At 53.7% G+C, this 56,135-nt stretch overlaps 2 protein-coding genes across 2 annotated transcripts; both read left to right on the forward strand.

The window, feature by feature from the left end:
* The first annotated feature begins 599 nt into the window (after nucleotides 1-599).
* KPTN (kaptin, actin binding protein) lies at nucleotides 600-11,971 on the forward strand. Its single transcript, XM_012446606.2, has 12 exons — nucleotides 600-822; nucleotides 1,176-1,258; nucleotides 1,380-1,464; nucleotides 1,544-1,598; nucleotides 3,646-3,721; nucleotides 3,849-3,922; nucleotides 4,246-4,355; nucleotides 4,648-4,725; nucleotides 6,429-6,504; nucleotides 7,548-7,683; nucleotides 7,774-7,956; nucleotides 8,601-11,971. The coding sequence occupies exons 1-12, from the start codon at nucleotides 600-602 to the stop codon at nucleotides 8,700-8,702; spliced, it is 1,281 nt and encodes a 426-aa protein (XP_012302029.2). The 3' UTR covers nucleotides 8,703-11,971.
* A 5,803-nt stretch (nucleotides 11,972-17,774) lies between these two features.
* On the forward strand, nucleotides 17,775-55,716 carry SLC8A2 (solute carrier family 8 member A2). The gene is made up of 9 exons (XM_021668544.2): nucleotides 17,775-18,465; nucleotides 26,206-26,876; nucleotides 35,312-35,734; nucleotides 44,253-44,356; nucleotides 44,507-44,524; nucleotides 48,059-48,183; nucleotides 48,473-48,572; nucleotides 53,145-53,423; nucleotides 55,218-55,716. Exons 1-9 carry the CDS (start codon nucleotides 17,791-17,793, stop codon nucleotides 55,592-55,594), a joined length of 2,772 nt encoding a protein of 923 aa, XP_021524219.2. The 5' UTR covers nucleotides 17,775-17,790; the 3' UTR covers nucleotides 55,595-55,716.
* Nucleotides 55,717-56,135: the final 419 nt, after the last annotated feature.

The raw sequence follows: 56,135 nt of genomic DNA on the forward strand, positions 1-56,135 counted from the left end.
AGTTAGCCGAGATCGCGCCACTTCACTCCAGCCTGAGTGACAGAGCAAGACTGTCTCAAAAAAAAAAAAGTGAACTATGGGGTACCTTCTTTGGGTTCCAGTACTGACCGCTTGTTACTAGCTGTGTGATCTTAGGTAAGTTACTTTACCCCTCTGTGCTTCAGTTCCTTCATCTGTGAAATGGATTTAAGAGTACCTACCTCCACCCGCTTGAGAATTTTTGATAAATTATTAGACGGAATACGTTTATAGTAGTTCCTGGCACTTTATGATGATGATGATTTGACCTTCCACTCAGCATACAGCAAGAGGCCGTGGCCACCACCTCCCATCTCTGGTCACAGGCTCCTTAGGGCAGCCACTTGGTCCAGAAATGGAAAGGAGAAGAACGCGCAGGCGCAGTGGGGCAAAGTCGCCCGGGAGGACCGGGCAGGCGATCTGGCCGCCATCTTGGGAGAGGGCAATGCCGGTGGCTTCCGTACGTCATCAGTCTGCGCGACGGCCGGCCACCCGGCTGTTCGGGTCGCTTCGAGAGTCGTAGGTTGGGTAGTGCGGGTCGCGTCGAGGGCTGCGGAGAGGGTGTGTGGCTGTGGGGCGTGATGGGGGAGGCGGCCGTGGCCGCGGGGCCTTGTCCGCTGCGCGAGGACAGCTTCACGCGCTTCTCGTCGCAGAGCAATGTGTATGGGCTGGCGGGCGGTGCGGGCGGGCGCGGGGAGCTGCTGGCCGCCACCCTTAAAGGCAAGGTGCTCGGCTTCCGCTACCAAGACCTCCGACAGAACATCCGGCCAGTGGCCAAGGAGCTGCAGTTCAACTACATCCCCGGTGGGTGGCGCTATGGTGCTGGCGGGGTGTCCTGGAACGTGGTGTTGAGAAGGCTTCCGAGGCTCTATCTGAGCCGGGTCACCGTGCTGGGAGAATGGGATCGGGGTGGTTCAAGGGGGTCACTGGGATCAGGGGGCAGGCATAGTTGGGGCCTGGAAGTGCCTAGGGTTTCAGGATTCTTCAGACTTACAGATCAGGATCCCTGGTACCCAGGGAACAGAGGTCAGGTGATGGTGGTCAAGACTCACTCAGACCAGAGGGCACAATCATTGCGGTGGCCAGAGCTCACCGTGTTTGGGGAGAGCCAAGTCTTGACTCTGCCTGACACTGAACTTAGAACTCTCCCCTCCCAGTGGACGCGGAGATTGTCTCCATCGACACCTTCAACAAGTCACCCCCCAAGCGGGGTCTGGTTGTGGGGATCACGTTCATCAAGGTATGCAGAACCCCTCCACCTCCCCTCACCTTCCTCTGTACATGCATGGAGAGCCCCACTGAACTGCCTTGGACCGCTCCTGCCACCTCTGCCCTCCCCTGAACCCAGTGTCCTCCCCCAGGATTCAGGGGACAAGGGCAGCCCCTTCCTGAACATTTACTGCGACTACGAGCCCGGCTCTGAATACAACCTGGACTCCATTGCCCGTGAGTGTGGCGTGGACAGGAGGAGGGAGAGGGTCCCCAGCAGGTCCCCCATACTCACCTGCCTCTGCTCCTTCTACAGAGAGCTGCCTGAATCTGGAGCTCCAGTTCACTCCATTCCAGCTGTGCCACGCAGAGTGAGTGTCCCCTGAGCATCCATGCCCACCCCACTGTAAATGTAGGAACCCTGGCTTCTGGAACCCCTTTCTTACTTACAGACCCCTGTGGTCTGTTTCCTTTTCTGGAAAATAAGGTGGTTGTACTAAAATACCAGCCCAGCCCGGTGGCTCACGCCTATAATTCCCAGCACTTTGGGAGGCCAAGGCGGGCAGATCACTTGAGGTCAGGAGTTCGAGACCAGCCTGGCCAACATGGCGAAACCCCTTCTCTACTAAAAATACAAAAATTAGCTGGGCATGGTGGCAGGCGCCTGTAATCCCAGCTCTTCGGGAGGCTGAGGCAGGAGAATCACTTGAACCTGGGAGGTGGAGATTGCGGTGAGCCAAGATCACACCATTGCACTATAGCCTTGGTGACAAGAGCGAGACTCTGTCTCAAAAAGGAAGAACTAAATGCCTTTGGGGATGAGAGAGGTCACGTGAGAGAGTGGTAAGCCTCAATTGTAATATGACAGGGAGCACGCACACACACGCACACGCAGCTGAGGTTGGAAAGCTGTAGCTAACTGGAGACCACGAATTTGCCCACAGACAATCAGATTCTACTTTTGTTTTCAAGAGCATCATGCTTTTAAGGTGACCATGGACCAGATGACCGAGGGGCCACCGCCCTGCCATTCCTGAACGAGATAATCTGAGAGAGTTGATTGAGCACCTGTATTCTGCACATCTAGAATTCCCAGATTCTAACGTTCTAGATCTGACATTCCAAGATCAGAGATGCTAAGTTTTCTAGAGTCGTAAGCCCTAAGATTCTAAGATTTGAATGTTCTACCATATGACAGAAGCCAGAATCTTCTGAGGCTCTGTAATGATAAGTCCCAACATTCTCATATTTCAAGGAGATAGAAGATAGACCATCTAGAATACAAAGGTCCTAGAACTCCAGTGTGTGGGTTCCGTTGGAGAGCTCCAGATTCCATTCCAGAACATGGATGGTCTAGAACAGGGATTGGCAAACTTTTTTTGGTAGAGGTCAAGATAGGAAATATTAGGCTTTCAGAGCCAGCCTTGTTACAACTACTCACTTTGCCATTGTAGCCAGAAAGCAGCTATTGACAATGTGTAAGTGAATGGATGTGACTGTGTTCCAATAAAACTTTATTTACGTAAACAGATGGTGGGTTGCATTTGGTCTGCAGGTCATGGTTGGCCAAGTTCTGGTGTAAAAGATGAGAGTTCCTGAAACTGAAGATTCTAATTGCACTAATGTTCTCCTGGCTGGGACTTGGATATTCTATCATTCCATGAATCTGAAATCTGTGTTGGCAAATTCTAGAAGTTCTAGTATTTCTTTTTTCTTTTTTTGAGACAGAGTCTTGCCCTGTTGCCCAGGCTGGAGCACAGTGGTGTGATCTCGGCTCACTGCAACCTCCGCCTCCCAGGTTCAAGTGATTCTCCTGCCTCAGCCTCCTGAGTAGCTGGGATTACAGCCATGTGCCACCATGCCCAGCTAATTTTGTATTTTTAGTAGAGATGGGGTTTCACCATGTTGGTCAGGCTGGTCTTGAACTCCTGACCTTGTGATCTGCCCACCTCGGCCTCCCAAAGTGCTGGGATTACAGGTGTGAGACACCGTGCCCGGCAAGTGCTAGTATTTCTAAGGAGACAGAAAACAGCACTTCTAGAATACTAGGGTCTCAGATTAAAGAGGTCCTAGCTTTCTGAGGTTCTGCAGTTCTTTGGCGAGTTCCACATTCCACTCCTGAATCCACAGAGTGAAGGTAGGAGGGGGAGGTTCTAGCAAGCCACGTTCCTGCAATTCTGAGATTGAGAGGTTGTACAGTTCCCTGATTCTGAGATTTTATGAGGGCTACTTTCTACAGTTCTGCATTTCAGGGAGAGAGGATAGTCAGGAGCTTGAGCCCTGAGATTCTAATCCTGGGTCTAGTGTCTGGATCCCAGAATGTTAGGGTTCTCAACAGGTTTCTGCAAGAGGAGAGTTCTGGTTCTCAGACCACATGGATTCTACTACCTTGAGGGTTCTAGATTTCTCTGCTTTCAGAGTCCAGGTTGGGGATCAACTGGAGACCGTGTTTCTCTTGAGTGGGAACGACCTGGCCGTTCATCTCTACAAGGAGGTAAGGTGGGGAGGCGTGCTGGGCAGAGCCCTGTTGGGGGGGTCACTGTGGGCTGGCACCGGGTAGGTGCATGTGTCAAGCAGACGGCTGGCTTAACCTGGGGTGCGGTGGGTCTTGGTTCCCCCAGAACGAGGGTCTGCATCAGTTTGAGGAACAGCCCGTGGAAAACCTCTTCCCAGAGCTGACGAACCTGACCAGTAGGTAGGAGAGGCCCCAAAAGAGGCCACTGGGGACCGGGACAGGGACCTCAGAGAAATCAGGCAGTGGGACCTTAGAGAAATCGGGCCCTGGGGAAGAGCTCAGGAAAATCAGGCCATGGCATGATTTCAGAGAAACTAATCAGCAGGGGTGACCCCAGAGAAAACGAGACGTGAACTCAGCCCTCGGGTGGTGGGGATTATCCAGGAGGAATCAAGCAGCAGGGTCCCAGGGGTACAGGGAGGGGCGGCTGCCCCTGGGGAGGCAGAGGGGCGGGTCGGGTCCCAGCAATGGCCCTCGGGCCTGTCCATCCACCTGCCCGCCAGCGTCCTCTGGCTAGATGTCCACAACCTCCCCCGCACATCCCGACGCCTCTCAGCTCTGGGCTGTCAGAGTGGTTATGTCCGTGTCGCCCACGTCGACCAGCGGAGTCGAGGTGAAGGCCGCGGTGGGGCGGGGCCAGGGGTGGGGTTGAGGGCTGGGGGCGGGGCCAGGGGTGGGGTTGAGGGCTGGGGGCGGGGCCAGGGTGGGGTTGAGGGCTGGGGCCGGGGCCAGGGTGGGGTTGAGGACTGGAGCTGGGTGGGGTAGGGGGAAGGGTTGACGGATGAGGGTGGGGCTTCGGGACGGGGCTAGGTTGAGGCTGAAAGGTGGGGGAGGAAGGGCAGGAGTTTGAGGAGGGAGCGGGACCATGGTGGGGCTGGGGCCCTGAGTCCTTGCTCTCCACGCAGAGGTTCTGCAGACGTGGTCGGTCCTGCAGGACGGCCCCATCTCCCGAGTGATCGTGTTCAGCCTCTCGGCCCCCAAGGGTGAGCTCTGGGTTTGAGGGGATGGGGAGACAGCTGTGGGTAGAGGGGGGTGAGGGGAGGAGGCTAAGCTGCCTGCTTGGCTCCTCCCACCCAAATTTGCACTCTCTCCCAAAGTGTCCAGGCCCCAGTCCCTCCTTCGTGCATCCCCGACTCCAGACCTTGAGCTACAGAGCGCCTCTTCCCTCCCATCCCCTCTCTTGTGAATTTAACTTAGCCTCATGTTTTAACATGAGGCTAAGCCCTGTCTTTTCTGGTAGGGTTCACAGTGGTTCTTATTTTGGCGTAACCTTAGCCCAGTAGCCTGGGGCTGAGCGTCCACCTCTCCTTGTGTGCCCTGATCTACACGTCTCACCTCGGGACTTACTCCGGCTCTGTGGCCCCTTCACCCTGTCTCTTGCTGCAGTCTAGCCCCGGGCTATGCTCCTGGCCTCACTGCTGCCCCACCACTCAGAGTGTAGCCTTTTCCCCAACATGTGGATCATTCCTGCTCCTTTATTGGGGTCTGTCCCTGACTGGCATTTTGCTTTTTAAAAAAATGTTTGTCTGAGCACTGTGGCTCACGCCTGTAATCCCAGTACTTTGGGAGGCTGAGGAGGGTGGATCACCTGAGGTCGGGAGTTCAAGACCAATCTAGCCAACATGACGACACCCCGTCTCTACTAAAAATACAAAAATTAGGCTGAGTACGGTGGCTCATGCCTGTAATCCTAGCACTTTGGGAAGCCAAGGCACATGGATCACGAGGTCAGGAGTTCAAGACCAGCCTGGCCAAGATGGTGAAACCCCATCTCTACTAAAAATACAAAAAGTAGCTGGGTATGGTGGCGGGCACCTGTAATCCCAACACTTTGGGAGGCCAAAGGGAGCGGATCACCTGAGGTCAGGAGTTTGAGCCCAGCCTGGCCAACATGGTGAAACCCTGTCTCTACTAAAAAAAATTTAGCCAAGCATGGTGATGGGCACCTGTAGTCTCAGCTACTCAGGAGGCTGAGGCAGGAGAATAACTTGAACCCAGGAGGCAGAGGTTGCTGTGAGCCAAGATCACGCCACTGCACTCCAGCCTGGGTGACAGAGCTCAGACTCCATATAAAAAAAAAAAAAGATTTTTAAAATTTCAATCACTTTGGGGGCACAAGCAGTTTTGGTTGCATGGATGGATTATACAGTGGTGCATTCTGAGATTTTAGTGCACCCATCACCTGAGTAGTGTGCGTTGTACCTAATGTGTACTTTTTATCCCACACCCTCTCCCACCTTCCTCCCTCTGAGCCTTTTTATGGCCTGAGTAGTACTCCAGGGTGTATATATGCCACATTTTCTTTTTTCACTCATTCATCGATGGCCACTTAGCTTAGTTCCACACCTTTGCAGTTGTGAATTGGGTTGCTGTAAACATACATGGCAAGTTTCTTTTTTTTTTTTTGAGACAAAAGTTTCGCTCTTGTTGCCCAGGCTGGAGTGCAGTGGTGCAGTCTCGGCTCACTGCCTCCTCTGCCTCCTGACTCAAGCGATTCTCCTGGCATCGTCCTTCAGAGTAGCTGGCATTACAGGCACCCACCACCACGCGGGACTAATTTTTGTATATTTAGTAGAGGCGGGGTTTCATCATGTGGACCAGGCTGGTCTCGAACTCCTTACCTCAGCTGATCCACCCACCTCGGCCTCCCAAAGTGCTGGGATTACCATTCATGTTTCTTCTCTAGAGACCAAGGACAGGCCTCCACAAGATGAGTACAGTGTGCTCGTGGCCAGCATGTTGGAGCCAGCCGTGGTGTACCGGTGAGGAGGCCTGAGACCCATGGGTGTGATCTAACCTTGTTTCTTTCCACTGTGGTCTAACCTCATCATTCTCCACAGTAAGTTCCATTGGGTGGTTTAGTCAGAGCTGGACAAGTAAAGACACTTGTGGACCAGGTGCAGTGGCTCACGCCTGTAATCCCAGCACTTTGGGAGGCTGAGGCGGGCGGATCACCTGAGGTCAGGAGTTTGAGACTAGCCTGACCAACATGGTAAAACCCTGTCTCAATGAAAAATACAGAAATTAGCTGGACATGGTTTGCGGGCACCTGTAATCCCAGCTACTTGGGAGGCTGAGGCAGAAGAATCACTTGAACCTGGGAGGCAGAGGTTGCAGTGAGCCAAGATCACGCCATTGCAGTCCAGCTGGGGCAACGGAGTGAGATTCTGTCTCAAAAAAAAGATACTTGTGACCCAGGGGCGGGGCTGTGAATACTGAAGTGTAGACTTGGGAATACATTGAGGCGGGAGGATGGGAGCAGAGACGACCTCGCCTGCTGGAGGGGATATAGTGGGTGTGCTGGCAAATGTTTAATCACTGGCTCAGCACGGGAAAAGCCCAGGTGTGAAACATTTACCTGAGTGTCCAAAGTGTAAATACTCCCACCACGGTGGGTTGCGAGTCATGAATTGATGACATGGGAACATTTCCCAGTCAGCGCTTGGAAGCGACTTTGTCCAGCTCTGGCACCCGTGTAGGGGTGGGGAAGGTGTCCAAGCCAGGGCCAAGCCATCTTCGGGCTCCATGAAGGCAGCATGGGTGTCTAGATTGAGGATGCGTGCATCTGAGTCCCCAGTGGGACACTGCGGCTTTCCATTTGGGAGTGAGATGGTCCGGAGGCGAACGGCTTGAGTGACAGGTTGAGCCCTTGCTGGGTCTGTGAACATGTCCAAATCTGAGATGATGGTGCCTTGGCTTCCTGAGACCTGGAAGGGAAACAGGACCGGTACCAGCTCAGCATCCGCCAAGGGTGGCAGGCACTGCAGGCTGACCCCAGTCTCTCTGCTGCATTTGGAACCCTCAGGGACCTGCTGAACCGGGGCCTGGAAGACCAGCTTCTCCTGCCCGGCAGTGACCAGTTTGACAGCGTCCTCTGTGGCCTGGTCACCGACATGGATTTGGATGGGCAGCCAGAAGTCCTGGTGGCCACCTATGGACAGGTGGGACAGGACGGTTGGAGTCCCCACCCACGGGCCTCCCACTACTGTCCCCCCTTCGACCTGTGTGACCCCGACTCTTCACCCCTGCAGGAACTGCTGTGTTATAAGTACCAGGGGCCGGAGTCGGGGCTCCCCGGGGCCCAGCGTGGGTTCCGCCTGCTGTGGCAGCGGAGCTTCTCCAGTCCCCTGCTGGCCATGGCTCACCTGGACCTGACCGGGGATGGGCTGCAGGAGCTGGCTGTAGTCTCCCTGAAGGGCGTGCACATCCTGCAGGTAACCCCGGCTCTCAGGGCTGGAGGGGAGTCAACCGCTGCAGTTCCGGGCAGCAGGTGCAAGCTCGGTTCTGGAAGGCAGTTCAGGACAACTCCCGGGGGACAGGGGCAGCTGTGAGCGCTCACAGCAGCAGGGCTGGGGGCACTGCCTGGTGAAGGAAATTGATTGATTTTTATTTTTATTTATTATTATTTTTTGAGATGGAGTCTTGCTCTGTCGCCTCGGCTGGAGTGCAGTGGCGTGATCTTGGCTCACTGCAACCTCTGCCTCCCGGGTTGAAGCGATTCTCCTGCCTCAGCCTCCCGAGTAGCTGGGATGACAGGCACCGCCACCATATCCGGCTAATTTTTATATTCCTCCCATCAAATTCTAACCTCACTTCCTTACGTTTGGGTCTAGACTTTGTCCCTCCTGCTAGACAACTGCTTAAGGCCACTGCCCTGTGGTCTAGCCTTGACCCCGATCACAGGCCCCTTCCCCTCCCACACACTGCAGTCTGCCCTCTGTCCTCCCACCTGGGCTGAGCTCCTGGCTTTTGGAGTTGCTTCACTCCAGACGATCCTGCCATGGTCTAACCTGCATCCCATGGTCTAACCTACACCTCTTCCTCAGCTCTATCCCCCTCCTTCTCTTGTTCCCCACAGCACAGCCTGCTCCAGGCCTCGGAGCTGGTCTTGACCCGGCTTCGACATCAAGTGGAGCAGAGGAGACGTTGGCTACAGGGGTTGGAGGACACAGGCTCTTAAGCACCCACTCACCCGCTCTTCCCACACCCGGGGTGACTCACGGCATACCCACCTCCAGCCGCTGCTGGGGGGTGTCCTGAAAGACTGGATGCTCTCCTCAGGGTGGTGAATTTGTACCCTGGGACCCCAGCTAACCCACTTCTTTCTCTGTGCCTCAATGTCCCTAATTGAAAGTGGGGATGATCCCGTCCCACCCTGTCCACTCTCGAGAACTGGCCACTTGATGGTTATACGCCCAGAAGAACACTGCTTTCCCAGTTGTCTTGATTCTTTGGTGCAGCAAGCATTGGTGAGCACCTGCTGTATGCCTGGCTCTGTGTTGGCTGCTGGATTCACCGAGAGGAATTGAGGGAGAGGGATTTGGGGGACAGGGAATCTAAGGCTAGACCCAGACACAGGTCGGAGGTTAGACCCCAGAGTAGACCTGAAGAGAAAGAAATGAGACCAGCCTGACCAACATGGAGAAACCCCGTCTCTACTAAAAATGCAAACTTAGCCAGGTGTGGTGGTGCGTGCCTGTAATCCCAGCTACTCAGGAGGCCGAGGTGAGAGAATCGCTTGAACCGGGAGGCAGAGTTTGTGGTGAGCAGAGATCGCGCCATTGCACTCCAGCCTGGGCAAGAAGAGTAAAACTCTGTCTCAAAAAAACAAATAAAAAAGAAGTGAGCTGACACCTTAGCGGAAAGGCTGACGTTAAACCCCTGTGGAACAGACCGTAGAATGGAAGGGAAAGAGCTGAGGTTAGACCCCAGCTAGTGAATTGATGGGAGACCCCAAATGCAGAGGGCTGAAATGAGACCCCTGTGGAAAGATCTAGATCCGAGGGTAGATCCCAGTGGAAAGGCAAGGAACTTGAGTGTTCAGAGGAAAACTTGCCGCTAGAAAGGGCTGCTGTGGGAAAGCAGTGGTCCGTTTGCAGTGGAGGATCTGATGCTAGACTTCCCTATGAATAATATTCAGGTTGAACCCCAACAAAAAATTGCTATGGCTAGACCCTGTGCAGGGGCCCTGGGTGAAACCCCAGCGGAAAGTGAGTTTAGTCCCTGGTGGGGAGCACTGAGGCAAGACCCAGGGAGAAGACACAGGCTAGACTATGCTGGAAAGGGCTAAGGTTAGACCTAATCTAAAAAGCCCTGGGGAGGCAGGGTTGGGGAACCAGGGAGTGGGAGACAAGCCTGATTTTCCCAGCCTGTGGTGGTAGAAGCTCCCTTGCCTGTGGTTGTGTGTGTGTGTGTGTGTGTGTGATGGAGTCTCACTCTTGTGGGCGCAATCTTGGCTGACTGCAACCTCCGCTTCCTGGTTCAAGTGATTCTCCTGAGTAGCTGGGATTACAAGCGTGCACCACCACACCTGGCTAATTTTTTTCGTATTTTTACTAGAAACGGGGTTTCCATGTTGGCCAAGCTGGTCTCAAACTCCTGACCTCTGGTGATCCACTCGCCTCGGCCTCCCAAAGTGCTGGGATGACAGGTGTGAGCCACCGCACCCAGCCTCCTGTGTTCCTTTCTGTATTACCAGAAGGAATCGGAGGCCTGTGTCTGTAGGACCAGTGGAGAGCAGGAATGATGGAAGTCTTGCCCTCCCTCCACTGCAGGCCAGGAATAGAATCTGGGTCAGCAGGGTTGGGGGATGATCATTCCTGGGCCGTATCCAGGCTGGGGGCAGGGGTTGGGCGGGACACCTGTTTCCTGGGGGGTTCACGGGAGAGGCAGTCACGTAGTCATCCTGGCCATCTGTCTGCCTCCTGCTATGGAGGTCCACCCTGAAGTCTCACCACCGACACTGACAGGGAAGGTCCAGCCACCAATTCTCTACCGAGCGTTTACAGGAGTGAGGAGCTCAGCAACTGCTGGCCCCCTGTGTTCACCCTCACTTCCAGAAGCCAGGCCCAGGCGTGGGAAGTTGCAGGGAGCCGGCTCCTCTCCCTCCCCTGGCAGCAGGCCTGATGGTGTCCAGCCAGGACTGGCAGTGGGCAGGACTGGTGGCAGGAGCAGGGTCCCCTCCCTCCCACTGCCTGCCTGCAGAGAAGGAGCCCTCACACCAGATCACACTAGCTCACACTCCATCACCTCCTGTCCTGGGGGAGTGGGATGGGGTGTGTGTAGTGATGGTGTGCCCTGGAGAGGTGTGTGCTCGCCTGTGGATCCATGGCAGGGCGGGTGAGTTTGTGTCTCTGGGAGCCCAGGACACCTGCCTGGTTCTTTGCAGTTCACTTTTTTTTTTTTTTTTTTTTTTTTGAGATGGAGTCTTGCTCTGTTGCCCAGGCTGGAGTGCCGTGGCATGATCTCAGCTCACTGCATCCTCCACCTCCTGGGTTCAAGCAATTCTCCTGCCTGAGCCTCCCAAGTAGCAGGGATTACAGGCGTGCGCCACCACGCCCAGCTAATTTGCATATTTTTAGTAGAGATGGAGTTTTGCCATTTGGCCTGGCTGGTCTTGAACTCCTGATCTCAAGTGATCAGCCTGCCTTGGCCTCCCAAAGTCCTGGGATCACAGGCATGAGCCACCACGCCCGGCCCGCAGGTCACTTCTTGACTTGCCGCATCCTCAGCCTGAGGAATTGTACGGTGCAGCAGTTACGGGTGTAGAATCTGGAGCCATATTTACCACCTCGTGCCTTGGTTTCCGTGTCGTGAATGGGGCTCATAATTGTATTTACCTCACAAGGTTGGTGTAAGGGTTGATTGTGTTAACATGTGTCTTGAATGTATAAAAAACGTTAGAACATGCCAGGTACGGTGGCTCTCACCTGCAATCCTGGTGCTTTGGGAGGCCGAGGTGGAAGGACTGCTTGACCCCAGGAGCTGGAGACCAGCCTGGGTGACAGTGAGACCCTGTCTCAAATAATAATAAAAATGTGATGGCGATGCCAGGCACGTGGTCAGGGCCGCCTGTATGCATGGCAGCGGCTGTTACGATTATTAATGGGTGTCTTTGCGGTTGTTTCCGGCCTCCTTTGTGAGGCTGTGCAGGCACAGTATGTGAATTTGGATCTGGCTCCGGCTAAAACATTCTTGCCCTCCCCCTAGTTCTGTGAGTCTGTAACTATTTGTAGCTGTTGGCCCTTGTATGGCTGGGAGACTTGTGCGTGCGTGTGTGTGTGTGTGTGTGTGTGTGTGTGTTGGGGGGCGGGGGCTGCTTCTGAAACACACAGGCGCGCCCTCCGCTGCTGTCCCCTGCCTCTGGTGCTGAACCTGGAGGCTGGGGAGGAGGCTCGGGCTCCCTGCTCCTCCCGCCCTGCTCCCCAGGCCCCTCCCCGGGCCTCCCCCGCCTCCCGCGCGGCCTCCCCTCTGCCCGCCTCCGCCTCCTCCCCCTCTCTCCGGCTCCTCCCCCTCCCTCCTCCCTCGCTCCCTCTCCGACTCCCCCTCCCCCGTGTCCCTCCCCTCTCCTCCTCTCCTCCCTCTATCCCCTCTCCCTCCCCTCCTCCGGGCTCTCCCTCTCAGTCTCCGGCTTTTCTCTCTCTCAATCTCTCTCTCTCCTTCGGGCGGAGTCGCCCACCACTGCCAGCCGGGCGCTGGGGGGACCTGCTCCAGGCTGTAGCTGCAGGTAAGAGACCCCATTGGTGGGGAGGTGGGGGCGTGGGAAAAGGACTGGGTTACCCCAGGCGCGGAGTGGGGGCGGTTCGGGAAGCCGGGAGCTGGTTTCCCTGGGCTGGTTTATGGAGGTGGGGGGCTGCCTGGCCCGGCACGGGTACCTTCTGTGGGGTGGGAGTGCCACCAGCCACCCCAACACCTTCAGCCCTTCTGGTTCTCAGGCGGCTGGGAAGAGGGGGGCGCCTGGATCCTGGGGGGGCGAGAACACCCCGCCCCCACCCCGTCTGGGGCACCTCCCCCCTCCCCCCGCGCTCTCCACCTCCGCCCCCGCCTTCCTGTGTCTCGGTCTCATCTTTCTGTCTCTCCACATCTCTCAGGGATCTCTGTCTAGCAGAGTCTAGCGGCCTCTGGGAGTCCCTGTCTCTCAGCGTGTCACTCCTGTCTCCCTCTGTATCTCCGTGCTGGAGTCTGTTCTGAGTCTCTCCGGGGCTCAGTCTCTGAGTCCTGGGTTCCCCTCTGCTTTCCTCTTGCGCCATCTCTGTTCCTCTGTCTCTGTGTCTCTGCCTCTCCCCTGTCTCGGCTTCCCTGTGTCTCTGTCTCGGCTTTCTCCGTGTCTCTGTCTCTTCCCACGTCCGCGTGTCTGTCTCTGGTCTCTCTCTTTCCCCCTCATCTCCATCTCTGTCTCTGGGTATCTCAGTCTCTCTCTCTCTTTCCTCTTCTCTGGCTCTCCCTGGGAACCAGTGCACCCTCCTCCCACACACCTTTGTCTCCGCCCCTGGCAGGGGAGACCTGGAGGAAGACCCCCCCGCCCCCCGCCCCCCACAGAGTGGGCTTCCCCCGTTCCTGGAGCCCTGCAAACTCCTCTGGCCACTTCTGCAGAACTCCCCACTCTCTTCTGTCCTCCCAGCCGGCACCCACCCCAGCCCTCCCCCAGAACCGAGCCCGCCCCCCGCCCTCCTTGTTTCTGGCATTCTGAGCCCGGTCCTAGCAGTTTAACCAGTAACCTTTGGAGTAGAGACGAGACCAGACCTCCCTTCAGTCCAGTCTCACCGTTCCTCCTCGCATAACTGGACCGGTCCTTCCTACCATCCAACTTCCATACCTCTTGCTGTTTGTCCAGCTCTTCATTCATTCATTCTTTTTGGTAATGACTGAGTGCCTTTCCTGCTCCGGGCAGCAGGCACTGCGTACTGGGTCAGGCGGGGCCAGTCCTTCCTGCAGTCTCACTTCCATCTCTCCTGGCGTGCCAGCCTCACACCTGTCTCAGTGGGGGTGGATCTCAAAAGCTTCTCCACCACCTCTTGGGGGGCCACTGAGAGGGCCCTGGCCAATATACTGTCTGCTTTCCGTGAGAGAAGAGGGCCCTGGAGAAGGTGGGCGAGAGTGAGCAATTAGGAAAATGTATGAGGCTGTGCCTGGAGCCCTGGTGTGCACGCGCGCGCGTGTGTGTGTGTGTCCGTGTCCCTGGCTGCAGGTGAGGTCCCAGCCTTGTGTGACAGTGCCCGTGGGGGGCTTCAGATGGCTTTAAAGAGCACTAGGTTAAGAGCTCTGTTCCTCCGATGGACCTCAGTGTACCTATTATCAGTGTATCACAGCCCCGAGCATCCAAGCTCTGGTGTGGTCCCCACACTGGACCATTTTGAGGTAGTGGGCTCACGCGGGGTCAGTAAGTGTGCATGTTTAGAAGTCTGAGTCCCCACCTCTGTCCTGCAAGGGCCAGCACCCCAACACAGGCACAGTCAGGTAACCAAGCCGCCTCCGTCCCACTGTGGGGTGGCAGCGTGAGGGACATGCAGGAGAGGGCTTACCTGGCATGCCAGACTGCACCCACCCCCAGGTATGCAGCCCCGCTCTTCTGACCAAGGACCCACGAGGCGGAATGGGGTGCTCACCGCTGACCCAGCTGGCCGAGGGCCCTTGAGGCGGGGGAGACATGGCCCTGGGAGCTGGTACCTGCCATCTGCCCTCGCCGCTCCCACCCTGGGCTCCACCTGATCCTTTTGCCCCTAGATTCTAAAACCAGATTGGATTTCAGGGCTGCTGGTGAGTGGAGAGGCAGAGGCAGGAGCCAGGAGCAGAGGGAGCCCACGGTCCCCAGTGACAGGGCTCAGACCTCTTGGTCATTCATTTCACAAATATTTACCTAGTGCTTTCTCTCCCGACCGCTCCTCCCCCAAGGCTTCAGCGAGAAGAAACCAGGTTTTGCAGGAAAAAGGGTTTGCACTAGGCTGTGCTTGACCCAGCCCCTGGGCTAGGAGGGTGGACATGGGAAGCCCCATCACCTGGTCCTGATCTCCCTGGAGGACTGCAGCCAGAGGGACAGGTGGTTAAACCCGAGGGAGGACTTCCCAGGCTGAGGCTCCCTCCAGAGAGAGCGGGATTTGGTTCGATGCTTTAGAAGAATTTGCCACTCCCGATGGCCCCTGTTTCTCCCGAAAGCCGGGAGGCGGAGGGAGAAGGGAACATGAGTCTTTGCTTTGGATCCTGGTGGGCTTATAATTATGCCTAAGTTGCTGCTAATTAGGGGGCTGCTAATTAGACGTATCATTAGGGGGCCTTGCCGAGGGGGCTAATTGTGCAGTGGCCCTTTAAGAATCACCCCTCTCCCCCGCCCCTGCTCTCACATACACACACACACACACACACATACTGGCACACAGGCATTTTCCTCGCTTGCTCTCTCCTTCTTGGGAAGTTCTGCCAACATGCTGCCTCCCTCCCCCAGAGGAGCCAGCTCCCAGCCCATGGGTACGTGGGTGTGAGTTGGGGACAGGCTGTGGGTTAGACTCACAGAAGAACTTTTCAGGCAAATGAAAGTCCCTGGGAGAAGAGGCTGGTGGTAGAGGGGTCTGGGAGGGTGGAGGCTCCCAGGACACAGCCCTCCTCGCCCTCCCTCCTGTTTTGATGCGGGGTTACCATGGCAACGCGAGGGTGGGTCGGAGGAGCTCAGAGTCAGGACCACTCTTGAAGAGGCGACCTGGGACCAGAGTGGGTGCTGCTTCTGTAACCTCTTTTCGCCTTGGCCCTCTCACCTGTGGAGTGGAGGGGCGCTCCCCAAAGGGGGAGGGTGTCATTTTGGATGGGGTGTTTGGGGAAGGTGACATCGGAGTGGAAACCTGAAAGGAAGGAGGGAGCGAGGCTAGCGGATATGTGGAGAAGAGTGGGCAGGGCATGGTAGCACGCGCCTGTGATCCCAGCACTTTGGGAGGCCAAGGCAGGAGGAGCGCTTGAACCCAGGAGTTCAAGAACAGCCTGGGCAACAGAGACCCCCAGCTCTACAAAAAATTTGCTGGGCATGGTGGTGGTGCATGCGTGCAGTTCCAGCACCTTGGGAGGCTGAGGAGGGAGGATCACTTAAACCCTGGAGGTCGAGGCTGCAATGAGCTGTGATCGCGCCACTGCATTCTGGTCTGGGTGAGAGTGAGACCCTGTCTCAAAAATACATAGAGAGAAGTGTGTCCGAGGAAGGGGTAACAGCAGGTGCCAGAGTTCCAAGGCAGAAGCTTGTCTGGTGAGGCTGAGGAGCAGAGGTGAGGAGATGGTGGCGGAGGTAGACTGGGTGAGGCGGAGAGTGCAGGAAAACAGGCCAGAAAGGGATTCGGGCCAGATTGTGCAGGGCCTCACGGGTCCTGGAGAAAACGTTGCCGCTCTGAGTGATACGGGAGCCATGGAGGGTTCTGAACAGCGGACGGAGGATATGAGCTGATTTGTGGGCTTTTTATTGTTTGGGGTTTTTGTTGTTGTTGATATGGAGTCTTGCTCTGTCGCCCAGGCTGAAGTGTAGTGGTGTGATCTCGGCTCACTGCAACCTCCACCTCCCCGGTTCAAGCGATTCTCTTGCCTCAGCCTCCTGAGTAGCTGGGATTACAGGCGCATGCCACCACACCCAGCTAAGTTTTTGTATTTTTAGTAGAGACAGGGTTTCACAAGGTTGGTCAGGCTGGTCTCGAGCGCCTGGCCTCGTGATCCATTCGCCTCGGCCTCACAAAGTGCTGGGATTACAGGCATGAGCCACCGTTAGTTTTGTTTTTGAGACAGAATCTGCCTCTGTCACCCAGGCTGGAGCGCAGTAACACGATCTTGGCTCACTGCAAACTCCGCCTCCCCGGCTCAAGCGATTCTCCTGCCTCAGCCTCCCGAGTAGCTGGGACTACAGGCATGCGCCACCACACCTGGCTAATTTTTTTTTTAATTTTATTTTTAGTAGAGAGGGGGTTTCACTATGTTGCCCAGGCTGGTCTCAAACTCCTGACTTCAAGTGATCTACCCGCCTCGGCCTCTCAAAAGTGCTGGGATTACAGGTGTGAGCCACCGTATCTGGCAATTTGTGTTTTAAAAGGAAACCCAGATAAGACATGGGGAATAGCCCCTGAAACCCAGCACCAGAGGCAGGGAGATAAATAATGAAACAGTAGAGCCCCCACACCCCACTATTGGGACAGAAAGCCCAGCACAGGACCCTGGATGCCACAGCCCTTAAGGAACTGTGACACTTACAGAGCCTGGGAAAAAGCCCAGGTCAGACACAGGAATGCTGGAGAGACTGACGCCTGCTGCCACCTTGGGGAGGGACATGAATGAGACCCTCCAGAAGCCCCTCCCCAGCCCTACTTGAAACAGACACATGCCCCAACACCGCCACAGCCCAAATCCTGAGCAAGAGCTCTCAAAGGGCCCAGCTGGAGACCGTTAGAATCTCCTCCAAACCCAGGGCACCTGCTCCCTGCCTCCCACAGTGAATTTTACAGTCTGTGTGCTTTTCTTCCTGGCTTCATTCAGCCACTGTGATATCGGTGAGATTCATCCATGTGGCGGGTGCAGCAGCAAATAGTTCACTCCCTTTTCAGTGCTCTGTAATATTCCACTGGGTGATTCCTCTCAATGTATTTCTCCATTTTACCGCTGATAGGCCTCTGGGTTGTTTCAAGATTGATGCTATCAGCTGGGCGTGGTGGCTTACGTCTGTTATCCCAGCACTTTGGGAGGCCGAGGTAGGCGAATCACAAGATCAGGAGTTCGAGACCAGCCTGGCCAACATGGTGAAACCCCATCTCTACTAAAGATACAAAAATTAGCTGGGCGTGGTGGCAGGTGCCTGTAATCCCAGCCGCTCAGGAGGCTGAGGCAGGAGAATCGCTTGAACCTGGAAGGCGGAAGCTGCAGTGAGCCAGGATCACACCACTGCACTCCAGCCTGGTAGACAGTCTGAGACTATCTCAAAAAAATAAAGTAAAATAAAGATTGATGCTATTATAAATAATGCTGCTCCGAACATTCCTTTTTTGTTTGTTTTTGAGATGAAGTCTCACTCTGTCGCCCAGGCTGGGATACAGTACTGCCATCTCAGCTCACTCTCTCTCTCTGGGTCTGTCCTGCAGTCTCTGTGTCTCTCTGTGTCTCTGTCACCCTCTGTCCCCATCCTCCCTGCACTGGTCCTCAGCTTCTTCCCCAACCCTCCTCCCCCAATGAGCTTTGACCTTTATGTGACAGAAAGGGGTTTGTTCCCCTCACCCAGACCTCCTCCTCCTCTCCCCCATAGGACCCCACCGCCCCCCATGGCTCCCCTGGCCTTGGTGGGGGTCGCGCTCCTTCTGGCGGCTCCCCCATGCTCCGGGGCAGCCACCCCAACCCCCTCCTTGCCGCCTCCCCCGGCCAATGACAGCGACACCAGCACAGGGGGCTGCCAGGGCTCCTACCGCTGCCAGCCAGGGGTGCTGCTGCCCGTGTGGGAGCCCGACGACCCATCGCTGGGTGACAAGGCGGCGCGGGCAGTGGTCTACTTCGTGGCCATGGTCTACATGTTCCTGGGCGTGTCCATCATCGCCGACCGCTTCATGGCGGCCATCGAGGTCATCACGTCGAAGGAGAAGGAGATCACCATCACCAAGGCCAACGGCGAGACCAGCGTGGGCACCGTTCGCATCTGGAACGAGACGGTGTCCAACCTCACGCTCATGGCCCTGGGCTCCTCCGCCCCCGAGATCCTGCTGTCCGTCATCGAGGTCTGCGGCCACAACTTCCAGGCAGGCGAGCTGGGCCCGGGCACCATCGTGGGCAGCGCTGCCTTCAACATGTTTGTGGTCATCGCCGTGTGCATCTACGTCATCCCAGCCGGCGAGAGCCGCAAGATCAAGCACCTGAGAGTCTTCTTCGTCACTGCCTCTTGGAGTATCTTCGCCTACGTCTGGCTTTATCTCATCCTCGCTGTTTTCTCCCCGGGGGTGGTCCAGGTGAGCAAAGACCCATGGATGCTTCCTTGGTGCATGTGTGTCTGTGGCATCCAGAGAGGTGGCTCTTGGCTTGGAATGTTGATTGGTGTGTTTGCAGAAATGCACGCTCACATCCGAGAGGGCCGCCAGGTACAGTTGTGCAGGTCACAGGCTGCACAAGGGGATTGAGCCAAACGGGGCAAGTCCTGCCGGAGGGGCTGGAGTCCTGCTGATGCTGCTCAGCCATATCTCTGGAGGATGCATTTATTTGCCCAGAGGAGGGCACTGTTTTGCACTTAATAACAGTATGCTCATGGGCCAGGCGCTGTGGTTCATGCTCATAATCCCAGCACTTTGGGAGGCCAAGGCGGGCGGATCAAGAGGTCAGGAGTTCGAGACCATCCTGACTAACATGGTGAAACCCCGTCTCTACTAAAAATATAAAAAATTAGCCGGGCCTGGTGGCGCGCGCTTGTAGTCCCAGCTGCTTGGGAGGCTGAGGCAGGAGAATTGCTTGAACCCTGGAGGCAGAGGTTGCGGTGAGCCGAGATCGCACCACTGCACTCCAGCCTGGGCGACAGAGCGAGACTCCGTCTCAAAAAGATAAATAAATAAATAACAGTATGCCCATTTGGAAGGAGCACCTTTTAGCTCCCACAAGGGTGTTGTACGCGCTGACAGAGCCCCTGTGATCTGTGCAATGCATGCTAGGTATGTGCACGCGCTTTCCCACACTCCCTACCTCTTGCATAATGTAGTCCCGCTTTTGCAGGAAGACATCCTCTATTCGCATAATTCATACTACCCTTGTCTATAATCCAGCCTTGTGTTTTCTGACATCGCTAATTGGCTTGAGTAACTTGGTGCGTTTTGCATCATTTATCCCCGGGCTCGCCTAGATACATATCCACATCTGCATAATTTAGCTATTTGCCAGATATGTAATCACGGTTTGCATCATTCATTCATTATTCACTATCAATTTCTGATGTTGGGATAATTTATGCCACTTCAGTGTAATGTATACTCCCATCCAACCCAATGTCGATATGAGCCCGGTGGCCGCTTTGCATAATTTATTCCAGTCTCGAGACAAAATTTAGACCCACAGCTGCATAATTTACACCTATATTCTCATAATCATTAGCCTTTCGCTCGCCCCGTGCCTTCAGCTGCATATGTCGTCTTCCTCGACATCGTTCCCCTGAAGTATTTCCCACAGCCCCATGACTGCCTCCTCCATTTGCATAATTTATTTATGGGCCTGGCCTAATTCAGTCACACACATGCATAATTTATTTGCGGGTGTCCAGGACTCATTCACACATGTGTGTAATCTATTTTTGCCTATCTGTCAGGTTTCTGCCAGTTACAGTTTCTTCCCAGGAAGGATCTGAAGCTAGAGATAGAAAATTGCTTTGTGGATTTTATATGAAGGAGGAGGACATATAATGGAGGGATCAGAAGCCACAGTGAGGAGAGGAGCAGACAGTGGCACCAGAAGACAGGGCTCAGAAAGGAGAAAGATGAGAGAAGTTCCCATCTGCCATGGTGGACAGTGTGCACAGATATACCATACAGTTTAAGGTGCTGTTAAAATGAATGGTGTCCTGACTTTGGCTTTCAAAAAGGCTTTTGAAGCCATGTATGGTGGCTCACGCCTGTAATCCCAGCACTTTGAGAGGTCGAGGCAGGCAGATCACTTGAGGTCAGGAGTTCGAGACCAGCCTGGCCAACATGGTGAAACACCATCTCTAGTAAAAATACAAAAATTAGCCGGGCATGGTGCTGTGTGCCTGTTGTCCCAGCTACTCGGGAGGCTGAGGCAGGAGAATTGCTTGAACCTGGGAGTTGGGGGTTGCAGTGAGCCGAGATGGCCCCACTGCACTCCAGCCTGGGTGACAGAGTGAGACTCCAGGAAAGAAAAAGAAAAGAAAAGGAAAAGAAGAAATGAAAAGTAAAAAAAGAAAAGGAAAGAAAGAAGGAAATAAAAAAGGGAGAAAGGGAGAAAGAAGGAGGGAAGGAGGGAAGGAAAGAGAAAGAAAGGTCTCAGAATAAAGCAGATACTTTGTTACATCCCCTTAATTTCTGCCGATGTGAAATTCTTAGGCAACGGAAGAGAGATCTTCTAGCCTCAGAGTTTGGTCCATGCACCTGAAGCGGGAGATCCAGGTTCAGAACCCACCTCTGCCCTAACTGTGTGACCTAGAGCAAGTTCCTTACCTTCTCCGTGCCTCAGTTTCCCCTCCTGTAAAATGGGGATCATGAGAGTGCTGACTGCTTAGTGCTGCCATTAGGATTAACTCAATTGCTCTGTGTGGAAAGACTTAGAACAGTCTGCCTGGAACAGAGGGAATGTTTGCTATTCATTAACAAACTGGCCTATGTGTTTGCTTCCCAGAACTTCAGTATAATGTCCAAACTGTGTTACAAAGAAAAGATTTCTTTTTCTTTCTTCTTTTTTTTTTTTGAGACGGAGTCTTGCTCTGTCAGCCAGGCTGGAGTGCAGTGGCGTGATCTTGGCTCACTGCAATCTCTTCCTCCTGGGTTCAAGCATCCTGCCTCAGCCTCCTGAGTAGCTGGGACTACAGGTGCATGCGACAATGCCCAGCTAATTGTTGTATTTTTAGTAGAGACGGGGTTTGCCATGTTGGCCAGGCTGGTCTCAAACTCCCAACCTCAAGCCTCAGCCTCCCAAAGTGCTGGGATTATAGACAGGAGCCACCGTGCCCAGCCTAAAGAAGAGGTTTCTAACAGAACAATCTGCATTTCCAGGTGGAAATGCTTCATCACAGCTACCCTCAAGACAAGGGAGCCAGATGCAGGCACCTATTTGTAATGAATAAGCTGGGCTTCAGAGAAAGAAAAAGATCAGAAACCATTTCATGCAAGAAGTCTAGGCAGAGGAGCGGGTAGTCACGAGATTTAAAACAAGTGTATTTGGAGTATGTGAAACCATACAGGAAAATACTTCGTATAAAATATACATAAGGCCGGGTGCGGTGGCTCACACCTGTAATCCCAGCACTTTGGCAGGCCAAGGCAGGTGGATCACTTGAACCCAGGAGTTCAAGACCAGCCTGGGCAACGTGGTGATATCTAGTCTCTACAGAAAATACAAAAATTAGCCCGGAGTGGTGGGCCTGCCTGTAGTCCCAGCTACTCAGGAAAGTGAGGCAGGAAGATGGCTTGAACCTGGGAGGTGGAGGTTGCAGGGAGCCAAGGTGGCATCGCTGCACTCCAGCCTGGGTGACAGAACCAGACCCTGTCTCAAAAAATTAGAAAATTGGCTGGGCATGGTGGCTTATGCCTGTAATCCCAGCACTTTGGGAGGCTGAGATGGGAGGATCACCTAAGGTCATAAGTTCAAAACCAGCCTGACTAAATGGTGAAACCTCATCTACTAAAAATACAAACCTTAGCTGGGCATGTGTAATTCTAGCTACTTGGGGGCTGAGGCAGGAGAATCACTTGAACCTGGGAGGTGGAGGTTGCAGTGAGCTGAGATCAGGCCATTGCACTCCAGCCTGGGTGACAGAGTAAGACTCCGTCTCAAAAAAAAAAAAAAAAAAAAAAAATTAAAAAAAAGATATACATAGGCTAGGTGCAATGGCTCATGCCTGTAATCCCAGCACTTTGGGAGGCCGAGGTGAGCAGATCACCCGAGGTCAGGAGTTTGAGACCAGCCTGACCAACATGGAGAAACCCCATCTCTACTAAAACTACAAAATTAGCTGGGCATAGTGGTGCATGCCTGTAATCCCAGCTACTCCACAGGCTGAGGCAGGAGAACCACTTGAACCTGGGAGGCAGAGTTTGTATTGAGCCAAAATCGAACCATTGCACTCCAGCCTGGGCAACTAGAGCAAAACTGTCTCCAAAAAAAAAAAAAAAAAAAAAAAGATACACATAAAACAGAGTTATAAATTCTAACTGTCATCAACAGGGTTTTCACGGATAAGAACATTAGTGGCAGGTTCTGAAATGAGCCGGTATATGGGACATTTCTCTATTGTGTGGGATCGTCCCATTAGTTACTGGATGTCATCAGGCCATGAAAAGCCAAGACCATGTCCCCCTCCCGTTATGACAGAAACCCATAAACACCCTCAGATTTCCAATACTCTATCTCGGGCGCGCCTGCTCCACTGAGACCTGAAAATGTCACAGTGCCTTCCCAGGCTGGGCACACTCCCAGTGGGTGTTCTAGAAAGACATTGCGAATCAGCCAGAAACACATTTTATTTACCTGTGGGAGGAAGGAAAATCTTAGGGGTTTGGGACTGTCTTCTGATGAATAGAGACTCCCTTGCAATATACATAGTGGTAGTTTCAATTAATACAAGGGAGAGAGTTCATTTCACAGCTTGCGCTGAACATTCAGCCTCTTTTCCCAAATCTGCCTGTTGGCTTCATGCAGTTTTACTATGTGCAAGCCTTGCCTGTTCTCTGAGCCATCAGTAAACACGGCGATGGCGGGGTGTGGCCACTGCAGCTTAGATATTTTTCCTACCAGGCTCATTTTTAAGATACTTCGGGGCCTTCTTTTTTTTTTTCAAGACAGAAGTTCGCTCTGTCCCCCAGGCTGGCGTGCAGTGGCGCAATCTCAGCTCACTGCAACCTCTGCCTCCCAGATTCAAGCTATTCTTCTGCTTCAGCCTCCCGAGTAGCTGGAATGACAGGCGCACACCACCATGCCTGGAAAATTTTTGTATTTTTAGTAGAGACAGGGTTTCGCCGTGTTGGCCAGGCTGGTCTCAAATTCTTGAGCTCAAGAGACCCGCCCGCCTCGGCCTCCCAAAGGGCTGGGACTGTAGGTGTGAGCCACCATGCCTGGCTTTTGGGGCTTTCAGATTGCAAATACTCTTTACTCTTTTCTTCTTCATCTTTAATGAGAAAGGTAACATTTAATTCTTTCCATGAGTGCCTTCAAGGCACCCTTGAGTCTTGGCGGATGCTTTTCATGTGCCGTGGCCTGTGGCGGCCCACCAGCAGACTGAGCCTGGGTCTGTGAGCCAAGATAACAGCACTAAATAATAATGATGTCGCCGGGCGCGGTGACTCATGCCTGTAATCCCAGCACTTTGGGAGGCCGAGGCAGGTGGATCACGAGATCAAGAGATCGAGACCATCCTGGTCAACATGGTGAAACCCCGTCTCTACTAAAAATACAAAAAAAATTAGCTGGGCATGGTGGCGCGTGCCTGTAATCCCAGCTACTCAGGAGGCTGAGGCAGGAGAATTGCCTGAACCCAGGAGGCGGAGGTTGCGGTGAGCTGAGATCGCGCCATTGCACTCCAGCCTGGGTAACAAGAGCGAAACTCTGTCTCAAAAAAAAAAAAAAAAAAAAAATTAATGATGGCAAGGTTGTTTTTTTCTTTTTTCTTTTCTTTTCTTTCTTTCTTTCTTTCTTTTTTTTTTTTTGAGATAGAGTCTCACTCTGTTACCCAGGCTGGAGTGCGATGGTGTTGTGATCTCAGTTCACTGCAACCTCCGACTCCTGGGTTCAAGCAGTCCTCCTGCCTCAGCCTCCCGTGTACCTAGGATTACAGACACATACCACCACACGTGGCTAATTTGTATTTTTAGTAGAGAGGGGGTTTCACTATGCTGGCCAGGCTGGTCTCGAACTCCTGGCCTCAGGCGATCCACCCGCCTCAGCTTCCCAAAGTACTGGGACTACGGGCATGAGCCGTTGCACTCAGCTGGGCAATGTCAATTTCACATCTTGAGTCTTTTCCATGTGTCAGAAACTGAGGATGCTGTGCACTAGGGATGCACGTGCTCATTCAGTCTTGGAAATGTCCCCATTTTATAGACCAAGAGACAGGACAGCCATCCCGTTGTAAAGCAGACTCTCAACTCAGAGCCGCCCTGGCAGTGCATGGGAACTGGTTTTATGAGGCAGATGAACCGCATGTGCGTCTCTGTTTGAGGCAGAGCCCTGTCCCTGAGGGCCAGGCGAAGGCTAAGGGGGCACTGGAGGGGGTGTGGGTGCAGAACTGAGGGCTTTTGGGTGAATGGAGACCAGGTCTCTGATAATGGGCAAGGTTTGGAGAAGTGGAGGCACCCCCAGGTGACTGGGGCGAAATGCAGCAGGCAGAAAAAAGATGGAGGGAGAGAGAGGCCAGAGAGACACAGGCTCTGTCCCTTGACAGCAGCTGGGACCACAGCGTCGGGATGTGTCTGTTGCTTGGCAGTGGCTGAGGACGTCTAGGTTCCTAGCACCTGGGCAGCCAGGCGTGGTTCTCGGCGTGTAAAAAGTGGATAGATGGATGAATGAGGAGACCAGGAGAGAAAGAGAACACATGCACACACACACACACGCACACATACACACGTGCACACGCAGACATACACACGCGCACGTGCACACATACACGCACGCACAAACATGCACACACGCACACAGACATGCACACGGACACATGTACACACGCACACACATGCAGACACACACATGCACACGGACACATGTACACACGTGCACACACGCAGACATACACACATGCACACACACACACACAGAGGGAGGGAGACAGAGGGAAAGTAGCTCTGGAGAAACACAGATACTGATAAAGAGAAAGAAACTCACAAGGGAGGGAGATGGATATCTACTGAAAGAAGGACGTGGAGAGGAGACCGAGGCAACAGGAAAAGAGGGAGCCAGGAAGAGAGAAAGAGGAGGAGGAAAGGCTGAGAAAACCACTGAGACAGAGGCAAGGAGAGACAGAGACAGCGGCAGACACAGCGACGGAGAGAGACAGAGACGAACAGGGAAAGAGATAGAAAGAGATGGAGAGAGAGAGAAACGTGGGGGGATGGGGAGAGGCCAGAGACAAAAAGGGAGGACAGAGGTAAAAAGAGATGGGAGGAAAGCGAGGGAGAGAGAGGGGGAGAGGCAGAGGTGAACAGAAATAAGAGCGAAATAGAGAATATGTGGGGAGCAGAGAAAGAGATGAGAGGAACGGGAGAAAGAGAGAGAAAAGGGGGTGGGGAGAGATGGGGAGAGGCCGAGGTGAGCGGAGACAGGGAGGGTCGGAGACAGAGTGAGCTGGAAAGGGGTGGGAGAAATGAGGGAGAGATGGAGCAAGAGAGACGAGGAGAGAGAGATGGAGAGAGGCAGAGGTGAACAGAGACAAGAGGGAGATAGGAAATAAGAGAAGGACGGGGAAAGGAGAGAGAAACGGAGACTCGGAGAGGGAAAAGGTACCCCTGGAGAAGCAGATACTGAGAGAGAAAGAGAAACTCACAAGGGACGGGATGGATAGCTACCAAAAGGTAGATGTCACCAGATTAAAAAATAAAAAGATATAAAGAAGGACGAGGAGACACGTCCAGACATGGGGAGAGGCAAGAGCCAAACAGAGACACACACAGAAAGGGAGGCACAGAGAGAGAACGAGATGGAGAGAGATGGGGAAGGAGAGGGCGAGAGAGAGATGGGGAGAAGCAGAGACGGACAGAGACAGAGACAAAAAGGGAGGGTCAGAGATAGGAGGACACAGAGGGAGATGGGGAGAGGCAGAGACGGACAGAGACAAAGAGGGAGGGTCAGAGATAGAAGGACACAGAGAGAGACGGGGAAGGAGAGGGAGACAGAAATGGGAAGAGAACGAGAGACATGCGGAGAGGCAGAGACGGACAGAGACAGGAGGTGGGGAGAGCCGGCAGGGTTGAGGCACGGGGAGGGACTGGGAGCGGCCAGCGGAGGGGACCGAGCTGCAGGCCGCCCGCCCGCCTGACGCCCGCCGCCCACAGGTGTGGGAGGCGCTGCTGACCCTGGTCTTCTTCCCGGTGTGCGTGGTGTTCGCCTGGATGGCCGACAAGCGGCTGCTCTTCTACAAGTACGTGTACAAGCGCTACCGCACCGACCCGCGCAGCGGCATCATCATCGGCGCCGAGGGCGACCCCCCGAAGAGCATCGAGCTGGACGGCACGTTCGTGGGCGCCGCCGAGGCCCCGGGGGGCGAGCTGGGCGGGCTGGGCGCGGGCCCCGCCGAGGCGCGCGAGCTGGACGCCAGCCGCCGCGAGGTCATCCAGATCCTCAAGGACCTGAAGCAGAAGCACCCGGACAAGGACCTGGAGCAGCTGGTGGGCATCGCCAACTACTACGCGCTGCTGCACCAGCAGAAGAGCCGCGCCTTCTACCGCATCCAGGCCACGCGGCTCATGACCGGCGCGGGCAACGTGCTCCGCAGACACGCGGCCGACGCGTCGCGCAGGGCGGCCCCGGCCGAGGGCGCGGGCGAGGACGAGGACGACGGCGCCAGCCGCATCTTCTTCGAGCCCAGCCTCTACCACTGCCTGGAGAACTGCGGCTCCGTGCTGCTGTCCGTCACGTGCCAGGGCGGCGAGGGCAACAGCACGTTCTACGTGGACTACCGCACCGAGGACGGCTCGGCCAAGGCGGGCTCCGACTACGAGTACAGGTGGGAGCTGGGGCGCAGGGCCGCGGGGGGGGCGCAGGGCCGCGGGGGGGGACAGGGCCGCGGCGGGGACAGGCCCGCGGGGGGCGCAGGGCCGCGGGGGGGGGGGACAGGGCGGCGAGGGGGGCAGGGCCGCGGGGGGCTGGGGCGACAGGGCCGCGGGGTGGGGCAGGGCCGCGGGGGGCTGGCGCGGCCGCCGTTAGTCCCGTTGTGCGGCAGCCTCCAGGCTCAGGGCCTCCCGACTGCCTCCTGCAGGATTCATTCGCTTGCTCGCTCACTCACTGATTCTCTCAATTCGCTCATTTATTCATTTTTTGATTCACTGATTCATTCGCTCATCATTCATTCATTCATTTGCTCATTCATTCATCACTCATTCACTCATTCATTCATTCCTTAGAACTTGCTCTGTGCCAGTCCCTGTTCTAGACCTGGGGCACACACCACTGGGCCAGGCAGAGCGCATGGCTATCAGAAGGCTACCCCTCCCGCCTTCATTGTCTACCTCTGGGTTTTTTGCGTTTGTTTATTGGAAACAGAGTCTCCCCATGTTGCCCAGGCTGGAGTGAGTGGCCTGATCTCAGCTCACGGCAACCTCTGCCTCCCGGGTTCAAGCGATTCTCCTGCCTCAGCCCCTTGAGTTGCTGGGATTATAGGCATATGTCACCATGCCCGGCTGATTTTTGCACTTTTAGTAGAGATGGAGTTTTGCCATGTTGGCCAGGCTGGTCTCGAACTCCTGGCCTCAAGTGATCCACCTGTCTCAGCCTCCCAGAGTGCTGGGATTACAAGTGTGAGCCATCTCCTGGCCATGTTCTATGTTTTATTGTTTGGTAAAACAGATGTCTCCTCACGTGCATAGAACATTAATGTGTAGCTACCATGTGCCACATGCCTCCCCCAGGCACTCAGTGCATATGATGAATGAGACAAACTCTCAGTCTCCACACCACTCCTCCTGCATTCTTTGTCTGTCTGTGGTTTTGTGCTGATGCCACACTGTTTTAATTATTAGAGCTCCATTATGTGTATTGCTACCTGGTAGAACAAGCCTTCTCCCACCATTACTGAAGTAAAAATACTTATTGAGCACGTACTATATGCCAGTGGGTATATCATGGGGAACAAGACAGCTGAGGTCCCTTCACTCAAACTGCAAAGAGGATATAAACTACTAAACATATAAAAACTTGAAGTGGCAATAAGTCCTATGGAGGAAAATAAAATAGGACAGGAGGAGAGAGACAACGGCTAAAGGCCTTTGGTTCCCCCATAAAGCAACCCACCCATCACCCTCTACTATCTCACAATCCCAGTCCCTATCCTTACCCCTCTTCTTGCAGACCTGTGATATTCTCTCATTCAACAGTTCCTCCTGAGCACCTACTGTGTGCCAGATGCCTTTAAAGGATTAACCTAGAACAATAACCAAGATAGATAAGATCTCTGTCCTCATGTGGCCCACAAAGTTCTTCATCTATTTGTAGTTCTTCTGTCTGCCACATTCTTTTAAGACTTATAGCTTTACAGTATGTTCTTTTAAATGATTTTCACCAGCCTACTTAATGCTTTGAACAGTACGTGTTGTTAATTCATGTGTAAGTCTCCCCTTTCCCATAATGACAATTATCATTTGTCTACTATGTGCAAGAAACAGATAAAAAAACCAGATCTGTCACTGAACAGAACTCATAAAGTCCCTGCCCAAATGGAGCTCACATTCTCCTGGGAAAGACAGGCCATTAGGAAGTAAACACTGATTACATTAAAATGCCAGGTAGTGGTAGGAGCTGTGAAGAAAAATAAATCAGGAGACAGGGAGAAAGAGTGCCAGTGGCTGAGCTTTTCAGAGTTTCTTCGTGCTCAGTGGCCTGGCACATCCCCTTTAATCTTCTCCCTGGGGTACAGCTGAGGCTGAACTCTTCCCAGATCCTTGGTTCTGCCACCAACCAGCAGCCAATCCCTCATCCCTTAACCATTCTCTTCCTGGGGCCAGTTCACTCTCCCCTCCTCTCCTCTCCCCTCCCGTCCCATCGCCTCCCCTCTGCTCTTTTCCCTCTCTCTTTCTTTTTTTCTCTCTCTCTTTCTCTTTATTTCCTTCTTTTTCTTTTTTCTTTTTTTTTCGGAGTCGGACTTTTGCTCTTGTCATCCAGGCTAGAGTGCCGTGGTGTGATCTCAACTCACCGCAACCTCCGTGTCCCAGGTTCAAGCAATTCTCCTGCCTCAGCCTCCCAAGTAGCTGGGATTACAGGCACCCGCTATCACACCCAGCTAGTTTTTTGTATTTTTACTAGAGATGGGGTTTAATTACATTGGTCAGGCTGGTCTCGAACTCCTGACCTCAGGTGATCTGCCTGCCTCGGCCTCCCAAAGTGCTGGGATTACAGGCGTGAGCCACTGTGCCTGGCGCAAACTTTTTTTTTCTTTTGACACAGAGTCTCCTTCTGTTGCCCAGGCTGGAGTGCAGTGGTGCCATCTCAGTTTACTGCAACCTCCACTTCCCAGGTTCAGGCAATTCTCCTGCCTCAGCCTCCCGATAGCTGGGATTCCAGGTGTGTGCCACCATGCCCAGCTAAGTGAAACTCTTTTTTTCTTAGACACAGGGTCTTGCTTTGCTGCTCTGACTGGACTCAAAGTCCTGGGCTCAAGTGATCCTCCTGCCTCGCCCTCCCAAGTAGCTGGGACTACAGCTGCCACACCCTATATTTTATTTTGAAAAACTTCACATCTACAGCAGGGCTGCATAAACAATTTGATGAACTGTGGTATCACCTTCATCCACACTCACCAATTGTTCACATTTTATCCTGTTTGCTTTTATTCTCTCTTTAATATTTAATAATGTTAATTATTGGGGGCCGGGCGCGGTGGTTCATGCCTGTCATCCCACACTTTGGGAGGCCGAGGCAGGTGGATCAACTCAAACCTGAGGTCAGGAGTTTGAGACCAGCCTGGCCAACATGGCAAAACCCCGTCTCTACTAAAAATGCAAGATTTAGCCAGGCGTGGTGGTGTATGCCTGTAATCCAAGATCGTGCCACTGCACTGCAGCCTGGGAGACAGAGCAAGACTTTAAAAAAAAAAACCAAACAGGCCAGACGTAGTGGCTCACACCTGTAATCCAAGCACTTTGGAGGCCAAGGCAGGCGGATCACCTGAGGTCAGGAGTTCAAGACCAGCCTGACCAACATGGTGAAACCCCGTCTTTAAAAAATAAATAAATAAAATAAAATAAAAAATAAAAAGAGTTTTTTGGCTGGGCGCGGTGGCTCACGCCTGTAATCCGAGCACTTTGGGAGGCTGAGGTGGGCGGATCACCTGAGGTCAGAAGTTCGAGACCAGCCTGACCAATATAGTGAAACCCCATCTTAAAAAAATTTTTTTTTGGGGCCGGGCGTGGTGGCTCACGCCTATAATCCCAGCACTTTGGGAGGCCGAGGCGGGTGGATCACGAGGTCAAGAGATCGAGACCATCCTGGTCAACATGGTGAAACCCCGTCTCTACTAAAAATACAAAAAATTAGTTGGGTATGGAGAATTGCCTGAACCCAGGAGGTGGAGGTTGTGGTGAGCCCAGATCGCGCCATTGCACTCCAGCCTGGGTAGCAAGAGCGAAACTCCATCTCAAAAAAAAAAAAAAAAAAAAAACCAAACAAACAAAAAAACAAATTAGCTGGCGTGGTGGCGTGTGCCTGTAGTCCCAGCTATTCGGAGGGGCGGGGGAGCTGAGGTCGGGGAATTGCTTGAGCCGAGGATGCAGAGGTTGCAGCGAGCCAAGACTGCCACTGCACTCCAGCCTGGGTGACAGAGCCAGACTCTGTCTCAAAATAATAATAAAATAATATCAACAATAATAATTGTGGCACTCTGTGACAGTGAGTTGCAAATACCATGACCTTCATGCCTAAATACTTGAGCATGCTTTTTTTTTTTTTTTGAGACAAAATTCTGCTCTTGTTGCCCAGGCTGGAGTGCAGTGGCACCATCTCAGCTGACTACAGCCTCCGCCTCCTGGGTTCAAGTGATTCTCCTGCCTCAGCCTCCTGAGTAGCTGGCATTGAAGGTGCGTGCCACCACGCCGAGCTAATTTTTTTGTATTTTTAGTAGAGACGGGGTTTCATCATGTTGGCCAGGCTGGTCTCGAACTCCTGACCTCAGGTGACCCACCCACCTCAGCCTCCCAAAGTGCAGGGATTACAGGCGTGAGCCACCTTGCCCTGCCTGAGCATACATATTTTAAGAATAATGGCGTTCTCCTACCTGATCACAATGCTATGGTCTCACTCAAGAAATCTAATGCTGAACTGATACTGTTAACTCAATATCCATTGAGTGATACACACCCTGTGTTTGCATTTCACCAGTCATCCCTGTAATGTCCTTGGCGGCTGTGTTTTCACTCCTTCCCTCTCTTCCCACTGGATCCAGAACCACACATTGCATTTCCTTGTCTGGGTCTGTTTCTCAGCCTTCCCGTGACTTTCGTGACCTGATGCTTTAGAGGATGATAGGCCGGTTACTAGGATGATTCTCAGTCTGGGTTTGTCTCACGCTTCCTGATGATTAGAGTCCTGCAGTTTTGGCAGGAATCCCATGGAAGTGATGCTCTATCCCCCTGGGTGCATTGTATCAGGAGGAACGTGATGGCCACTCATCCATTACTGTGAGGCCCAGTTTGTTTGGTAAAGATGGTGCTAAATCTTTGGATTAATTGTTTGGCAAAGATGACGCCGCAGGATGTACGCGGTGGTGAATCACCCCTGCAGTCCCGACAATTTGGAAGCCCGAGGCCGGTGGATTGTTTGAGTCCAGGAGTTCAAGACCAGCCTGGGCAACATGGCAAAACCCCATCTCTACAAAAAGTATAAAAATTAGCCAGGTGTGGTGGCACGTGCCTGTAGTCCCAGCTGCTCAAGAGGCTGAGGCGAGAGGATGGCTTGAGCCCGGGAGGTTGAGGCTGCAGGGAGCTGGGATTGTGCAACTGCACTGCAGCCTGGACGACAGAACAAGACCCTGCCTCAAAAAAAAAAAAAAAAAAAAAAAAAGGTGGTGCTACAATCTCCACATTCTACTGATCCCTTTACCCTTTATGCATAAATGTCTCCCATCCCGAGACTCTAGGACCCTGAGATTCTAATATTAATATGTGAATATCACTAGCTGACTGTCATTGTTGTCGCTGTGCCTCTCGGTGCTTCCCCCGTATCGATTCAGTCCTCACCACAGCACCAGGAGGTAAACACTATTCTTAGCCCATTCCACAGAAAAGGAAACCAAGGCTCGGAGGACGGCAGAATCCTGACCACCTAAGATCACACAGCTGACATGGTAGCCGAGCTGGGCTTGGAGCAGGTCAGCCCACCCTGCTGGGTGCCCCACCACCGTGGATGGCGAATCCTAAGCTGGGGGACTCCCCTGTCCCTCCACTGCAGGTCTTGTTCTACACCCTCTAGTTCTACACCCCCTACCTCTTTGCCAGAACCTTGGGGTCCCTGCCTTCCTCCCACAGAGCTGGAGAACTGGAGGCCAAACCCCCCAACACACACACACCTTTTCTTTTGAGGTGGAGTCTCACTGTGTCGCCCAGGCTGGAGTGCAGTGGTGCAATCTTGGCTCACTGCAACTTCCGCCTCCCTGGTTCAAATGATTCTCCTGCCTCAGCCTCCGGAGTAGCTGCGACTACAGGCGTGCACCACCACACCCTGCTAATTTTTCTATTTTTAGTAGAAACGGGGTTTCACCATATTGGCCAGGCTGGTCTCGAACTCCTGACCTCAAGTCATCAGCTGCCTCGGCCTCCCAAAGTGTTGGGATTACAGGCTTGAGCCATCACGCCCGGCCCCAGAACCCCTTTAATGTGAAAGTGATAGTGAATGCGTATGGATCACGTAGCAGGGTTCAGAGATGGTGGAAGGGCTTAGGGGAAAGGGGAGATTTTCAAGATTCCTAAACATCCCAGAGTCATGCTGTCTGCAGCCCTTCCAGGAAGAGCCCACTTACTCCATGACCCTCAGAATTTCACCCTGACTTATCTAATGTCACTGCCTTGTTCCTTCCCCCGCTCCCCCCATGACAGAGTATCTTGTGGGTGCTTCAGAGATTTACACCACTGTTGCTCTCTTAACACTAAGCCAGCTCACGTCCCTCCTCCACTTGGAATGTCCCTCCTCTGCTTGGAAGCCTCCCGGGGCTCCCGCTTCACTCAGGGTGAATGCAGAAGTCTTCACCGTGGCCCACCCAGGCCCTAGGAGATCTGCCTGTTTGCTCTGTGCCGCCATCTTCCACCCTCTCGCCCTGGCTCCCTCCACCGCCGTCATGCTGGTCTCCCTGCGGTTTCTTGAGCAGGTGACCTGTCCCTGCTCCAGGTCAGAACCTGTCCAGCTCCAGGTCAGAGCATTCACATTGCCTGTTCCCTTTACCAAAAATACTTTTTTGGCCAGGCGAGGTGGCTCATGCCTGTAATCCCAGCACTTTGGGAGGCCAAGACAGGTGGATCACTTGAGGTCAGGAGTTCGAGGCCAGCCTGATCAACATGGTGAAACTCCATCTCTACAAAAAGTACACAAAATTAGCTGGGCATGGTGGGGGGGCGTCTGTAGTCCCAGCTACTCGGGAGGCTGAGGTGGGAGAATCCCTTGAACCTGGGAGGGGAGGTTGCAGTGAGCAGAAATCGTGCCACTGCACTCCAGCCTGGTGACAGAGTGAGACTCCCTCTCAAAAAACAAAACAAAACAAAACAAAAAAAACGTTTCTAGACATTCTCCCCATGGCTCACTCCCTCCCCTCCTTCAGGTCTCTGCTCAAATGTTACATCCTCCAAAAGGCTTTCTTGAACACAGCAACAACTCCTCCTCACTCCTTACCCTCCTGACTGTTTGTCTCAATAGCGCCATCACCTCCTGACATTCTGTTTGTTTACTGTTCAATCTTCTGCACTAAAACAGAAGCTCAGAGCTGCTTCTTGCTGCTGTTCCCCCAACACTTAGAACAATGCCTGGCACACAACGTTCGGTATCTGTTGAATGAATGAACCATAATTAAATCATTAAATGTGCAATTGTCATGGTGATATGGCTCTCCCATGGGGCTGTGAACCCAGTGAGGACAGGGCCTAGTTATTGCTGTGTCCCCAGCACCACTCTGCACAAGGCACAGAACAGGTGCCCTTAGGAGTGTTCGTTGAATGAATGAATGATGCCAAGTTAAGGCATATGAACATTCTCTTGGGGGCATCTGGGAAGGGTTTTTATCAGAGGAATGACAGAATCCTTTCTGGGTCCTATATCCCTACCACTCAAAATGTGACCAGGACATTCCCTGGAGCTCGTTAGAAATGCAATAATAGCCGGGTGTGGTGGCTCACACCTGTAATCCCAGCACTTAGGGATGCCGAGGCGGGCGGATCACCTGAGGTCAGGAGTTTGAGACCAACCTGACCAACATGGAGAAACCCCGTCTCTACTAAAAATACAAAATTAGCAGGGTGTGGTGGCTCATGCCTATAATCCCAGCTACTAGGGAGGCTGAGGCAGGAGAATCAATTGAACCGGGGAGGCGGAGGTTGTGGTGAGCCGAGATGGTGCCACTGCACTCCAGCCTGGGCAACAAGAGCAAAACTGTCTCAAAAAAAAAAAAAAAAATTTGATTCTAGGCCGAGCTCAGTGGCTCACACTTGTTATCCTAGCACTTTGGGAGGCTGAGGGGGGCAGATCACAAGGTGAGGAGTTCGAGACCAGCCTGGCCAATATGGTGAAACCTCACCTCTACTAAAAATACAAAAAAATTAGCCAGGTGTGGTGGTGCATGCCTGTAATCCCAGCTACTTGGGAGGCTGAGGCAGCAGAATTGCTTGAACCAGGGAGGCAGAGATTGCAGTGAGCTGAGATCACGCCACTGCACTCCAGCTTGGGTGACAGAGCGAGACTCCATCTCAAAAAAAGAAAAAGAAATGAGATTCCAGGAAACCCAGAAGCTTCTGAACCAGAATCTGCATTTTCACAAGAGCCACCAGGGGATTCCTATGCACATTAAGGTTTGAGAAGCAGGAATGTAGAACACCCCAGGCTCCCTCTCAACTCCTGGACTTTGCACGTGCTATTCCCTCTGCCTGGAGTATGCCCACCCGCTAATGCCTCCTCCAGGAAGCCTGCCCTCATCTCAGCCTTATCCTTATCTGTTTAATGCCCGCCTTCTCTCCTCACAAGTTCCACGGCGGGGAGGGGCCCACTCTGTCTTGTTCCCGTTCTGCAGCCCTTCCTCCAGGACGCCCACCCTGATTCACGTCAGTGCTTGTTTAGTGCTTGTCGACCCTCATACTTGGGAGTTCTGTGGCGCCTGCCCCTCCTCTGGGAAGCACGTCCAGACTCTCCCCACCCCCTACAACACACAGCCGGTGACCGACCCTCACCCCGCTCTTCCCCCTCCCCACCCTGCCGCAGCGAGGGCACGCTGGTGTTCAAGCCAGGCGAGACGCAGAAGGAGCTGCGCATCGGCATTATCGACGACGACATCTTCGAGGAGGACGAGCACTTCTTCGTGCGGCTGCTGAACCTGCGCGTGGGCGACGCGCAGGGCATGTTCGAGCCCGACGGCGGCGGGCGGCCCAAAGGGCGGCTGGTGGCGCCCCTGCTGGCCACCGTCACCATCCTGGACGACGACCACGCGGGCATCTTCTCCTTCCAGGACCGCCTGCTGCACGTGAGCGAGTGCATGGGCACCGTGGACGTGCGCGTCGTGCGCAGCTCGGGCGCGCGCGGCACCGTGCGCCTGCCCTACCGCACGGTGGACGGCACGGCGCGCGGCGGCGGGGTGCACTACGAGGATGCGTGCGGAGAGCTGGAGTTTGGCGACGACGAGACCATGTGAGCGCGCCCGCGGCGGCCCGGAGAGGGGCGGGGCTCCGAAATGGGCGGCGTCTGATAGGGCTCAAGGGTGGGGCCTCGGGAGGGGCGGGGCCTGCGTGAACGGCGCCCGGAAAGTGGGCGGGGCATGTCATCCATGCCCGCGACGTAGGCGGGGCTTAACTAAGCAGTGCTCCTAAGGGGCTGGGCCTGGTGGGCCCTCAGGAGGGTAGGGGCCTGGATTAATTATGCTCAAAAGTAGGCTGAGCCTCGAGAGGGGCCGGGCCTGGGTGAGCTGTGTCCACAATGTGGGTGGAGCCTGATGGGATTGTGACTGAAATAGAGGCGAGGCTCAGAGGGGCAGCCGGATAGGTGAAGAGGGTCCCAAGGAGGAAGGGTGGGCAAGGTGAGGAGAGATGGGATAGGGGCCTGGGGAGAGGGGTGTGGGGCCTTAATTGGTAGCTGGTAGAGTGAGTCCTGAAGAAGAGGGCCCAGGGGAGATGGGAGAAGCCTGTCGAGGGGAGACGCTGTTTGTGGCTGTAAGAAGGGGCGAGTCCAGGGCTATGGGTGGGGTCTGGGTTTGTTCACAGGGCACCAGGAAATGGGAAAATGGATGTGGGCTGCGGAAGAAGGCGTGGCCTAACGAGATGGGTGGGGCATGGAGAGGCGGAGCTAGGGAAGGGGTGGGGCTTCTGGATAAGAGGAAGAACCTGGGGAAGTAGCGGGGCACCAAGGGGAATGTGGGTGAGGCTTTAGGAAAAGATGGTGCGGGAATCTGGGGGCCTGGGAAAGCAGGGCAGGGCCTGGGGAGACACTGGGAAGCCTGAGGGCTGGGATTTGGGAAAATGGGGTCTGGGGAGGTGGGCTGACTGGATACAGGCAGACACACACATGTAGACAGACGTTTACAGATCAGACACAAAGCCATTTGTACGCACCACACACACATAGACACACACGGCCAGGACAGGCTTGGTGGTTCACGCCCATAATCCCAGCGCTTTGGGAGGGCGAGGCAGGAGGATCATTTGAAGCCAGGAGTTCGAGAGCAGCCTGGGCAACATAGCAGGACTCCTACTCTAAAAGTAATTTTTTGAAATTAATGGTGGCCCATGCCTGTAGTGCCAGCACTTTAGGAGACTGAGGCGGGAGGATGGTTCGAGCCTAGGAGTTGGAGAGCAGCCTCTACTAAAATTTTGTTAAAATTAGCTGGGCATGGTGGTGCGCACTGAAGCCAAGACAGAGGATGGCTAGGTGTGAGAGCTGTGATCACGCCGCTGCACTCCAGCCTGGGAGACAGCCAGACCTTGTCTCTAAATTAAAAAATAATTTTTAAAAAGACACATGCGGACACACATAAAGTCACAGATGCGTACACTAAATTATAAGGTCAAGGCTGCTCTCATGCCCAGACCCCCGGCCATTCCTTACACAGATGCCTGAGTGTCCCCCAACGTGTGCCTGCAGCCTCACCTTCCTCCACCCGCCTGGCCGGGATGCAGGCAGCGCCTGCCCCTCCTCTGCCCGCTACCCTCCACCCACGCACTCCCCGTCTGTCTACCTCCTCCGTGCCGCCCACGCGCCTCCTACTCAAGCGGAGTCCCCACTGCGCTCCCCCGCCCTCCTCTTCCCAGCCTCTGCGCCTCCGCCTCGGGAAGCGCTCAGCTTCTCACACCGCTCTCTGTCTCTCCGTCTCTCCCTCTGCATCTCTGCATCTCTCGCTCCCTGGGCTGTCTCTCTCTGGGTCTCTGCATCTCTGTTCATCTGTGGCTCTCTGTCCCCAGCACCTCGCTCTCTGACTCAGCTTATATTTCAGACACACTCTCCACACCTTTCCATCTCTCTCTCTGTCTGGCTTGGTCTCCCTCTCAGGGTTGCTGAGAATTTGGGTTCGGGACTGTGAGAGGCACTATCCCAGCCCCCTCTCTCACATCCAAGAGATAGGGGGAATGGAGACAGTTTTCTTTCTGCTTCTTCCAGTCTTTCTTGTAGTTTAACCTGCTTTCTTCCTGCTACTGCAACCCCATAGGCCCTCTCCTCCCCCACACGGCTTCCCCAGGCTGGGACACCTTCTGTCCCCCTACTCCCCACCCCAGCTCCCAGATATGGCTTCCCCAGCTCCCAGATATGGCTTCAGAAGACAGAGATCAGGAGGCTAATTAGTGTTTAGGGAAACTCATTCTTCCTCTGATGGGCAGGCGCTGATTAGAGGTGCTTTGAAGCAGCTGGGCTGGAGGACCAACTCGGAGATGGAGAGACACATAGAGATGGGGTGGCAGGGAGAGCACGAGAGACATAGAGACAGAGATGCAGAGATAGACCCAGGGACAGCTGAAGACAGAATGACAGCGAGAAGTGGAGAGAGAAACAGAGACAGAATAGAGAGACAGAGACACAGAAAGACAGGAACTTAGAAGCCAGGTGCTCACGCCTGTAATCCCAGCACTTTGGGAGGCCGAGGTGGGCGGATCACCTGAGATCAGGAGTTTGAGACCAGCCTGACCAATATGATGAAGCCCCATCTCTACTAAAAATACAAAAATTAGCCGGGCATAGTGGCAGCACCTGTAATCCCAGCTACTCGGGAGACTGAGACAGGAGAATTGCTTGAACCCAGGAGGTGGAGGTTGCAGTAAGCCAAGATCGCACCGTTGCACTCCAGCCTGGGCAACAAGAGCAAAGCCCTGTCTCAAAAAACAAAAAAAGACACAAAAGGAAGAGACACAGAGGCAGAGAGATGGATGTTAAGAGACTGAGATGGAGGGAGGCTGAAAGGTAGACGCAGAGGCGATAAAGACACGTATGGAAGAGAGAGAGAGTCGGACCCAGGGAAGGAGAGGGTCTCACGATGCTGCAGAGAGAAGGGAAAGTTTGGGTCAGTGAGAGACAAGATGAGGAGGAGACTGGGTCTGAGATCAGAGGCTGGCAGCGGAGAAGGGCAGGAGAGTGGAGTTTTCAGGAAACCAGGGGGCAGGCTGGGGAGGAAGTCTGCTTCCTGTGATCTCAGGAAGTCCTGCCTAGGTCTAGCTCGAGTCCCTCTTACTGTTTCCTGCGTATTGAGATTCTCCTGCGTCTGGGTCCCCTGAGGGCGCGCCTGCCAGGGCGCAGTTGACGTGCGTGTCCCTGCACGCCAGTCACTGTGTGTCAGTGGATCGCAGCGTGCCTGCGAGAGTGAGTGACAGAGGTGTGTATGTGTGTGTGTGTCACTCTGTCAGCGTGTCACTGTGTCGGCAGCTGTCTGTGCCGAGTGTGTGAGGAGCCTGTCTCAGGAGACCCTCCCTCCCCTCTGTCCCCAACATTTCAGCACCGCGGACAGCTCCCAGCCCATGCTGAGGTCGGGGGCGGCCCTTTCTTTCCACCCACAGAAAATTGAAAATATCCTGAAATCAGTAGGGTGGAGGTAGGCGGGTGTCCCCACATGGCCGGCTTGTGTGTGCCTGTCCTTGCGCGGGTGTCGCTGTGTCTTGTGCATGTTTGTGTGTTGAGATGCGTCTTTTGAATGACTGCCTGACTGAAACTCTTCTGCTAGAAGTACATTGACTTTGGTTACTCCATTCTTTTTTTTTTTTTTTAAACAGAGTCTCCCTCTGTGGCGACGACTGGAGTGCAGTGGCGCAACCTCGGCTCACTGCAACCTCCATCTCCCAGGTTAAAGCGATTCTCCTGCCTCAGCCTCCTGAGTACTGGGAGCTCACACCACCATGCCTGGCTAATTTTTTGTGTTTTTAGTAGAGATGGGATTTCACCATTTAGCCAGGATGATCTCAATCTCCTGACCTTGTGATCTGCCCACCTTGGCCTCCTAAAGTGCTGGGATTACAGGTGTGAGCCACCATGCCCGGCCTGGTTACTCCATTCTTTAGATTCTGAGAGACAGAGACAGGGAGAGAAGAATCCAGATAAAGAAGGGCAGGCCAGGTGAGGTAGTTCACACCTGTAACCCCAGCACTGGGGAGGCCAAGGCGGGAGGATCACTTGAGCCCAGAAGTTCAAGACTAGCCTGGGCAACATAGTGAGATCCTGTCTATATAAAAAAATTGAAAAGTAGCCAGGTGTGGTGGTGGTGCACACTTAAATTTCCAGCTACTTAGGAGGCTGAGGTGGGAGGATTGCTTGAGATCTAGAGATCAAGGCTGCAGTGAACCATGATTATGCCACTGCACTCCAGCCTGAGCAACAGAGTGAGACCTTGTCTCAAAAAAAGGGAGGGCAGAGAGATGAGAAGAGACTGAGACAGAGAACAGAGAGAGTCAGAGTCAGAGAGAGAGACTGCTGGAGAATCAGAGAGACAGAAAGAGTCAGAGATGGAGAGAGAGACCCAGAGAACCCGAGAGAGGCAGAGAAAAGAAGATGGAAAATGTGGGGACAGAGATGTAGGCGCTGAAGGAAGTAAACAGAGACACCAAGAGGCGTTAGGAGTGAGATAGAAGGTAGGAGCGTACCGCAGTGGGGGGCTGCAGGGTGGCGATGTCGCCAAGGCTGTGGTGGGGGAGTCGTGCTAACTGATGGGCATCTGGTCCGTGCAGTCTTGCCACTGCACTGGGAACGGCTGCAGGGTGTGATGGCGTGTGGGTGTGGGCGGTGTGATCGGCTGTGCTTCCTCGATTGGGTGACTGTGTGGGCCGGGTGTTTGTGTTTCTGGGTTCTGGGGCCAGGCCTTGTGGGACTACATAGTTCCTACAGCCAGAAGAGTTGCCAGTGGCAGAGCTGTGGGCATTCTGGGGTTGTGGGTCTTCGGGGTTGAGGCAGGTGGGTTGTGTGCCTGGAGGTGACAGGTAACTTCTGGCTGTTTGCTACCACCCACTGGTTACCACAGGAGCAGAGATGCTGAGAAAATCAGTTAGCATCAGCATTTGGTTAATTCTCCAAATCTGGTTGGGATGGAGAGCAGGAAACTGAGGTTTTTCTGTGCTGAAGGATTGGAGTTAGCAAAATATGTATTCAGGGCTTGCTCCATGCCAGGCACTGTTCTGGCTGTTGGAGACAGATTAAAAAAAAAAAAAAAAAGTAAATGGACTGGCCGGGCACGGTGGCTCCCACCTGTAATCCCAGAACTCTGGGAGGACGAGGCAGGCGGATCATGAGGTAAAACGCCATCTCTACTAAAAATACAAATATTAGAGGGCTGGTTGCAGTGGCTCTTGCCTGTAATCCCAGAACTTTGGGAGGCTGAGGTGGGTGGATCACGACGAGGTCAGGAGATGAAGACCATCCTGGCTAACGTGGTGAAACCCCATCTCTACTTAAAAATACAAAAAATTAGCCGGGTGTGGTGGCAGGCGCCTGTAGTCCCAGCTACTCGGGAAGCTGAGGCAGGAGAATTGCTTGAACCCAGGAGGTAGAAGTTGCAGTGAGCCGAGATGGTGCCACTGCACTCCAGCCTGGTGACAGAGCAAGACTCTGCCTTAAAAAAAAAAAATTAGCTGGGCATGGTGGTGGGCACCTGTAATCCCAACTACTCAGGAGGCTGAGGGAGGAGAACTGCTTGAACCCAGGAGGTGGAGGTTTCAGTGAGCCAAGATCACACCACTGCACTCCAGCCTGGGCAACAGAGTGAGACTCTGTCTCAAAAAAAAAAAAAAAAAAAAAAAAAAACCTATAAATGAATTTACCTGGGGGAACTTAAATTTTAAAATGGGGAGGCAAATGGTAAATAATAAACAATAAACTAAATAAATGTTAGAGGGTGTTAGAAGGTGATATTTAAAGAAGACAGACCAGGTGCCATGGCTCACATCTGTAATCCCAGCACTTTGGGAGGTCAAGATGGGAGGATCACTTGAGGCCAGGAGCTCAAGACCGGCTTGGGCAATGTGGTGAGACCCAATCTCTACCAAAAAGTGAAAAATTAGCTGAGCAGGCCATGCACAATGGCTCACACCTGTGAGCACTTTAAGAGGCCAAGGCGGGTGGATCACCTGAGGTCAGGAGTTCGAGACCAGCCGGGCCAACATGGCAAAACCTACTAAAAAAAAAATTATGGGCCGGGCGTGGTGACTCACGCTTGTAATCCCAGCACTTTGGGAGGCTGAGGTGGGTGGATCACGAGGTCAAGAGATCGAGACCATCCTGGGCAACATGGTGAAACCCCGTCTCTACTAAAAATACAAAAAATTAGCTGGGCATGGTGGCGCGTGCCTGTAATCCCAGCTACTCAGGAGGCTGAGGCAGGAGAATTGCCTGAACCCAGGAGGCGGAGGTTGCGGTGAGCCGAGATCGCGCCATTGCACTCCAGCCTGGGTAACAAGAGTGAAACTCCGTCTAAAAAAAAAAAAAAAAAAAAAAAAATTACAAAAATTAGCTGGGTGTGGTGGGGGGGGGTGCCTGTAATCCCAGCAACTCGGGAGGCTGAGGCAGGAGAATCGCTTGAACTCGGGAGGCAGAGGTTGCAGTGAGCCAAGATTGCAGCCTGGGCAACAGAATAAGACTTCATCTCAAAAAAAAAAAAAAATTAGCTGAGCATGGTGGTGCATGCCTGTAGTCCCAGCTACATGAGAGGCTGAGGCGGGAGGATCGCTTGAGCCCAGGACTTTGAGGCTTCAGTGAGCTATGGCTGCACCACTGCACTGCAGCCTGGGTGACACAGCAAGACCTTGTCTCCAAAAATAATAATAAATACATTAAAAAGAAAGACAACAGAGCAGTGTAAGGGAGTGCTGGGGTGGGATGAACGAGGGAGTTCACTACTAAATAAGATGGAAGGAGGCCGAGCGCGGTGGCTCAAGCCTGTAATCCCAGCACTTTGGGAGGCCAAGGCGGGTGGATCACGAGGTCAAGAGATCGAGACCATCCTGGTAAACATGGTGAAACCCCGTCTCTACTAATACAAAAAATTAGCTGGGCGTGGTGGTGCGTGCCTGTAATTCCAGCTACTCAGGAGGCTGAGGCAGGAGAATTGCCTGAACCCAGGAGGTGGAGGTTGCGGTGAGCCGAGATCGCGCCATTGCACTCCAGCCTGGGTAACAAGAGCGAAACTCCGTCTCAAAAAAAAAAAAAAAAAAAAAAAAGATGGAAGGAGTGGGTCTCATTGAGGAGGTGGAGTTTGAATAGAGAACTGGAAGAATGAGGAAGCGAGCTCAGGGGAAAAGTGTTCCGAGCAGAGGGAACAGCCAGCGCAGAAGCCCTGAGGCATGAGCAGGCCTGGCTGGTTCAAGGAATAGCAAGGAGGCCAGAACGGGAATGAGTGCCTGATGGCAGGGGGCCTTGTGGGCCCTTCTAAGGACTTCGGCTTTCATTCTGTGAGAGATGGATGCCATGCAAATGTTTTGCACGGGGGAGGGACCCAGTCTGACTCTGATTCTATCAGTATCGCTCTGGCTGCTCTTGGAAGAACAGACTGTGGGGGGTGAAGCTGAAGCATGGGATTGTTTAGGAGGCAACTGCAGCAGTCTGGGTGGGAGACGATCGTGGCTGGGCTGGAGTGGAGGGGTCAACAGTCTCGATTCTGACAGCGCTGAGTTTAAATCCTATCTCAACCATGAGCTCATACTGCTTTACTCTATTTTTAATTTAATTAATTTATTTTTTTGAGACAGACTTTCATGCTTGTTGCCCAGGCTGGAGTGCAATGACCTGATCTTGGCTCACCACAGCCTCTGCCTCCTGGGTTCAAGCGATTCTCTTGCCTCAGCCTCCCAAGTAGCTGGGATTACAGGCATGCACCACCATGCCCAGCCAATTATATATTTTTAGTAGAGACGGAGTTTCTCCAATGTTGGTCACGCTGGTCTCGAACTCCCAACCTCAGGTGATTCGCCTGCCTCAACCCCCACAAAGTGCTGGGATTGTAGGCGTGAGCCACCGTACCCGGCCTACTTTATTTTTGAAATAAAATATTTAATATAGCCTGGCGCGGTGGTTCACGCCTGTAATCCCAGCACTTTGGGAGGCTGAGGCGGGTGGATCACAAGGTCAAGAGATTGAGACCATCCTGGTCAACAGATCGAGACCATCCTGGTCAACATGGTGAAACCCCGTCTCTACTAAAAATTAGCTGGACATGGTGGCGCCCGCCTGTAGTCCCAGCTACTTGGGAGGCTGAGGCAGGAGAATTGCCTGAACTCAGGAGACGGAGGTTGTGGTGAGCCAAGATCACGCCATTGCACTCCGGACTGGGTAACAAGAGCGAAACTCTGTCTCAAAAAAAAAAAAAAAATAATAATAATAATATATATATATGTATTTAATATAAACAAAGATGGGGTATTGATGTATTGCCCAGGCTGGTCTCGAACTCCTGGCCTCAAGCAATCTTTCCTCCTCGGCCTCCCAAAGAGCTTTGATGACAGGCATGAGCCACCGCGCCTGGAATGCTTTACTTTAATCGCTCTCAGCTTCCTCACCAGTGCCCGGTTTTGTTTCTGCCAAATGGGGTGATAATAGAGCCTTCCTCCCTGAGTAGTGATGAGGACTAAATGAGATTGTGGAGGCTGGGACGGAGGAGGTGACCAGAAAACTGGGTGTCTGCTAGGAGGCTGCCTGGTGATTCTGGGGAGGGGGCCTCATGCTGGGTGTTCTGTCTCCCCCTCCGCCCACACAGGAAAACTCTGCAGGTGAAGATAGTTGATGACGAGGAATATGAGAAAAAGGATAACTTCTTCATTGAGCTGGGCCAGCCCCAGTGGCTTAAGCGAGGGATTTCAGGTGAGGGGTGACCACTGGGCAGTGGGAGAGGTAAGGGGTCCAGGGTTGGGGGACTTTCGGGGGCTCAATTTCGGGCACTCCTTAAAGCTCGTGGATCTGAGCTTTGTTGGGGACTGATCTCACGGTCTGCCTGTCTCTGTCTCTCCCCAGCTCTGCTACTCAATCAAGGTGAGTGAAGTCACCTCTGGGCTCTTAGTGGGGAGGAGCGACTGGAAGTGGGCCCTGGGGGAGGGTCCCAGCCCCAAAGCTACCCTTCCAGGATGGGTTTGAGGCAGACTGGAGGTGAGATAAAGGCAGATTCAGGACTGGGGGAGGCTGGGAGCAGGCCTGAGAGTTGGTAGTGCCTGTGTGAGTTTGGGATTACAGTTAGCGTTTTGGAGGTCAAGATTATGTCTGTAACACGGTGAAACCCCGTCTCTATTATAGATACAAAAATTAGCCAGGTGTGATGGCACTTGGAATTCCAGCTACTTGGGAGGCTGAGGCAGGAGAATTGCCTGAACCCGGGAGGTAGAGGTTGCAGTGAGCCAAGATCACGCCACTGCACTCCAGCCTGGGCGACAGAGCAAGACCCCATCTTAAAAAAAAAAAAAAAGGAAGAAGATTATGTCTGTAGTCAGGGTTGTAAGTCATAAAATCAGATCTGGGCCGGGCGCGGTGGCTCACGCCTGTAATCCTAGCACTTTGGGAGGCCGAGGCGGGTGGATCACGAGGTCAAGAGATCGAGACCATCCTGGTCAACACGGTGAAACCCCGTCTCTACTAAAAATACAAAAAATTGGCTGGGCACGGTGGCACGTGCCTGTAATCCCAGCTACTCAGGAGGCTGAGGCAGGAGAATTGCCTGAACCCAGGAGGCGGAGGTTGTGGTGAGCCGAGATTGTGCCATTGCACTCCAGCCTGGGTAACAAAAGCGAAACTCCGTCTCAAAAAAAAAAAAAAAAAAAAAAAATCAGATCTGGGTTTGTGAGTGGGGTCAGAGAGGGTCCAGTCTGGGGTTGATAGGAGTGGGCTGGGGTCTGGATTGGAGATTGGTGTTAGGACCGTGCTAAGGTGAGAGACAAGGTGGAGGTTGTTTCTTGGGTTTCTGGTGGGATCAGATCAGAATTGGAGTCAGATGTAGGTCAGAGCTAAAGTTGGACTTTGAGGTGAGTAAGAGAGTTTGAGAAATTTGGGTTAGAATTGGGGCCAAGGTCAGAGATTGGAGTAAGAGTTGGGGCTAGGGTCAGTGGCTTGGAGCTGGACAGAGTCGTTTTGGAGTCAAGATCAGAATTGGGATCGGAGGTTAGGATTAGGGTTAGACTGAAGATTGTATTTGTTGGAGGAAGCCATACATGCTGCTGTAACAAACTGATCCACAAATCCCAGGGGCTTAGCACAAGAAAAGTTATTTATCGGCTGGGCACACTGGCTCACATCTGTCATCTCAGCACTTTGGGAGGCCAAGGATGGATCACTTGAGGTCAGGAGTTCAAGACCAGCCTAACCAATGTGGTGAAACCTGATCTCTACTAAAATTACAAAAATCAGCTGGGTGTGGTGGTGGGCACCTGTAACCCCAGCTACTCAGGAGCCTGAGACAGGAGAATCGCTTGATCCCAGAAAGTGGAGGTTGCAGTGAGCCAAGATTAAGCCACCGCACTCCAGCCTGGGCAACAGAGCAAGACTCCATCTCAAAAGAAAAAAGAAGAGAAAAGTCAAAGAAGGGAGGGAGAGAGGGAAGGAAAGAGGAGAGGGGAGGGGAGGGAAGGAGAGGGGAGGGGAGGCAAGTTATATCTTGCCCAGGCGAAGTTTTTGTTATTGTTGTTATTTGGGTTTTTTCAGGGGTTTTTTTTTTGTTGTTTGTTTGTTTGAGATGGAGTTTCGCTCTTGTTGCCCAGGCTGAAGTGCAATGGCGTGATCTCAGCAACCTCCACTCCCTGGGTTCAAGTGATTCTCCTGCCTCAGCCTCCCGAGTAGCTGGGATTACAGGCACCTGCCACCACATGTAGCTAATTTTTTGTATTTTTAGTAGAGACCGGGTTTCACCTTGTTGGCCAGGCTGGTCTCGAACACCTGACCTCAGGTGATCCACCTGCCTCGGCCTCCTAAAGCGCTGGGATTACAGGCATGAGCCACTGCACCTGGCCACTCAGGCAAAGTTTTACGAGAATGTTCCTAGTTGGTGGGTGGCTTTCTTCTGCCATGTAGCCATTCCATTGTGTGGCTCCACTGTGCCAGGGAGCTTTGGCGTTGTGGCTGGATTTGCTGCTGGCGAACAGGGCAAGAGACTTTGGAGGATCACATGGGAGGTTTTCAGGGGCTAAGCCTAGAGGGACTGACCATCATTTCTGCCCACATTCTAGTGTCCATGACTCAGGCCGTGGCCACGCCCAACTGCAAGGGAGGCTGGGAAACGTAGTTCAGCTCTTTGCCCAGGAGAGAGAGGAAACAGGTTCAGGTGAACACACAGCAGCCTCTGCCACATGGTCAAGTTCCTCATGAGTGATGCTGGCAGAGTTGGGAGTTCGGACTGAGGTTTGGGGTCAGGTGTAGGCGTGGAGTTAGATCTGGACATGGAGTTTGGGGTATGGCTTGGGGTTATTGATGTTCCAGGTTATGGAGAATGTTAGAGTTGGGATTAGGGTTTAGGGTTAGGGTTGTGCTGAGGTCAGATCCAGGGTTGAGGGTTGGGGTTTGGGGTCAGTGTGGATGACAGGCTTCCATCTGGGGTCACAGTGAGAGTCAAGCTCAGAGTTAGGGACCAGAATTGGGGTTGGGCTGCTGCTGGGTTGGAGTCAAGGGTCAGCATACTCTGGGGAGAGAAGTGGGCTCAGAACCAGGGTGTAGGTGGGTCTGGTTCCAAGATTTGTACCAAGATCGGGTGTCCTCCCCTTTCTTCACCACCTCAGACACACTCTAGGATGCTTCCAGAAATTGGATGTAGAGACCAGGCCTCTGCCATCAGGGTGGTGAGGATGATGATAATGTTGGTGATAATAATAAAAATAATAACATGTATTGAATATTTATTGTGTGCCAGGCACTGTTCTAAGCACTTCACACAAATTAACGCATTTAAATCACAACTGGCCGGGCACGGTGGCTCACGCCTGTAATCCCAGCACTTTGGGAGGCCGAGGTGGGCGGATCACCTGAGGTCGGGAATTCGAGACCAGCCTGACCAACATGGAGAAGCCCCCTCTCTACCAAAAATACAAAATTAGCCGGGTGTGGTGGTGCATGCCTGTAATCCCAGCTACTCGGGAGGCTGAGGCAGGAGAATCGCTTGAACCCAGGAGGCAGAGGTTGCCGTGAGCTGAGATCATGCCATTGCCCTCCAGCCTGGGCAACAAGAGCAAAACTCTGTCTCAAAAAAAAAAAATCTCACAACCACCCCATGAGGTGGGTACTAATTACTATGCCCATTTTACAGATATGAAAACTAAGGCACAGAGAGGCTTAGGCATTGCCTAAGGTCTCACAGCCTCCACCATGTGAACCCCAGACCCCACCAACTAAACATCATGGACCAGCCCTTGGGAGCTGGGGCCCAGGGTTGAACGAGACGGGGGTCAGGTGTGAGGCTGGGAGGGGTCACCAAGGAGCTTTCCAGAGGAGAAGAGATAGGCTTTCTCTAACTATGGGGACAGGTAGTAAAGGCATGGCAGGCCCAGTTGGGTAGGTCTCCTGGGAGTCTAACCTCCATCCCTCATGCTGTAGGGGATGGGGACAGGAAGCTAACAGCCGAGGAGGAGGAGGCTCGGAGGATAGCAGAGATGGGCAAGCCAGTTCTTGGGGAAAACTGCCGGCTAGAGGTCATCATCGAGGAGTCGTACGATTTTAAGGTGATTTTCCGGGGCCTCATCTTCCTGGAGTCCGGCCTGGGTCATTTCCTTGGGGGGGTCCGGAAACGAGGGAGCCACCAGCTTCCCAAGGAGGGCAGGCTAAACGGGGGTCCCGCGTCAGCACCACGGACAGCACATGCCTCCCTTTTCTTGGCTTGCCTTCAGACCTGGGGTGTGGAAAGTTGAGGTCCCCTGGGCACAGGCTATGAGCCCCTGACCCAGGACCCCACGTGGAGCTGCCCTGGTTCGCTCAGGGGCAGTGACCTCTCCCCCACCCTCTCGTCCCCAGAACACGGTGGATAAACTCATCAAGAAAACGAACTTGGCCTTGGTAATTGGGACCCATTCATGGAGGGAGCAGTTTTTAGAGGCAATTACGGTGAGCGCAGGTAAGTGGGGAGGGAGGAGAGAGAAGAGAGAAGGATGGAGAGGCAGAGACACAGAAAGGGGGAGAAATGAATGGAAATGAATGGAGAGACAGGCACAAAGATAAACAGACCAGGTGCGGTGGCTCATGCCTGGAATCCTGGCGCTTTGGGAGGCTGAGGCAGGAGGTTCGCTTGAGGCCAGGAGTTTGAGGCTGCAGCGAGCTATGATCGCGTCCCTGCGTTCCAGTCTGGGCAACAGAGCAAGACTCTGTCTCTAAAATAAAACTACAGGCATGAGAGACAGACACACAGAAATACACAGGGAGAATCATGGAGAAGACACGAGACAGAATGAATGTGCAAACTGAAGAGGGCCAGGGCGAGGGAGGCAGGTAGACGGGACACAGAAAGGGCAGAGACGGGAGAGGCGGTGGTGGGAGCTGCTAGGAGGAGGCTGGGAGGGTTTGGCTCGGGCTAAGCCAGGAGGGGTCCGGGCCTGGGCTTTCTCCTGGCATCAGGCGTCAGGAGTGTGGGAACAGGTTAAATGGCGTGGCCAACCCAGAGAGAGCCTGGGTTCCTCCGTTGCCATGGAGACAGTTACCAGGGTACCCAGCTCTCTCCCACCTGCACGGGTCCCCACCCTCCTTGGCCTCAGATGGGCCCGCACTGCCCCCTTGTGGCTAGAGACAGTATGACACATGGACCCACAGAAGGTCTTGGAAGCCAGCACTGGCCCTTTGTGCTACGGATTGGCGAGACTGAGGCTGAGAGACAGAGGAGGAACTGGCCTGAAGTCCCACAGGGAGTCCAGAGAGGGTCCAAGGTCAGAGCTCAGAGCTTCAGTCTCTCACGTAACATCAGCGTTAAGGCCCTAGCTCTTGGGGACTGAAGGAAGACAAGGAATTGTGGTTGCAAAGAAACTGGGCGAGTGGGATCAAAAGAAACCAGCCTTCGGGGATGGAAAAATACGAGGCAGCAGACTGCTTTCCCACTAGAAAGAAAGTGGTGTCTCCCTCTGAAGCCACATCTTTCTGACATACTTCTGAGGGATCATCTGGGCCCGACTCTGTGTGAGACATTGCTAGGGATACGCAGAAGTAACCAAGACAGTCCTGGCCCTGCCCTCATGGAGCTTACAGTCCAGTGAGGGAGACAGACATGTCACAAGAAAGAGACAACCCAGAGTAGGCAGGTCTGGGAAGGGAGACCTGGAGGAAAGCCCTGATGGGGTTCCTGACCCAGCCTGGAAGTCAGGGAGGGCTTCCTGGAGGAGGTGGCTTATGAGCTGACTCTTCAAATGGGAAAAGATATCAGCCAGGAGGAGGGAGAAGACAGGGAGGGTGTTCCAGGCAGAGGGAGAGCCAAGCACAGAAGCTCTGGAGTGTGCAAGATTATGGCACCTTTCTTGGTTGGGTGCCTGGTTTTGGGCGGGGGGAAGAGGTACCAGGATGAGGCTGGAAATTGGAAGGTTCCAGACCACACGGTTCCTTGTGGGCCTCAGTAGGGAGCTTGGGTGGGATTTTGAACACACTGGGGAGCCATGGAGGGTTTTGAATGGGGGAGCCCCTGGGGCTAGAGAGAGCTTGTGGGAGGAAACAGGGGAGGGTGGATGGGGTGTGGGTAGGGGCTGGAGAAACTAGCAGAAGATGGGTGTGTCCCAGGAACAGTGGGGCTTTTTGAGCTTCAGAACATTCCCTCTGGGAACTCAGCGGAGACAGAGGATGAGGCGGAACTGAACGAGGCGTGAGGTGGTGGTTGTGGAGACCCAGCGTACATCGGGCTGTGGGTTTTAAAAACCAGGTGGTTAGATCAGGTGATTAGATCAGGGTGGAGAAAGAATGGCAACCATAACACAAGTAGTAACAGTAATAATAATCTGATTATGACAATCGTGGTCCTATCATGTCTTTTTTTTTTTTCCTTAAGTGATGTAATCTCATTCTGTTGCCCAGACTGGAGTGCAGTGGCGCAATCTCGGCTCACTGTAGCCTCCTCTTCCTGGATTCAAGCGATTCTCCTGCCTCAGCCTCTCGAGTAGCTGAGATTACAGGCAACCGCCACCACGCCCAGCTCAGTTTTGAATTTTTAGTAGAGATGGGTTTTCATTATGTTGGCCAGGCTGATCTCAAACTCCTGACCTCAAGTGATCTGCCCGCCTCAGCCTCCCAAAGTGTTGGGATTACAGGCGTGAGCCACTGTGCCCAGCTGACCCTATCATGTCTTGAGTGCCAGGCATGGTTGGAAATGTGTTTCCCGTGTGAACTCATTTAATTAATGTATCCTCAGGGTCTGTGTCGGCGCTTGGTCACTTCGCACTTTGCCCAGCATGTGCCTTTTGGTTCTCTGCTGTGCGAGCACAGGGCTGTTGGAGGGGTGAGGGAGAAGGGCACTTCTCGCTCCCTTAGGGGATGAGTCGGGTCCCACCCTGCTTTTTAAAGGAATCTTTACCTCCCTTCCTACTGTAATCTCCTTGCGGGCTGGAGTTGGCGTGGAGCATCTCTGAATTTCCCCCAGGCACCAAAAAGGGCCTTCAGTAATAACACTTGAAACGATAGTAATAACACGAGGTGTCCAAGGTGCCGTTGACAGCACTTTACATGCACCGACTCATCCGGCCATCACAGGCTTCCCATAAAGCAGGTCTAACTATTTATCACAGCTAGGCACCCGGAAGCCCGGAGAGACACCAATTCAGGATCCAGGATTGGACACCAGAGAGGTGACTTCAGAGTGACAGACAGAACCACAAGCCTCCCTGTAGAGGGGAGTGGCTGGGTTAGCAAGCTGAGGCCAGAGTCCACAGAATGCCTGGGCGTGTGGGCCTGGGTTTGAAGGCAGTGCAGAACCAAGGAAGGATTTGGAGCAGGGCAGGCAGAAGCCCAAATTGACATAGTGATGCGATAATAGCAGCCCCCTCCCTCCCAAAGAGCGTGGCCTCCCTGCTCTGACCACAGCCATGTCTTACATCATCTAGGGATGCGTCAGCACTGCTCAGGAGTCACATTCATTCTTATCAGCGTCCTTCCAGATGTAATGCGTGGCACACTCAAGTGTGGCCATTCACTCTCATTCATTGCTTATCCTAACCAGCATAGAGTAAGGTAAACAGAACAGTGCAATAGGGCTTTCAGGTTACAGAAACCACTGCAGGTCGGCTGGGCGCAGTGGCTCACGCCTGTAATCCCAACACTTTGCGAGGCCTAGGAGGGCACATCGCTTGAGGCCAGGAGTTCGAGACCAGCCTGGACAACATGGAGAAACCCCATCTCTACTAAAAATACAAAAAAAATCAGCCAAGTGGGGTAGTGCACACCTGTGATCCTAGCTACTCAGTAGGCTGAGGCATGAGACTCACTTGAACCCGGGAGGCAGAGGTTTCAGTAAGCTGAGATCACACCACCGCCTGGGTGATGGAGTGAGCCTCTGTCTCAAAAAAAAAAAAAAAAAAAAAGTCACTGCAGGTCAAATTAGGTCACAATAGGTGATACAGCTCTAAGCATGAGGCATCCTTTACAAAGCTCAGAAAACACATCCGTAACCCAATGCCCATATCAGGAAAGGCAGGGCTTTCCAGAAACCCTCTGTTGTATCTCATTGCCAGACTGGGTCAGATGGCCACTCATGGGAGGAATTCTGGCAAAACAAGCATTTAGCTGGGGACATAGCAACTGCCAACTGCAAGGGATTCTGGGAAAGTGAATACTGTATTGTTATCTGAGGCCATAGCTGCTGGTGGCCTCAAGGGATTCTGGGAAAGTGATTAATTTTGGCTGGGTATATGGCCCTCTAGCTGCAAGGGATTCTGGGAAAGTGAGTACATTTAGTAGAGCCTGTGGCTCTGGTTAGCTGCAGGGAATCTGAGGAAGTGAATATTTCTAGCTGTGGACATGGCTTTCAGTAGTCGTGAAGGCCTCTGGGAAAAGGAATATTTTTAGCTAGGTGTATGGCTGTCATTGGCAGCAAAGGGTCCTGGGAAACTGGATATTTTTAGCTGGGCCAATATGGCCTCCTCTAGCTTCAAGGGGTTCTGGGAAAGTAACTGTTTTTAGCTGTTGACTTGGCCACATTTACGTGCAAGGGATTCTGGGAAAGTAAATATTTTTCACATGGGTCCATTCACGCTCCTAGCTTCAAGGGATTCTGGGAAAGTAACTGTTTTCAGCTGCTGACTCAGCCATATTTAAGTTCAAGGGATTCTGGGAAAGTAACTATTTTTCACCTGGGCCCATTCACGCTCCTAGCTTCAAGGGATTCTGCGAAAGTAACTGTTTTCAGCTGCTGACTCAGCCATATTTAAGTTCAAGGGATTCTGGGAAAGTAACTATTTTTCACCTGGGCCCATTCACGCTCCTAGCTTCAAGGGATTCTGGGAAAGTAACTGTTTTCAGCTGCTGACTCAGCCATATTTAAGTTCAAGGGATTCTGGGAATGTCATTGTTTTCAGCTGTTGCCTTGGCCACATTTAGGTGCAAGGGATTTGGGGAAAGCAGTTCATTCTGCGGGACTTGCTGTCAGGAAGTTAGATGACTCGGGGCCTCTGTAGGCAAGGAAGGGAGTCTGGGTGTGTGCCCCAGCTGGGTCGTGTGCCCACAGGGGACGAGGAGGAGGAGGAGGACGGGTCCCGGGAGGAGCGGCTGCCATCCTGCTTTGACTACGTGATGCACTTCCTGACGGTGTTCTGGAAGGTGCTCTTCGCCTGCGTGCCCCCCACCGAGTACTGCCACGGCTGGGCCTGCTTTGGCGTCTCCATCCTGGTCATCGGCCTGCTCACCGCCCTTATTGGGGACCTCGCTTCCCACTTCGGCTGCACCGTTGGCCTCAAGGACTCTGTCAACGCTGTTGTCTTCGTGGCCCTGGGCACCTCCATCCCTGGTAACACCCCGGGAGACTGCGGTGGGGTAGTCTGGGTGGGGTAAGATCTCAAATGAGCCAGGCAGGGGCAACACAGGATCCTGCTGAAATGAGGTGGGAGGAGTCACACAGCGCCCATGTGGTGGCCTCAAAGAAGTACGGAGGTGGGGCAGGGTAGAAGCTACCCAGCGGGTCCCTAGATCCAAGATGTGGATAGAATCCTCCCCAAAAGCACCCAGGTGGAAGGTCCCATAAAACGAAGGTGGCAGGAAACGGTGGGAACCTAACAATGGATTTCATAGAGAGAAGGTGGCAGGGTAGGGAAGAGCCAGCTATGGGGAGAGGGGTTCCTAGGAAGACATTGGATGTCGGAGAAGCCAATCAGTGGATTCCATGGCAACAAGCTGATGCCCCATCCCCCAAGAAACCAGACAGAAGAGTCCATGGAACTATGTTGGGGGACATGGCAGGAACCAGCCCAGTGAACCTCAAAGTTTTTTTTTGGTGGAGGGGGGATGGAGTCTCGCTCTGTCGCCCAGGCTGGAGTGCAGTGGCATGATCTTGGCTCACTGCAACCTCTGCCTCCCAAGTTTAAGCGATTCTTCTGCCTCGGCCTCCCAAGTAGCTGAAACGACAGGTGTGCGCCACCACACCTGGCTAATTTTTGCATTTTTAGAAGAGACGGGGTTTCATATTGGCCAGGCTGGTGGTGAACTCCTGACCTTGTGATCCGCCTGCCTTGGCCTCCCAAAGTGCTGGATTACAGGCATGAGCTGTAATCCCAAAGGAAGAGGCTGTAAATCCCACAGAAAGATAGAGGGTCCATTGATCTCATACAAGTCATATAGTGGACAGGCAGCACTTCCAACCTAATGCAGATAGTGCGACCCACAGAAAGTGGGCAGCGAGACCCACTGAAAGCGGGCAGTGGGTCACATCGTAAGCAGGCAGCATGTCCTATAGAAAGTAGACTGTGCCGGCCAGGCGTGGTGGCTCACACCTATAATCCCAGCACTTTGGGAGCCTGAGGCAGGTGGATCACCTGAGGTCAGGAGTTCGAGACCAGCCTGGCCAAGATGGTGAAACCCCATCTCTACTAAAAACAGAAAAACTAGGCTGGGTGCAGTAGCTCACGCCTGTAGTCCCAGCCACATTGGGAGACCAAGGCAGGCAGATCATCTGAGGTTGGGAGTTTGAGACCAGCGTGACCAACATGAGAAAACCCGGCTCTACTAAAAATACAAAATTAGCCAGGCACGGTGGTGGTGGGCGCCTGTAATCCCAGCGACTCGGGAGGTTGAGACAGGAGAATCACTTGAACCCGGGAGGCAGAGATTGTGGTGAGCGGAATCTCGCCATTGCACTCCAGCCTGGGCAACAACAGCAAAACTCTATCTCCAAAAAAAAAAAAAAAAAAAAAAATTAGCTGGGGGCGTGGCGGCGGCCTTGTAATCCCAACTACTCGGGAGGCCGAGACAGGAGGCTCGCTTGAACCTGGGGAGGCAGAGGTTGCAGTGAGCCAACATGCACTCCAACCTGGGCAACAAAGCAGACTCATCTCAAAAAAAAAAAAAAAAGTTGGCTGAGAGTCCCATAAAAATCGGGCAGTGAGTCCCACAGAAAGCAGGCGGCGGTTCTAATGGCGAGCAGGCCTAGGGGTGGAGATGGACTTGGCCTCTTGGGTGGGGGTCAGGGCCTTGAACCCACCCTGCCGGCAGAAAGCAGGCGACCGGGGAAGGCCGGGAGGGAGCAGGTGGATGCCCGCCCCTGTGGGTGGCGCAGAGCCCCTCCGACCCGCGTGCCTCTGCCCCGCAGACACGTTCGCCAGCAAGGTGGCGGCGCTGCAGGACCAGTGCGCCGACGCGTCCATCGGCAACGTGACCGGCTCCAACGCGGTGAACGTGTTCCTGGGCTTGGGCGTCGCCTGGTCGGTGGCCGCCGTGTACTGGGCGGTGCAGGGCCGCCCCTTCGAGGTGCGCACCGGCACGCTGGCCTTCTCCGTCACGCTCTTCACCGTCTTCGCCTTCGTGGGCATCGCCGTGCTGCTGTACCGGCGCCGGCCGCACATCGGCGGCGAGCTGGGCGGCCCGCGCGGACCCAAGCTCGCCACCACCGCGCTCTTCCTGGGCCTGTGGCTCCTGTACATCCTCTTCGCCAGCCTGGAGGCGTACTGCCACATCCGAGGCTTCTAGGGCCTTGCGCAGAGACTCGGCCCCACCGCCCGCCCAGGGCTGGGGGGCTCTGCCGAACCTGCTCTTGGACCCTGGTCTCCTTTTCCCTCCAGACTCAGCCTCCCCTCCTGGGACTCGGCCTCCCTCCCCACCCAGCTCCGGGCTTTGATCGTCCCTGTCCTCTGTCCTCAGTAGCTCAGCCTTCCCTCTCCCTCTTGGGAGCCTCCCCAGTTCCTCCCCTGCGGTCACCCCAATCTAGCCCATCCTGTCGGTGGCCATCTACACCCCTGGGAGAATTTCCACCCCAGTCCCCTCCCCAGGAAGCCACCCCCAGTGACTATCCTGGGGATTTTTGGGGGGGGGCGCAGGGAGAGACAGAGTTTCACTCTTGCCCCAGCTGGGTGCAGTGGCATATCTGGGCTCACCGCAACCTCCGCCTCCCGGCTTCAAGTGATTCTCCTGCCTCAACCTTCCGAGTAGCTGGGATTACAGGCATGCCCGACCATGCCCAGCTAATTTTGTATTTTTAGTAGAGATGGGGTTTCTCCATGTTGGTCAGGCT

Source organism: Aotus nancymaae, unplaced genomic scaffold (genome assembly GCF_030222135.1).
Source record: "Aotus nancymaae isolate 86718 unplaced genomic scaffold, 86718_ANA_hifiasm-v0.15.2.pri h1tg000028l, whole genome shotgun sequence".
In the NCBI taxonomy this organism is placed as follows: domain Eukaryota; kingdom Metazoa; phylum Chordata; class Mammalia; order Primates; family Aotidae; genus Aotus; species Aotus nancymaae.

Coding starts and splice junctions, on each gene's coding strand:
- KPTN (XM_012446606.2), top strand. CDS start 600: ATGGGGGAGGCGGCCGTGGCCGCGGGGCCTTGTCCGCTGCGCGAGGAC. Junction 4,356..4,647: donor CGTCGACCAGCGGAGTCGAG/GTGAAGGCCGCG, acceptor CTCTCCACGCAG/AGGTTCTGCAGACGTGGTCG. Junction 6,505..7,547: donor GAGCCAGCCGTGGTGTACCG/GTGAGGAGGCCT, acceptor TGGAACCCTCAG/GGACCTGCTGAACCGGGGCC.
- SLC8A2 (XM_021668544.2), top strand. CDS start 17,791: ATGGCTCCCCTGGCCTTGGTGGGGGTCGCGCTCCTTCTGGCGGCTCCC. Junction 35,735..44,252: donor TTTGGCGACGACGAGACCAT/GTGAGCGCGCCC, acceptor CCGCCCACACAG/GAAAACTCTGCAGGTGAAGA. Junction 53,424..55,217: donor CCTGGGCACCTCCATCCCTG/GTAACACCCCGG, acceptor TCTGCCCCGCAG/ACACGTTCGCCAGCAAGGTG.